Here is a 70,800-nt window from a genome sequence, read left to right on the forward strand (position 1 = left end):
CTATTTTTAATTATTTAAAAATATTTAATGTAATTAATTTAAAAACTGTTTTAAAATTATGTTTCTGGAATAAATTATAAAAAAATATTTTTAATATAATTTAAATGTTTATTAAAAGTGACGATGTAAAATAAAATATATATTTAAATTAATTTTATAAAAATCCTTATAGAAAAAATAAAAAATATTTATTAACATAATTAAAAATCAATTAAAATTAAAAAAATAAGGAAAATGTTTTTTTTTACTTTGTAAAATATTACCTAATTTTAAATATTAAATTTGATGATCTGTCAAGTATTGAGAGTGTGAAAATATTAAAAATTGTGAATAACAACTTTAATTATAAAAAATATGAAGGATTTAATTATATACTTTAAAAAATTATACATAATTTTAATGTGAAAATATTACAAATTTTACTTTAAGCATTGACATTCAATTTTGAAGGGAATATGTTATTAAGGGTTAATTATAAAATTTAATAATTATAAATAACCTAAATATGAAAAAATAAAAAATAAAAATCTCATTAGTCTACTTTCTTCGTTTGCTCTAAAAACTTACTATAATATGTATATATTAAATATTTTTATTTTTGAATTTATTCAAAATTACTTAATTAGTATATGATTTTTTTTTACTTAGTCGATACATGAACTTACATTTCGTCACACACATTATCTTAATTTGTGAACGACATTAATTTTTAAAGATTAACGTATAGTTTGACCTATGATTTATCCAAAAATCTTTAATTGGTACTTAAATTTATCCAAAAAATAACTAATTAATGCATGAATTTATTCAAAAAATTATATTTTTTAAATAAATTTATATTTTTTAAATTTATGTCCATCCTAAGATTAACCTTCCGTGTTGTTAGTGCAAAAGCCTAGATATCTATAAGCCGAATTTATAGAATATATCTCTATAAGCTCAATATGTATAAACCAAATGAGCTTTATATCTATGGATATGATAGGTCAAAGAAAAAAAAATATTATGGAAAATAATCTTAATGTAATGGTTATTTGTTATTGTCGTGAATATTATTTTTAATGTAACTAGCAGGTGTCCCGTGCTTCGCTCTCAATGAAATGATAAAATAAAATATATAATTATGAAATAATTATACCAATTGATACTCAATAATAGTTAGGGTTTGTCGATTAAGTTTTTATTCAATTAGTTCGAGTATTGTTATCAATGCAGGATAACGTAGATACAAGTGTGCTAAAGTATATTAGCTTCTTATTTATAGATTGATAAGTAACTAATGATAATTTTAAATATTGTGTCAAAAAGAGCAGATATAATAATGAGATGGTTAAAAGAAACATAATTAATAATTCTCATCATTCCAACTATTTATCGCTTTCACCACTAGGGACGAAGCCTTTTTTTTTTTGAGAGAGTTTAAATAAAAATTTTTAAGGGGTTAAAATATAATTTTATTATTTCATAATTTAAAAAAATAATTAAAATTTTATCATATTAAGGATTAAAATATAATTTTACCATTATATTACCTTACAATTTTTAGGCTACTGTACACTTGTTGTATGAAATATGCTTTGATTTTATTCTGCACAATCTCTCTATGACACTTTATTTTATTAGTTTGTAATATCTCTTCATCTAAACAAAATAATTCCCTATATTTTAGCCCAATTTGAATATCTCTTTTGTAGTTTGCATCAGCTGGTTTTTTTTTTTAGTTTAAATTTTTGTATTAAATAATATGATAGTTTTGTTTTTTTCCCTTATTATGAGCATATAGAATGAAAAAAATAGTAATAATATAATTAATTTAATATATATTCTATAGCTAAGTTTTTAATAAATAAATAAGTAAGATTCAGTTCTAGATCACTTCAAAATATACTGTGTGTGACCAATTAAAAATTTACACATAAACAGTAATTTTTATTTAAGTAAAAAATTTATAAATATTTGAAAATAAATCAACATGTAATTATAATCCTAAAACATAATTGAAAACCTAATTTAATTTATAAGCATAAGATACGGAAAAACCTATAAGCAGGGCAGAAAAATTTTTTTTTAAGAGAGGCCGAAATTAAATAGTAATTTTTACGATAGTAAATCGTAAAATTGTAATTTCACCATTTTAATAGTCAATATCTTTATAACTTTTAAATGACTAAATCAAATTTTATCATTTTTAAGGGGGCCAATGTATAATTTTATTTTTATTAATTTAAAATTTTAAAAATTTTAAATAAAAAATTTTTATTTTAAGAGATCGAACCCCTACCAACCCCTAATTAGACCCCTATCTATAAGAAATGACAGTCAAAATACATAAAAATGAAAATAAGCTATAAAAATTATTCCTAACGTAAGAATTGATATATATTATAGTGAAAATCGATTTTAAATAGTACAGTAATTATAGTAAATACCGATTTTAAAACACTATATTAGTTAAAATTAAACTCTGGGGTGTGCCTCTTATTTTCGGACAAATTAGAGAAGAAACAGAATTGATGTCATGACGAGGAGGAGCACGACGTCGCGACGAGGCGATATGTCACGTCACTACGTGGTGATGTGTATTCAACTTAAATCGGATTTATTCTCTTAGTTAAACTCTGTTATCTTTTCTCAATTAAATTCTGATTAATCTATAAATATTTTAGTCATATTAGCACTTTAATATTACTCTATTTAAAGAGTCTTTATAACATTGTTTAGAGGGCTGATAGAATATCTCTTAGGTGAGATTTGATAAAGAGTTTTAGTGTGGGTTTTTGAGATAGCTTTGTATTCGGGTTTTTAAGTTTTGCTCATTTAGGTTATTTTCTTCATATTGTGTTATTCATTTATTTTCTCATTAAGTGAAGTCTCTTTTACCTATGGTTTTTATTACCTTCAAATGAGTTTTCCACGTAAATATTTGTATATTTGATTTTCTCTATTTTACTTGTTCATTGCTTATGCGAGTCGATCCCCAACATAAACATTGTATATGTATTTGGTTGGGTTATCTGTAATTTAACCATAAATATAAATTTAATATATATAAATAAAATTTACCTCAACTGTAATTTCAATATATATATAAAATGTAATATATTTTTGGATTATCCGTAATTTTACTGGTAAAATTTAATATATATATATAAATATATGAATTTAATATAAATTCAATATATAATTTTACTATAAATAAACTTGGTACATTAAATAAGCTGTAATTTATATATTTTAAATTTATATTTATAAATAAGCTGTACATGAAATTATAAATTTTATTATCAAATTAACTATTTAATTATATTTAACACTCAAAACATTTTAAAATATTTTTAAATACAATATAAAAATTAAAATTAAAACTAAAACTAATTTGGTTAAAAAATGTTTAAAATAAAAATTTTGTATACATTTTTAAAACATTTTAAAATTTCAAAAATTATTTTAATTTTTTTAAAATTTTTTTTATATTTAACACTCAAAAATAAAAAAAATTTAAATACAATATTTATCAAAATTTTTATGCATTTAAAAGTTTCAAATTTTGAGATACTATTTGTTTTTTAATTTACGAATTTTCAAATTTCAAAATATTATTTATAATATTTTCTAATAAGAAATGTTTTAAACAACTAAATAAAAAAATGTCTTGTCAAAATTTAAATAAATTTAAAGAATTTTTATAACTGTAACTATTAATTTTTTTTAATTTTTATTTAAATAATAACAATGAATTTATACGGGAAGAAAAGGCTTTTTTACCCAAATAGGGTAGAAAAAAAATATTGAAATAGGATGTCAGAAAAAAATTTTATCAAAATAGGTTACTTTTTCATTGGAGCCTATTAGATAGGCGCCAATGAATAAAATAATAATAAAAAATTTTATTAAAATATAATTTTATATTTTTTAATATTTTTTTAAGAAAATACGGGTTAAAATACGGTCGGGTCGGGTCGGGTCGGGTCGGGTCGGGTGGCGCCTGTCAAGTAGGCGCCAATGAAGGAGCCTGATGGACAGGCGCCAATGGTGCCTCTGCCCCCCTGCATGCTGCTGCTGCTGCTGCCATTGAAATATCCCTTCACAAACCTTTTATTTTGGCTATAAGTAATAGCAAATGGAATGGTCCCAAGACGGTAGAGAAGAAAAAAAGAGAGAAAGGAGAAGAAGAGAAGGAGAAGGAGAAGAAGAAGAAGAGAAGAAGAAAAAAGAAAGAAAGAAAAAAGGTAATGTATTTTTTAATAAATAATTTTATTTATAATTTAAAAAGTTTATAGTTTGTGAATTTTTTAGGATATATTTTAGAAAATATTGTGAATTTTATGTTATTAATTATTAATTATAAATTATCTATATTTAGTGTTTATAGTTTAGATTAGAATTTTGTATGAATATTTTAAAGTTTTTGTATGAATATTATATTTTTTTATGAATATTGTAATGTTGTATGAATATTGTAATTATTTTATAATTAAATTTGTATTTATAGTTTTGGATTAGTAATTTTTTGTATGAATATTATAATTTTTTTGTATGAATACTGTAATATTATAGTTTTGTATGAATATTGCAATTCTTTTGTATGAATATTGTAATTTTGTAATTTTATATGAATATTATATTTTTTTGTATGAATATTGTAATATTATAATTTTGTATGAATATTACAATTTTTTTGTATGGATATTGTAATATTGTAATTTTGTATGAATATTGTAATGTGGGGATATATTGTAATATTGTAATTTTTTGTATGAATATTGTAATTATTTTATAATTAATTTGTTAGTAATTTGGGAAAAATGCACAATATTTTGTGTTTGTAATTATTTAAAATTTAATTTATTAGTAATTTAGGATTAAGCTATAAGTTGTTGTGTTTAGTTTAGTATTTGGTGAGTTTAACATATAAAGTTTATAAAAAAATTAAAAATCATTTCATTAAAATTTTAATTATAAAAAAATTAAAAATCATTTTATTAAAAGTTTGGGTTTTTGACACCAATAATATAGAAAAAAAAATACTGAAATAGGATGTCAGAAAAAAATTTTACCAAAAAATAACTGACTTTTTTAATCATATAGTTGTTGTTAACTCATTTAATTTTTATATGATGTAACTTTTATATAATTAAATTTTATTTGATTTTGTATTTATTTAACAGTAATTATTGATTTTTTGAAACAAATTAACTGAATTCATTTTTTTTATTGCAGATTTACAGGAAATGGGTTCTCTAATTATTAATAATAATCACATATCAAGTACTATTAATGAGATGGTAATAAAATTTATTTTTGATATTCATGTTATTTGTTGAATTAAATTATAATGTATTAACTATTTTGCTAATTTAATAATGTCAGGGTCCGTACCGCGCATTGAGGGGCCGTGTTAATAGTGTAGGGTTTCAGCCAGATGAACGCCTAATACCATACTTAGAGTTAGTCGGGTTCGGATCAACGGCATTGATTCGTACTTTTGATCTGCGATACGACTTGATTTCCGCTTTAGTCGAGCGATGGCGTCCGGAGACCCACACATTTCATTTGCCGTGCGGAGATTGTACCGTCACTCTAGAGGACGTTGCAGTACAGCTCAGGCTTCCCATAGACGGGAATGCGGTCACGGGCGTAAGTTCAATCTCTAGGCCGGCTACCATTTGCAATGAAATACTTGGACGCTCACCAAGTCAGGAGAAATTTACCAGTTTGAGATTTTCATGGCTACATGCCAATTTTGAGCATTTACCAAGTACTGCTAATGAACGGGAGGTGATGCAGGCTGTTCGAGCTTATATTATGCACCTTATAAGGGGTGTACTCATGCCGGATGCAAACGGCAGTAAGGTCCACTTGATGTACTTACCCTTATTATCCAATTTGCATAACACTCGTTCATACAGTTGGGGGTTCGCAGTTTTAGCCATGCTGTATCGCGAACTTTTTAGGACAACAAATCCTTCTGCGGTTGACATAGGCGGATGCCTCATACTGCTGCAGTCGTGGGCACTTTACCGGATGCCATTCTTGGCATCCATTAGTCATCAATCATATGTATTTCCACTCGTTAATAGGTGATGAATTTTTACTCATTATAATAATTAGTTGACTTTTTTATAATATATTATTCTAACAATTTGCTTTCGTAGGTGGAGAAGTAATCCAGGGATCGGGAGGTCACCGTCGGTTCCGATATATCGTCTAATGATTGAGAATCATGCTGGATAGGGGGTAAGTTTTTCGAATATAAACTTAATTTTATTATTTTATCTCACTCGACCCGCGTTAATATAACAACGTTATTAATTGTGCAGTTTATTTGGATGCCGTATTCTGCTCCGAAATTTATGGCAGTTATGCCATCATCGGCCCGCGTCCACTCAAACCTATGGTGCATTAGCGCACCCATTATCAATTTTAACGTAGTGGAGTGGTATCATGGCAATCGAGTATTCTGATAGTTCGGTTGCATACAGTATATCCCGACACTGCCAGTACAATTGGGGGAGATCCATGGGATGAGCAAGAAGGGGAGGTATAGAGATAATTGGGAAGAAGTGCACGAAGAATATATCACGATATGAAACAACCGGTTCGGGAGGGTACCTCAGATGGATCGTGCTCCGGATTTACAGCCCTCGTTAGAGTATATACAGTGGTATTGTGAGACAGGGAAACCATTTCTGTTTGGTGGGCGGTCGATTGCAGTCCCTCCACATATGACACGAATTACGCAACCCCTTCGAGATTTGTATCATGCACCAGAGCCAGAGCCAGAGCCAGAACTACATTCTAGGGATAGTTCTTATCATCCAGAATTAGGGGGCGATGACTATTTCGTGGCCTCGTATCCACCTCAGTACTCTGCTCATTCCGGCCAATATCCGCCGTCGTTTCGGAGAGGGCATTTACTCGATTGAGACGATTGTCCAACATGGTAGTTTCGGAGAGGGAATTTACTCCGATTATGACCAGGTAATCTGCATACGCCACACAAATTCCCGTCAAATTTCTCCCTAATGTCCATTTCATTACGGATTTTGGATGATTGCGGACGACCTTTCAGGTTTCTACACAGCCTTATGTCTGGGACTAGCTCGAAGGTCGTCAGAGGTACCTCCCAAGTAGATAGGTCAGGAAGCACGGGGAACTCGTTTTCCCATACACGCAACGTTCGTTCGATGGTGTACACTTCATTGATAAATTGTTCTACATTGAAGCCAACTTTAGCACAAACTGCCACGACGTGTGCACATGGAAAATGAAGTGTTTGAAACCTCTTGCAATCGCACCGTCTATTTCGGAGATCAACTCCGTAAGACCTAGGTGGTATACTGGGTCGACAACCGATGGTCTCTGTAACTCAAAACGTTTCATTATGTCGTGAATATACTTCTACTGTCATTGACATCGCCATTCGACGGTTTACAACCATTGCATCCCTAATGCCTTCGACAAAGACATGTCCCGCCTGCATCTGGTTCACTTGTTGCTGACCCATTCTTGGCATCAAGGTAGCCAACCTGTACAACGTTGCCGAGAAGACAGATAAAATAGGAAGATGTCGTGTTTTTAATAACACAGCGTTGATCCCCTCCACTAAGTTTGTAGTCATTTGACCATAACGAAAGCCCTCGTTAAAACTTTGAGCCCATTGCCACGGCTCCATGGTACCCAGCCATTGCCAGAAAGATGTGTTGGTTTGACCCTCCATGTCACTCTCAAGCCGAGCCATTCTTTGGCGAAAAATTTGTGGCTCTAGCTCGTACACTGCATATGTATTAAAAAAAATTTAAGTTACAGTATTGCTCTAAAACATTAAAACTTATATTTAAAAGATAAAGTAATTCTTTACCCATTCTCACAACTTGTCTCTTCCAGTCGGCATTCTTATAATCTCGCTGGAAGTTAGCCGCGATGTGCCGGATGCAGTAAACAGATCGCCATGGTATACCAGAACGCCTAATGGCTGCAATTAATCATTTCCCTCTATCGGAAATGATGCAAATATTATCATTGCTAATCACATACCTCCGCAGGTTGGTAAGAAAGAACTCCCACGATTCCATGTTCTCATTATCGACGATGGCAAATGCTATCGGGAGTACGTTCTTGTTGCCGTCTTGAGCAACCGCAATAAGTAAGATCTGTGTGTATTTTCCATATAGCCAGGTTCCATCTACTTGCACAAATGGTTTGCAGTGGGCAAATGCGCGCATACATTGATCAAAAGTCCAGAACATCCGATGGAAAATTCTTTTTCTCGATTGTAGTTGGTCATTTTGCCCTTCATAAGATCGTGTCTGCAACTCAATTACAGTCCCTGGCACGTGTTCCCTCATGGTGGCTATCCATCCCTGTAATTCATTATACGATGCATCAAAATCTCCGTACAATTACTCCATTGCCATTTGTTTAGCTATCCACGCCTTCCGATATGATACTCGATACTGGAATCGTGCTTGTATTTTAGCAATCAGTACCGAAACTTTAATGGTCGGCATGTCTTTCACCATTGGCATGATGCATGTACAGATAGTTTTGGAGTCAAGTTTTCGATGATCTTCTGTGATACGTGTTGAAATGCATGTGTGGGGCCCAACAAATTTTCGTATTTCCCACATCTGCGACTTCTGCATAAATGCAGCTCGTACCCGCCAATTGTAGCCTTCTGCCGACCTCCAACACTCACCAATATATAATGTTGGTTTAGACTCGATGACTTTGTAATCTACTGATATATTCATGCTATACTGCTTAATCGCAAACATGCATTCTTCATTACTTTCAAATCTCTGGCCCACGCGTAACTCATCTGGATCAGAATATACGCCCATTCGGTAAGCATGTGGTATTTCAGGGTACTCCAGAAACTCAGCTGCCCGTGCCGCATCGGGGTCTATCCGAGACATGTGTGCCCCAGGATTATTGTGTATCACAATACGACGAATCTGGTTTCCGACTGAAGACGCATTAACGTTTCCATCATCATTCACGCCTTCGTCGTCAATATCATCCGGGACCTCGTTTGCGTCGGGATCACTCTCACTATCCACTTCGTAATCAACAGGATCACTACTATAGTATACATCATCACCAACCACATCAGTCTCGGCTGCAGCATTAAGGTCAATATTTATCCCATGTATAGGTGATTGACTATCAACATACGATACCGGAACCACCATACACGGCGCTTCTACTCCATCTTCTTCACCTAATGGACTGGGATCTTCAGTTGCCTCCACACTGGCTAACTCAACAAATAATTGAATCGGTGCATTTTTGTTACTCAAAGTCCCACAATAAAGAGCGACCATTGTCTCCACGTCTTCATCGTCTACAAGTTCTATTTTGGTAAATTTTATTGGATCTGTTGATACTAGAAACTTGTAGAAAACTTTTGATATCCTTCTCCCACAACGTCTATAAATTTTTTCACTAATTTTTTCCTTCATATCATCAAACAAGATATTTCTATCAAATCACATTGCTACTTGTTTGCGACATTCAAATATACATCCCACAGTTGTTAAAATTTCTCCATCGAAATAAACGCATACAAAAAACTGATTCTCCATTTTCAATACTAGATCTGTAAAAAAGAATTTCAAATTTCTTAAAACAGTTTCAAAATGTAAACAAAATACATAAAAATTTTAATGCAAAATTTTTCATTCAGAAGCTAACAAAATTAATAACATGACAAAATAACTTTCAAAAACATCCAATTTGCATAACAATACTCTACATTCTATTTAAAAAGAAAAACCAAAATACCTAATTTTTTTTCTTCTTTTCCTTCCTTCTTTTCTTCTTTCTTCTGTTTCTGTAATCAAATTTATGTCTATGTTGGGGGTATTTATAGAGAAAAATCACATTGGCGCCTCCCAGATAGGCACCACCATTGGCGCCTTCCAGATAGACGCCAATACTATGTATTATACGGGTTATATACTCACCCGGAAAAGTATAAAATTATATTTTATTCAAAAAAAATATTATTTTATTCATTGGCGCCTATCTAATAGGCTCCAATGAAAAAGTAACCTATTTTGGTAAAAAAAAATTCTGACATCCTATTTCAGTATTTTTTTTCTTCTATATTATTGGTGTAAAAAACCCGGGAAGAAAACAAGAGAAAAAAAAATCAGTATAACTATAAAATAAAGTAAAAAAACGAAATAATAATAATAAAATAATTAAAATACGATACTGATATCGAATTGAAGATACCTACCAACATTTATAGGTAGTTGTTGAACCAAAGCCAGTACGTTATTATTTATTATAGGAAAATTGTCAACGTTTAAAAGGCTGATGCCCGTACATTTAGCTGGACCGATTGATTGGTACCATATGTTTCCTCTCCTACCACAATTGACAGCTTACTGATTTTTGTATTCGTGATTAAAAAGAAAATTGAATCGAGGAAATTATTTTTTATTTTATAATATTATTAAGTTAATATTATAAATTATTTATTATGGAATTTTGAATACTAGAAAAATATTTTATTTTTATGTTATAATTATAAATTTTAAATAGATAAAGTCATAGTAATTTTGAATTAGATTTGTATTCATAATAAATCATAATTATATTACAATTATATATTAATTAAATTAAGATTATTTACTAGCATTGCGTGCACATTTTCTTTCAACATATAAAGAAAATCCAATATTATTTATAATGTAGTATACGGAACTTATTAATTACTAACAAAATAAGAAAATTAAAATTAAATAGCAAAAAGTTGGCTAATATACTAAAATGCCCTTAAACTATTATACAAGATTTAAATAAGTCTTTATGCTATTTTTGTAGTTAAATAAACCCATAATCTATAATTTTTACTCATGAAAGCCCTTAATTTTAATATTAAACTAAAAATATTTTAAAATTTTAAACTAATTTATATTTTATGTTGATGTGGATTTGATGAGAATATTTTATTCAATAAAAATAAAACAGTTTTTTAAAATTTCTTAAAAGTGCTTATATGCATAACACAATAACTCTTTTCAAAATTTTGATTACTTATTTAAATTTTACGTTGATATTAAAAGTATATAAAATTTATAATGCTTCGATAAAAAATTAAGAGTTTGATGTTAACAAAATTACTTTAATATTAAAATTAAAGGTTTTTATGGGTAAAAAATATAAAATAAAGTTTATTTAACTACAAAAAATAATAAAAGGGTTTGTTTAAATAACTTGTAACAGTTTAAGAGTTTTTTAATATATTAACCAAAATATTGATCTAAAATTATTCAGTTTTTTAACCTTGTACGATTACTTTGATTATGATCAAATTATTTTATTATTAAATATTCAATATATTTTAATTTTCTTCAAATAATGATTAACTATTGAATGAAATAAAAATATAACTAGGTAAATTTACATATAACCACGTGAGTAACGATTTTATTTTTAAAAAAATTCCTAAGGAAGTAGTATTTTAAAATATGTAGTTTTTATATAAAAACATAATCATTTTACTAAATATTATATATAATATTTTTAATTCAATCATTAAATTATTAAAAGATTTTTATTTTAATAAGATAATAAATATTAATTTAAAAATATTTTTGTATCATATATGATTTCTGGTTCACCCTTGGAACTAAAGCTTTACCAAATGCGTCATAGCAAGAAAATTCGTGATTTTATGCTGAAATCGATAAGCTCTTTTTTTGATTAGCCAAGACATCGGAGTCCATCAGTCAAAGTACGGTCATTTAATAAGCCAGCTAAGCAAGTCTGCACCTACGAGCTAAAGGATGGGCTCTTTTACCCAAATAGCCTAAAAAATATTATATTTATAAAAATAACACAGGTTTAAAAACAATCATCAAAATAACCTAAAATTAACAGTACTCACTCTTTTTTTGCACCAATAATTGCCTAATCATTGTGTCAGACTTAAAAAATATATTTTTTTGGGTTTTGGCCTGTCAATGGCCAGAACCCATATATTTTTTTAAAATATTATATAATACTGATATACGAAAAAGAAAAAAAAATTTCTATTTCCTCCTATTTACTATTACAAAATTAAAATCCCCAAGTCCTATATATTTTTTGTAAATTTAGAATTTAGTTTGTATATTAAAATCCCCCAAGTCCTATAAATTTTTTTTTATTTTTATGTATTTTTATATCTAATTCTGACACGAAAAAAAAAAGGAAATTTTTTTTACTGTGTACTGGGTGCTGGCAATTGACAGGCCAGCACCCAAAAAAATTTTGTTTTTATTTTTTTCGTATTTTTATATCTGATTCTGACACGAAAAAAAGAATAATTTTTTTACTGTTCACTGGGTGCCGGCCATTGACAGGCCAGCACCCAAATTTTTTTTATTTTTTTGTATTTTTATATCTGATTCTGACACGAAAAGAAAAATTTACTGTTCACTGGGTGCCGGCCATTGACAGGCCAGCACCCAAAATTTTTTTTTAATTTTTTTTCGTATTTTTATATCTGACTCTGACACGAAAAAAAATTTTACTATTTACTTGGTGCCAGCCATTAACAGGCTAGCACCAAAATTTTTTTTTCTTTTTTTTCTTTTTTGTATATCAGTATTATACAATTTTAAAAAAAATACATTGGTTCCGACCATTGACAGACCAAAACCAAAAAAATAATTTTTTTAAGTCTGACACAATGATTAGGCAATCATTGGTGCAAAAAAGAGTAAGTACTGTTCATTTTAGGTTATTTTGATAATTATTTTTAAACCTCGGTTATTTTTATAAATATAATATTTTTTTGAACTATTTAGGTAAAAGAGCCTAAAGGATGACTTCATAAATATATTGTAAGCAAGAGATAATTGCTAAAATTTAAAATTGTAATTTATTTATTTATTTTCGTTGATACTTGTGCCATATTCTTTTTGAGATTAAATAAAAAATTAATGCTATGTTAAATTTAATAGGGTAAACTATTAAAATAGTCACTTATGTTTGAAATATTACATTTTAGTTATTTACGTTATCATTTTGTTACGAAATGGTCATTCTGCTGTTAAGATCTGTTACCTCCCAAACGGTAGTTAGACGTGGCAGTTAAAATTGATTTTAAATGCCAATGTAGATGTCCAACTAGAGGTGTGCATAGGCCGAGCTGGGCCGAGCTCAACTAAAAATTTTAGGCCCATTTGCTAGGCCTAAGCTCGGCCTGGCCCAAAAAATGGGCCTAAAATTTTACCCAAGTCCGACCAGGATAAAAATGTTAAAACCCAACCCGACCCGTCTCACCTATTTTAATTTTTATGTTATTTTATATTATTTTAAAATATATATAATACATCAAAAATACTAAAAACATCAAAATAAATATTTCCCAACAAATTGAAAATAAATTTTAAAAAATATGTATACTTAAATAACACTAAAATAGATGCAACTTAACAAACAAATGCCTCTAAAATAATAAAAAATTTTAACAAATGTCTTTAAAATAATAATAAAATTAACAATAAAATAAGTTTTATACAATATCCAAACAATAACAACAAAATAGTAGCAACATAATAGTAAAATGGAGAAAAATAGGGAGAAAACAATAAGAAAATAATATTAAAAAACAAAAAAAAGTTTTTTTGTCCTTTAGTGAATTCGGGCCGGGCCCGGGCCAAAGATGCCTTACCCGAGGCTCGGCTTGTTTTTTAAACGGACCTTATTTTTTATCTAAGCCCATTTTTCGGGCCTATATTTTTACCCGAACCCTCTCACATTTCTGCTAGGCCAGGTGGTCCAACCCATGAACAAGTTTATGTCCAGCCAAGTAAATTAATTGATTTTTAATTAAATAAATTTAATTAATTGAATTTTCTAAATTAATTAAAGGAAAATGTTAATTTAGTTTCCCAAAATAATCTAAACTAATGCATCAGATTAATCATTGAGCCGAAAAAAAGAACGATTAAGCTTTAGCCTTCTTTTTCTTTTAGTTTTTGTTTCCATTTTGACTGAAAAAACTATCTATTTTCATAATAATCTTTGTTGAATCAAAACAATAGAAATCAATTTAAGTGCTCCATCAATCGATTGAATTTTTTTATTCAAAATGGAAGATCAAAGATCAATTCAATAGAGGGTCTAGGCATAGATTACACTGAGTAAATAGTTTTTTTTTTTTGTTTTTTACCTGATTTTTAGGTTCAGATATTATGAATTTCTTTTTGCAAAAAAATGGTCCATCTTTTCATATTTTTCGTATACGTGACAGACAAAAAAGATGTTTCATATTTGTTTATTTATGTATTGTGGACAACCACAATAGCAAGCAGGTATAGAGGTTGGTGCGTCAATTTTTTTTCTTTTTTTGTTGTTATGCTCTTCTCTTATCTGATGGTAAAAAAAAAAAACTTAATTGTTGCTTCTTTTCAATTTAGAGAAAATTGAGTTTTAGGGCAATTTTTTGTATTATTTTCATGAAAAAATTAACTTTTTCATCCCAGTTGGATATCCACTTTGGCATTTAAAACCATTTTAACTCTCATGCCGGACTGCCGTTTAGGAGGTAACAAATTTTAACAGTAGAGTGATCATTTCGTAACAAAACAATAATGTAAGTGACTAAAACGTAACATTTTAAACACAAGTGACTAAAATGTAACACGAGACAAACAATAGTAACTATTTTGATAGTTTACCTATTTTGTCTATTTAATTTGTCCCATTAAATATTGTCTCTAAATTACTATTTTTACATGAATTTTCACTAAACTTCAATTTTGAATATTTTGAAACAGAGTTTAATGTTTTTCATATTCTTAATTCAATAATTGAAAATATACATTGACAACAAGATTAAAATTGATTAAAAAGATAATTTATAAATAAAGACGACAGTTTAATTTAGAATTTTCAGCATTTCAGGCTTTTCTTTCCTAAAATTTCATTTCTATATTAATTGCTCAAGTTTAAAGATTTTATGAATTAAAAATTTTAATTATTAAAAAAATAACCACTATCATAAAGGATGTAACTAGAAAGTTTTATAGTGGGATCAAAATTAAATTATAATCTTTACGATAAAAAACATACAATTCTACCATTTTAATAGACTATATCTAGAGGTATGTATGGGCTGAGCCGGGTTCAACTAAAAATTTTATGTTCATTTGCTAGGCCCGACCTGAAAAATTGGTCTAAAATATTGTCAAAGTTCGACCCGAATAAAAATGTTAAAATTTGGGTTCGACCCGGCCCTCCCATTGTAATTTTTATATTATTTTATATAATTTTAAAATATATATAATACATCAAAAATACTTAAAACATCAAAATAAATATTTCCCAACAAATTAAAAATAAATTTTAAAAAATATTTATATTTAAATAACACTAAGATAGATGCAACTTAACAAACAAATACCTCTAAAATAATAACAAAATTAACAAATGTCTTTAAAATAATAACAAAATTAACAATAAAATAAGTTTTATACAATATCTAAACAATAGCAACAAAATAGTAGTAATATAACAGTAAAATTGTAGCAAAATAGTGAGAAAACAATAAGAAATTAATATTAAAAAAATATTTTTTTTGTCATTTAGTGAATTCGAGTCAGGCCAGGTCCAAAAATGCCTTACTCGAGACTCGGTCTTATTTTTCAGGCTTATATTTTTGCCCAAATCCTCCCAAATTTCGGGTCGGGCCATATCTTTATAATTTTTAAAAGATTAAATTAAATATTTATATTTTTAAGAGGGTCAAAATATAGTTTTATTTTTATTAATTTTAAATTTTTTCATTTTAAATATCCAGACCCATGCTAACCCTTTAATTTCGCTACTTACTATCATAACATAAAAAGTTCTAAAATTGTTAATAACACTGCTAGGATAACAATGGCAAAATACAAAAAATTCTTGCATGATTAAGGGTGAGTTTGGATGGGCAGTGTGTTAACTGCGGTTAATGTAAAAATAGCGATGCCGGTGAGATTAGATACTGTAGCAATACTGTAACGTGAGACAAAAAATAAACTAAACGTACCGCACCGCACCTAATCGCCTATCCAAACCCACGCTAAATCTTTAAAATCTAGAGCTTATGTTTGAAAGGTTCGAGAACGAAGATCTCAAAATACTATTAAAAAAAAGCACAAATAAAATAAATAACAAAAAGGATATCGTAGGAGAAATAAAAAAAGAAAGTATATTCCAGTCAATTTCTCTATTTTAGATATTATCAAGTGGTAAAAGAATCTACACTTTCCTTTTTCCTTTGACATAAATCCAATTTCCATTTTTCACGTGTCTTTTATTTTTAATTTCTTAATATTTCATAAAATAAAATAAAAACAAAAACAAAGTAATATTTGAGAATGAAAAGAATGCAACGTCAATATTAACTAAATTTAACTAAAATAAAACCCGCCGCTCGTTGTCTTTGTATATTATAGTGAAGCGCCCAACCGAGCTCAGAGGCGTATCTATAAGGTCATTCCTATCTAGTTTCGTTGTGCCTTTTTTGCTTTCTTTTTTTCTTTTCGCATTGTGTATTTTTTCTCATTATTTATAACCAAATCTGAAATTACAGAATACGAATTCTCTTGCTTTTTTTTTATTGAATTTTCAATTTGGATCGAGAAAAAAAAATGGAGGCATTGGATTACCACGCCGAAGAAAGGCGAAAGGCAGAGTTCGATTTGGAAGAGATGAAGATCGTTTGGGCTGGTTCTCGTCAAAACTATGAAATCTCCGATCGAATGGCTCGTCTCGTCGCTAGCGATCCGGTGATTTATTTTTTTTACTCGCCTCTTTTTTTTTTTTTCGCTTTATATGATGAGTGCAACGTTTATGTTTTAAGAAATTTGTTTTTTTTCTATAACTTGAAACCATGTGAAATTTAAAATTTTTAGTTTCTTTATTTTAATGATTTTTTCTTCTATTTTATTGCTAAATTTTTGTTGCTTTTTTCCTCTTTTGATTCACATGTCAGTTTCCTCTGTGTTTGGTTTCGAGGATGGAACTGAAATGCTTATTAAATTTTAACGGAATTTCTAATATCAGAAACATATTATCGTTTTACTGTTTGTTAATTCGTTTCTGAGCTATTTTTCTTTCTGTTTGCTTCCCGAGAATATGTAGGAAAGCAATGGAGCTAAAGTTTGGCTTCTTGTCGTCAATTGGATTAAAAAGATACTGTTTACAATAATCTTTTATAGTTTACACTCATACGGCGCGTTTTTTAGTCTTTCTTTGAAGTAATGCGTTACTGTTTGTTTCTCACGAAGCTGTTAGAGCGAAATTCTAGATTACTAAATTTTCCCTCCTTCAGTGACCTAAACTAAAGGATTAGATTCGCTTTTCTTTTCTGGAATTTTAATGTTATTCTTTAATAATTTAAGTAATCATGTTGCTATCTTCTTAAGGTCTTTCGAAAGGATAACAGAACTATGCTAAGCAGGAAGGACTTGTTTAAAGATACTTTGAGAAAAGCTGCTCATGCATGGAAGCGGATAATTGAGCTTCGTCTCTCTGGTTTGTTTTCAGCTGGTTTTCTCTTCCTCTAAATTGATTTTCCCCTCAGTTATCTGATTTATATTAGAATCTTCTTGTAACAGAAGAAGAGGCCCATATGCTAAGGTCTTATGTGGATCAGCCTGCTTTCACAGATCTTCACTGGGTAGTTCTGTTTTTCTTTTCCTGTTTCTGTGCGTCACAGCTACTGTATATGCCATTTAAATGCTAAGCGTTTTATAAATGTTTGAAAAGCACCGAATATGTTGATTAACTTATTTAGTTTGCCGAATCTAATATAAAATTATGGTCTCTATTATGCTCATATCTGTATTTGAAACACTTAGAAAAAGGACTTGGAAGTTTTTTTTTTTTTTTTTTAAACCTGCTAATGTGTATTCCCTTTATAGGGAATGTTTATACCTGCAATTAAAGGACAAGGAACTGAGGAACAGCATGAGAAGTGGTTGCCAATGGCATATAAGATGCAAATAATTGGATGCTATGCACAAACTGAACTTGGTCATGGCTCCAATGTCCAAGGGCTTGAGACCACTGCAACATTTGATCCTCAGACTGATGAATTTGTCATTCATAGTCCAACATTGACTTCAAGCAAAGTGAGTAATATGTTTAACAACCCTTTAACCAATTCTTTCTTTCACATTGATTAGTTACATCACTCTAGCAATATATCAGGAGAGGTTCTTCAATTGTTTTCTCAATGCATTTTGGCTAAGACTCCCTTTACTCCTCTCTCTTCCTCTTCTTGTGTGCAATGCGTTGTTTTCTTATTGGAACCCTATATTATTTGTAAAAGGTTTTAATCTTATATTGATCTTCCTGTATTTTCTTGACTTAACGCTCTCTAATCAGCTTTTTGTCATTACTAGTGGTGGCCTGGTGGATTGGGTAAAGTATCCACACATGCTGTGGTCTATGCACGTCTTATAACAGGTGCTCAAGACCATGGAGTGCATGGTAAGTTCTAAACTTATTATGTTATTTAGCTGGTATTCCAGATATTAATTCAGGAATTCATGTTTTCAGGTTTTATTGTCCAGCTGCGTAGTTTGGATGATCACTCACCTCTTCCAGGCATAACAGTAGGTGATATTGGAATGAAATTTGGAAGTGGGGCATATAACAGCATGGACAATGGTCTTCTGAGATTTGATCATGTGCGCATTCCAAGGAACCAAATGCTAATGCGGTTTGTTCTCTAACCATGCCTCTATACGTCTTTGTCTCTTTTGACTTCTACTTTTTTTCTGAAGGCTAATATATCATTTGTCATTTGATGCTTCTCTGGTTGCCCATTCTCTGGAGAGAATTTGAGGAAACTTATAATTTTAGAATTGCATAGTGGGAAGCATCTTCTCAAGAAGTTTTTCTTGGATAATTCCTGCAATGAGCAGTTATCTCAGTGAAGTTAGAAAGATGCGAAATTCTCTGCTACTTCTCTTAACCCTATAGAAGTTTTAGACTGCTCAGAAAAATTCTTTCCTCAATAAAAGAAGACCACCCAAAAGAAGCCAATTATAACTGAGTTGAATTGCCACTCTTATAGCGTAATTTTCATGGACAAACAAGTTGACAGTTCTGAAGTTTGCTTTTCCTTTTCCTCTCCAAATGTCTCAGTGTTTCACAGGTTACAAGAGAAGGGAAATTTGTGCAATCTGATGTGCCTCGCCAGCTGGTTTATGGCACCATGGTCTATGTCCGACAAACAATTGTATCTGATGCTTCTTGTGCTTTAGCTAGAGCAGTTTGTATTGCAACAAGGTACAGTGCTGTTCGTAGACAATTTGGTTCCCAGAATGGCGGTCCAGAGACCCAGGTACCATGTATTGGATCTTATACACATATGCATGTTGTTTCAAGTATGGGTTGCTGTTATACACGGCTACCTTCTATGATCACTTGTAATGGCTTGTTCTTTCCCGGAGAAACTTCCAAATAAATGTGATGAAGAATCTCTGATTTGCTGCTGCTGTATTTTTAGAATTAATTTTTCATACGCTGAAACTGATGCATCTTTTTTTTTTTCATGTATTTTGTTTCAGGTGATTGACTATAAAACTCAGCAAAGCAGACTCTTTCCTTTGCTTGCTTCTGCCTATGCTTTCAGATTTGTTGGTGAGTGGCTGAAATGGCTATACACTGATGTGACACAAAGATTGCAAGCCAATGATTTCTCCACATTACCCGAGGCTCATGCATGTACTGCAGGGTTAAAATCTATGACTACTTCTGTAACTGCAGTATGTTACTTTTACCAACCTTCACCACTCTTGTAATTTATTGATTATTTTTCTGTAGCTTTAATAAATTTTATTGTTGGCTAGTTAACATTGCTTGTATCACCATTTTGATGGCATAAACAATCTGTCTATATGTTCAAAAATTTGTGCATTCATTACAGAATAACATTCAATGACTCAATTATACCTAAGGGCTCTTTTTTTTTTTTGGGGAATGCTTTTAGCTTGAACAAAATAAATATGGTTGCAGGATGCTATTGAAGAATGCCGGAAATTATGTGGTGGTCATGGTTATCTCTCTAACAGTGGGCTCCCTGAGTTATTTGCAGTTTATATACCTACCTGTACCTATGAAGGAGACAATGTTGTGCTGCTCTTACAGGTATGTGAAATGTGAAATAGAATCAATCTTTATTTTGACACCTTTCATCATCTTCATTTTTTATGGTAGGGGATGAATTCCAACATTCTAACAGAGACTTGATCTGAGTATAGAATAGTATATCTTGCAATCTGTTTTTAGAATCTCTGACTTCAGTTTCGTGTTAGCTAGTACTTCTTGTGTTTCATGGTATTTTATAAAGGTTTGGATGAATCTATAGTAAAGAACATGAAAGGGATACCACAACTGAAAATAGGGAATGAATTCTAAAATTCTTTGATTTTGTGTCGATAATGATTCTGGATGCCATTTAATGAAAATGTAACTGGAATGTTTCTGTAGGTTGCAAGATTTCTCATGAAAACCGTTTCCCAGCTGGGGTCAGGGAAGAAGCCTGTTGGAACAACAGCTTACATGGGACGAGCAGAACACCTCATGCAGTGCCACTGTGAAGTTGAAAGGGGTATCTTTTATATGTTTTTGTTCTCTTGAACTTGTCTGCAACTTATAATTTCATGTCTCAGAAGATTGAAAACATTTGTTTTTACAAACATTAATTAGGATTCGTCTTATCTCTATCAGTAAATTGGCCAGTCATTGTTGCTTTCTTAACAGTTTTGAGCCTTTTTTTTCCATTCTATTTACAAACTATTGCCAAGTACTGGGTATACATAGTGCCAGTCTTATATTAGTTTGTACTTACTGACAATTACTACCTGTTTAGGTAAATAAAAATACTTCATTCCTTGTATTGACTCACAGCTGAAGATTGGCTAAAGCCAAGTGTAATATTGGAGGCATTTGAAGCGAGGGCTTTTAGGATGTCTATTGCCTGCGCAAAAAACCTTAGCAAATTTTCAAACCCAGAAGACGGTACGTCCTTTGTTCCTTGATTAAAGAAAAAGCATTCTCTTTTATGAGTATCTTTCATTGACATGTTACTCAACCAAGTTCTCTCTTGCATGGTTCGCTATTGTATGGTTACACTTTCAATTCTTATCAGAAATTTTTGGCATACTGTGAGTCATATAATTTAAAACTTTGGATGAATTTTTCAATGAACATCATCTTGTTATGATTGTAAACAAATAGTTAAATGCTGTCAGTCTAAGGCTGTGCAGTAGCCTCTCCTTTGAAATCGTTGATGTCCATATGTTTGATGTGCTTTCACTTTTTCTTTGTTTGTCTTCAGGTTTTTCTGAACTTTCGCCTGATTTGCTTGAGGCTGCAATTGCTCATTGTCAATTAATTGTTGTTTCCAAGTAAGCCTCTCCAGTCTTTTCCTCTCTTTTTTCCCTTTCAGAATGTGGGGGGCCGAAAATTAATACTAAGGCACAATTTTAATTTTCTATGTTTTGAAAATTGAAAAACACCTTTGGTAAATAGAAATAAAAATTTGTACCAGAGCCAAATCATCTAAAATTTAAAACCCTTGTTTTCATTATTTTCACTTTTATAAAGCATCATTTTTAAAGATTTCAACCAAACATGTTTTCTTCGATGTTTTTCATTTTCTAAGAAAAGGAAAACAAAAATGGCCTTTGTTTCTTGAAATCAAAGGGAGCCTAAATTTCTCACTGTTGTTTGGTTTTTTGGATGGAAGGAGCTGAAATATACGCGCTCGTCAAATATTAAATTTCATGGCATCTTTAAAGGAATTACTGACCAAAGTTGAAGGAGATCCCACTTATTGTTGGCTGCTACTTTTTGTTTTCTGAAAATGTTCTCTAAGATAGTTCCTTGTGTTTTTTCAGGTACATTGAGAAACTGCAACAAGACATACCAGGGAAAGGAGTGAAAAGACAGTTGGAGATTCTGTGTAATGTATACGCTTTGCATCTTTTACACAAGCATCTCGGTGATTTCGTCACAACCAGCTGCATTACCCCGAAGCAAGGTGCACTAGCAAATGAACAGCTGAGATTGTTGTACTCCCAGGTTTGTTTCAATAATGCAATTTAGTTAATAGGGTGCTCAGCATGAAAAGCTTGCTGCAAATCCGCCAGTTCTCATCTCATTTTTTTCTCAGGTCCGTCCAAATGCCATTACCCTTGTAGATGCATTCAATTACACCGACCACTACCTTGGCTCGGTCCTCGGTTGCTATAATGGAAACGTCTATCAAAGGCTCTATGAGGAAGCATGGAAGGATCCTTTGAACGATACAGTCGTGCCAGATGGTTACGTCGAATATGTTTGGCCAATATTGAAGCAACATATTCGCACTGCAAGACTCTAACAAATAACCAAAGCACCGTGCCATTTTGAACCATATATTAAGGTCATTAACGAATAAAGTGATGAGATATTTACCACCTCAAAGGTCAGGTATCGCAGCTTTAGACTTCTAGTATCTCCAATCTCTTGGATTATGGCAGTAGTTATTTACTTAAAAATTGTGGTGTGATAAATTTAAGGATATACTTTTAGTAAACTCATTTATTTATTTTGTGTTCTTGGGATTTAAAAGCAAACTTCATTTTAATTTATAAACATTTTTTTTGAAGTGCGATCATCTAGCTATAATATATAATTCAAGAAACCTGTAAGACTTTTCAAAGTACTCCTATTAATATCGTATCATGTGGTATATAATACGTATATACACAAAAGTTATATCCATTTATACTTTTATGCTAATATAAAATTTGAATATCATATCAAATGTATAAATTGAAGTATAAATTAAAGGATATCAATAGGGTTGAATTTTGGTAATTGGGTGCCAAACAAAGTGTTCAACCACTATTTTCTCATGTTGTTGCCAAACTTTAAGTGTTGCAAGTTACTTTTCGATTGCCCAATATATCATTTATAGATAAATATTATGAAAACAATTTGATTAAAGGAAAAATAAACAAAAAAAGTTGAAAGAGTGAAAAGAAACTGCCAACCGGAAGATAGGTTGGTACTCAAATAAGTGAAACTATTTAGATAACTGATACAGAGGAAGAAAAAGCTAGATAGATAAATAGAAAACTAGAGTTAGGGTCATGGTTAATTCTGGCCAGAAACTTTGATGTTTCCCTTTTCGTCCGCTTTTCATTCTAAAAGTAATGACGTCAAATACATTTAATCTCTCAGTGCAATTGAGTTTGCTTCCCTCAAGAATCCTTCCGATGAATTTATCTTTGGACTGAAAGATGAAATACGAGACTTTTAGTTCCAATAAATTTGTGAGGACGAAGCAGAGGTTCCTAGTGATACCATTATTCCGGTGAAAACCTCATCTATGCATACACATTAGTGTGGTTAATATGAGTCTCAACACTCAATTTCAGGTTCATAGATGTGATGAGCGTGTACTACCTCAAGGCCCGACAATAAGATTAAAACTCAAGCAAATCAAACCAAGATTCGATTAAAATCAGTATGCGAGGATGAATTTTTTTGAGGAAACGAGGAATGATACATGCATGGAATAGATGAAATGTATTAAAGTCAATTCAACCATTCAACCAAGCTGTCAAATTTCAAGCTGAAAAGATTAGTCGACTTGCAACAAATTTTTGGATGAAATCTGACATTTTTGGATTAAGATGTCTTTGTAGTATTCGAAGATCCATCTCTTAGTTTCGAAATACACTTCAAATCACTCGATTTTGAGTTCGGCAACTTAAGTTATAACCGTTTTAGTGAAGATTGCGCAAGCGGAATTTCTGGATGAGATTATTACGGAAATTACAAGTTTCGAGCTTTTAACTCGAGTTTAAATCATATTGGTTTTGAGTTTTAGGCTTAATTTTTATTATATATGAACTCAATATTGTATTTATCGGCTTTTATTATTTCAAAATTTTGATAATTATTAAGTATTCAAGAATTTTTTTTTAAGTTTGTGGGATATTTTTAAACTTTTTATTACAAAGTTTTCTTTATTGGAGAGGAAATTAGAGCCGTTTGAAGGGTTTGTGGATTTTCTTGTTTTTAAGGCTTTTATACGCCACAATCTTTTCCATTTATTTTCTTATTTATTGTTCTAAATTTTAATTTATTGTTCTATTTTATTTATCTTAGTTATTTGTTTTAATTGTTTTAATTGACTTGGATTTGATAGTGTTTCGAGTTCTGTTAAAATCTAAATTTCTTTTCAAATATTTAGAGTCCTAAATTAAATCTGCGAGTTAGACAAACTTTATGATCCTATTCTACATTCATTTGTATTAATTGAATGTTTGATTCTTAGTTGAGATAGTTTGTTTAGAAAGTGCACAACTTCCATGATTACAATCAAACACATTCGTGAAATGACAAATTGATACTGTGGTTAATACCTTCATGTTATGGCTTGATTCTTTGGTTGGTAATGGTGTTATTGATTAACTTCAATCATCGCTATAATAATTAGATTCGAAATTCAAATTTTTTTTAGAGAATTTTGAAGTGAGCTAAAAATATAATTGCAACATTATATTAATGTCAAATTTTATATTTTTTAAGGGAATAAACTTTTTTTTTTGGTTTTTGGAGAGGGTATAATTTAATTTTAAATTTTGAGATAGATTGGAATACAATTTTACCACTAAATTAACTTAAAACTTTGCAATACTTATAGAATTAAAAGACAAATTTTTATTTTTTTCGGAAGTAAGACCCTTACATACCCCATCTAATTTCGCCCCTAATCATAAATTTAAAATAGATATTAAGGATCATCCTGCAGGTGGGAGATGATTTCATATTCTTATTTAATAAGTATAACAACAAAATTTAAATTATTCTTAGAATAATACCATTTCAGTAAAAGAATTCATTCGATAATTGAAGAGTTATAAGAAAGAAACAACATAAATTTCAAACTGAGGTATCAGTCAGCTTTAACTTTATTAGAGCTAAGAAATCTTACCAACATTTATTTCTTTCTTTGATTGGCAGAGATTTTAAAAAAAGAAAGAAAAACCCAACAAATAGCTCTACGGTACCACCGAAGAAAGTTATGCCGAAATTCGGCCTTATCCATCATTCTCCATCAAAAATCCTCTCCCCCTTAAAAACGCGCCACATTTGCTTCTCCTTTTTATTTAAATTAGAAAAGTTAAAAACATCCCTCTATCTCTCTCATAAAGCTTAAGGCCAAAACCCTTCCTCTCTCTTTTTCTTTCCCCCTGCGTCTCTCTTTTCCGAGCAAAGCAAAAACCCTAATCTCTTTTTCTTTTTTAATTTTGCCGTAAAATTTAATAATGCTCCCTCACTCGTACGCCGTCGATTCCCTTTCACGATCCCAAGACCTGGCCTCTGCAATCCTCGCCTCCACCACTCCCTCCCAAATCTCCGCCACCTGCGCCTCCATCGATTTCTTCCTACAATCGCATTCACCTGACCAATCCCGCCATTTCTTCTCCATCACCTTCCCTATCCTAATCTGCAAACTCTTCGGCTTCGATGACGCCTCGTCACTGCCTCCTCCGCCACCGTCTCAGAAACCCCCGTCCAATGGATGGGTCGAACTTGCCTCTCAATCTAGCCTCCCAGATTTATCCTCCAAAATCTTCTCTCTCCTTTCCCCAAACGGAACCTTGATGAACTCAATTTCAGCTGTTGATCGACGTTCCCTTGTCAAATACGTTTTCCCTGTTGAACGCCTCCCCGAGTGGGTCCGCTTCATGTTGTCTAACGAAAAATATTTCCGGGTTATATCCGATTTGTGCCCTTTCTTTAAAGGTAAAGTCAAGGAAGATGCTGTTCAGGGCTCTTTGTGTCAAATTCAATTGAATGTTTTCGAATACTACCTGTTTTGGTTCGCTTATTACCCCGTTTGTAAAGGGAACAGCGAAAACTTGGACTCGAATTCTGTAAAACGAAGCAGGAAGTTTAGGTTAGAGAATTGGACACGCTCAATTCGGGGGTTTTCAGGGTCAAGTAAGCGTGAAATGGAGCAAAAATTTGAGGGTAATCTTTATATACAGCTTTTATATGGTTATCTTCGTGCATTTGTGCCTATATTTGATTTGGATGCTCACCAACCCTATCGTAGTTCAATTTTGAATTACTCTTTGAAGTGTGATGGTTCTGTTATAGTTCGTGCTGAGTTTTTGGTAAACGTTTTTGTGCATTATTGGTTGGTTGATAATGATTTTTCGCCACTACCTGTTAATGTATGCAAATCCTTTGGTGTGTCATTTCCGTTTAGGTCAATGTTGGGGGAGATCCCACCAACAAGCGGGCTGGGTGAGGTGGTGAAGTTGTTTGTGAAGTACTTGAATTTAAGCTCAGTGATGAGTACAGATGGGTTTGACAATATTGAGTGTAATGAAAGTCCAAGGTGGAGAGTTTCTGGTGGTTTTGACAGTGGGGGGTCAAGGGACTTGGTTTCCTTGTCGCCTAGTGTGTGTTCGGTTGGTTCTTGGAACTCTTGGATACAAAGGCCATTGTATAGGTTTATACTGAGAACATTCCTGTTTTCTCCTGTGGGAACTTCAATGAAGAATACATCTCAGGTTTTCTCTGTATGGGTTAGTTATATGGAGCCTTGGACAATCAGCTTGGATGATTTTGCAGAGCTTGATGTGGTTATCAGTGGATCAAGTAAAGATGTGAGGAATCAAGAAACAGAGTCTCAAAATTCTGGATATTCGCCTGTATGGCAAGCCTTTGTGCTGTCTAATTTTCTATACTACAGTTCACTGGTTATGCATTTTATTGGGTTTGCACACAGGTTCCTTCATACAGATCCAGAAGGAATTGCCCAGATGGTATTGAAGGTTTGCTTCTTAACTGTAGCTATTCTGGAATTTGTTTAAGTAAATGTTGTGTATATTACTTCTGATTTAAATATGATGGTCTAGCCATATATATAAGGTTGGTTGAAGCCAAAAATTCTGGTTGCAGTCGGATAATCCTAACTGGTCTGCCCTATAGTTATGAGGTTATTTAAAGGTCTGAGTTTCTGAAAGGACATTTTTTTTCCTTCCTTCACATTGTGAAATGCTGGTGTATGGAGCTCTCTAGTAGGCAACTCAATTTGGGTTGCTGTGGTGGGGTGCTTCGGTTGTTCTGACCTAGGAGATTAAGCCTAGATTTTGAATTGTTCTATAAGCTAAGCCCCAAAATTGTATGTGTTTTAGAAGAGTTATGGCAAGTGACTTCTAGAGGAAGATATTTCTTTTGATGACCTTACAATAAAAGTTTGTCTAGGCTTGCTAGAAGCCTGTTCATGGTTTTAGGGTACAGATTCCCTCTCATTTTCAATCGTGGTTGAGTATCATCTTATAGGCTCCCAACACTGTGTTCTTAAGGTGTAGTAACAAGAGAAGTATTAAGCTGAATGCTGAAATAAGGCAGATAACAGTGTGCACTTGGTAGTGGTAATTGGTATATGTACCTAGGCTTTCTTATGATTTAAGGTAGAATACCCTCTTCTATTTTTCTTCTAAGAATTTTCTCATTCTTTATCTTATTTTACAGGTTATAAGTTTGTTGACATCCTCTAAAGAGCTGGTTGATCTTATAAAGAACGTAGATGTGGTTTTTCATTCTAAACAAGCTGTATCAAGAAAATCAGCACTCAATAGCTTGTATAGAATTGTTCCTTCAATTCGTGAACAATTGAAGGTAGATTATGAACTGAATCTCTATACTCTTTCCTTTCGCTCATCTGTTTAAGCAAATAAGGCTCCAAATCTAGAGGTTTCATTTTTTTAAAATTCATCTATCAGTTTGTAATATTTTCTAAGGTGGGTTCATTGGGCACTCCCATATTTGTTAAGACTGAGCATGTATGCGCAATTGTCTGTCTCAGCATCACATTTTATTTCACCATTTCTTTTATTGGTGACATCAGGATTGGGAGGATGGATTATGTGAAAGTGATGCTGATGGATCTTTCTTGCATGAAAACTGGAACAAAGATCTAAAACTCTTTAGTGATGGGGAAGATGGAGGACAACGACTACTTCAGGTTTTTATAACTTTTAACATTTGTTAATCTATAGCAATACGTGTTGTCATCTGTTGACAATGATTTTGTTGGTGTAGTTGTTTATATTGCGTGCAGAAGCTGAGTTGCAAGGTGGTGATATTGCACACGCGCACAGCCTGCAGATCATAGATTCATTAAAAGAAAAAGTGAGCTACTTGTTTGGTGGCTCTACGGTGAAGCCAATTCCAATTTCACCTGAACTGAGACAGCCTCAACACACCCGTGATGAGCTCTTCAAGCCCAGAAGAGTTGGCGACCAAACATCATCTAATGTCACATACAAGGGTGACTGGATGAAACGCCCCATCTCCGATGATGAGGTTGCATGGCTTGCAAAGTTGCTTATTTGGTTATCCAGTTGGTTGAATGAAAGCCTTGGCCTAAACCGCCCAGAAGATAATGATGTGGGTTCTAAGTGGTTCTATGTGAACATCCCAGGTGATGCAGTAAACCTGAACGGATCAGGTGAGATCGTGAAAACTCTGGTTTGCTTAATTGGTTCTTGGCTTTTAATGATGGGAACAACAACAACGAGATTAATGAGAAAACACGGTTTAAGGATAAATCTTAGGGTGTTGGCTTCCAAGAAGGTGGTGATGGTGTTGCTCATATTTGTTGTATTTAGTGTATTGAAGAAAGCTTGTGGATTGTTCCATTGATAGTGTAAATAAATCAAACATACGAATAGGGAGGAAATGGTTCTCAGTTTTTTTGGATTTGATCTCCTAAAGCAACAGCAACGTGTGAAGCAAAGAAAGAAATTTTGCAAACCCCTTCTTTTTTCTCTTTCCTTTTGAACTCCATACAGATCTCTTCCATTACTTTTTTTTTTTTGTCTATTATTTCCTATTTCGTTGGCTTATTATTATATACTTCTTTTTGGTCCAAAGTTACATATTGGGGGAGTTGCTATTTATATTTTATAAACTTAAGAAAACATTAAGTACAAGCAGGACTGGTTTTTAATTTCGCATCGAGATATTAAACAGAATTCCCTTGTTTATTAAAAACGCGCGATACTTTTTCGCCTAGTTATACATAATGTTGTTTTCAACTATATGGGGGATAAACCCATCTTCCTTTCCAATTATTACTCTATCATTCATCTCCAACAATAAGAAAACAAGCCATTAATATGCAACACAAAAAAGCTTCATATGACAGCTAGCTAACCAAGTGGTTGACACAGTATTGGTTTAGGATTTGAAGCGTCAAAATCAATTTTCCTTTTTCTTTCTACGGATGATCTTGATGAATGTGTTTTCGAAAAACAATGATATTAATGGATGAGATTGCAACAAAAATCAATGAAATAAAGGAAGAAAAAATAACTTAGAATTTCCTTGATCAAAACTTTAAAGAACGAAAAAGCTTGGATCTATTAAGAAAAACAGTATCGTCAGATTTGTTTGAAACTTTTTCCAACTAGCTTGTGAAGAATTCATTGAATTATGAGTCTCACTATTTTCAGCTACAGACCCTGAATTTTTCTCCAATCTGGGAGAAATAGATTCAATTTTAGTTAGTTGATATATTTCACTCTTAATTGTAGATATACGAAACTACTCCTAATAGGACAAAATACAAGGAGATGGTGCTATCAAATATAAGTTTAGTGCTTTTCTTCCTTTTCCTTTTTACAGGCAAAACACATGTCAATAAAAAGAATCCCATGGAAGGCATATGCCTATCTGGAAAATAATTGATGATCCTGTATAGAAGCATTTCATATATTTTCAAAAAAGAATAAATTTTATCACATCCCATAAATCCGTTCCAAGCCCCTAAAAATAATGCTTTCCCTAAACTGAATTGAAACTTATATAAAAAAGGGTGCAATAAAGACCAAACGTGAACAAAATAGTGTTGCCTTTTATCCCTAAAAAAAGAAAAGAAAAAAACGACAGGTATCAATTGAGATTAAGTGGGGATTCATTTTAACTATTGGTGTAGATGGCATTCCGGGAAACCATGTCTATAATAGTTATTTGAATTTAATCCAGTTGAATTTGTAAATTTATTTTAGAATTTGAATTTTTTTACTATTTATATTAAATTTAAGTAATTTTATTTGAATCTAATTAATTAAATTATCGGTGGAATATTTGAATGTGTTAAATATTCCAACTTAATAATTTCAAATAATATTTTAAGTGAAAATTTATAATGCGAATTATGAATTTGAAAATCCAAATCTATTATATGCAAAAATAAAATAAATTTGTATGAAAAATTTTGAATTCATAAAAATAAATTTATTAGAGGATTACTATTTATAGATACTACAAACAGTAATTAAAATATTGTTAAAATCTAATAAAAAAATTGAAGATTCATGAATACTCTAATCCGACAAATAAGCGTTGGATGTAATGGTAAAATATATTGTATTTTTAATGAGGAGACATAGGTCCAAACCTTAGACACAACATTATTGAGAGAGATAATCACAAACTTCGAACATAAACTGTAAATTAAGAGGGACATCTCAAACTCGTAGCTATGGCCTATGAGAAGCTTCTCTTGCTGCACTTTTCCCATCTTTCTTTTTTATCTTTTTTGAAGATTTTTCTCCTCTATCTTAAAATGTCTTTGTATTATTATTTTTAACTAATCATTTATTATTTTCAATTTATTTTTTCAAATATGTATTTTCAACCCCAAAGCTAATTTTTGTTAATTTTTTTCTAAATGTTTAATGTAAAAAGATGTAATAATGTTATATATATTGATACTCCTTACATAATTGGATAGTTTTTTTTTTCTTCATACTTTAAAAATAAAAGAAGAAGAAGAAAGTGTAATATTTGTCAACTACAAAAACATATTTTACATCATTAGATATTTCAAAAAATCACATTAAAATACTTATAGAATTAACGAAAAAGAATCAATAAAATACATAATTCGAAAAGTAAAAAAAACTAAGATTTAATTATAACAGAAGAATGAAATTAGTCAAAAATGTATAGTACAGGTATCTACATTATAAGTTTACCAAATAAATACATAAAATTGACTTTAACAATTCCGGAACACGTCGAGATTTGAAACATTGCCAACAACATGACGCCATGTCATCAAAAGATGCAATAATGACCGGATTAAAATCTAAATGACTAAAAAGCCACTAAGCAACATTCTCTATCCGCCGAGTTCATCCGGCAACAACTGAAATCATCGAGGCTAATTTCGTAACTTAAATTTCCACGTATTTCATCTCAGATCGCCTGCTTCGATAAAGAACAAACGCATAGAAAACATTCTTCTATTTTTTTTTTTAAATTTACTTTCCCCTCATGTGTGATTAAAGTGTAGAGAATTCGGATTAAATCTCGAAATCGAAGAATTTAATTTCAAGTTCGAGATCTCGTCCATGGCTGCCCCTTTTTTTTCCACTCCTTTTCAACCCTACGTGTATCAGGTAACGTTCTTAAGCAATGTTTCTTTTTGCTCTCAGCCTTTTACTGATTTTTTGCTTGTTTCATGAGAAAACTAAGGTAAAAAGATTCACAAGCTGGCGTGAAATTTTAATGGAATTTAGGCTTTACTTTTGCAGTTTATCTGTTAGGATTTACTCGCATTGTTGAAGCTTTGTAAATTTTGGGGTTTCTTTAATTAGAGCTTACTTTAATTCAATTTCTCTTGAAATTGATCCGTTTATAACCAAGTTATATACAAATTTGTATAGACTGCAGTAACCAAAGTGTTAGCTAGATTGTTTGCCGAATTGGGGAAACAGTTTCCGAATGAAACTAGAATGTTAATGTTGTGTAGTTTGGATGTCTGAGCATGTATATTTATATCCGCAATAATCTCTTGTTGATACAAAATCATGTAGAGTCCGCAAGATGCTGTGACCCCATTTCAAATATTGGGGGGTGAAGCTCAAATAGTTCAGGTACTTTCAAGGTTTTATCAAGAAATTTTCTTTTGATTTTAGCCTATGATCTCGTACCTACATTGTAAAACTCTTTTTTTTTTTTTTAATCTTGGTAATGGTTCTTTCATTTACCAGATAATGTTGAAGCCACAAGAAAAGGTTATTGCAAAACCCGGTATGTTATTTTTCTTTTGTTGTATCCCTTGGTTGGGTTAATGCTACTATAGTCTTGTGTTTTAATATAGGTATGTGGTCTTCATGCTTTCATGATGCTGGCCGTCGTCATAGTTTAATTATTTTGGTGATTATACACTAATGTCTCATGGTAAATTCATGAATGATGAGGCTTTCTAGATATTGTGTTAAGTAAATTCCTGGTTGCTAGGCTAGGAGTTTAGCTCTATATTCTACAATTTGAAATGCTACAGTTTCTATTGCCAAGATCATATTGTAGTACAAGTAGTGGCTAGAAGTGTCAAAGTTGAATATAATGGAGAAGTTACTTTACTATCAATTGAACTATCTAGTTGTATCCTATTGGTTTTGCCTATAATTACGATCACATTAGATCCTCTGCTGAAGATCAGTAAGGAGTACTGCTTGATCAATAAGATGATTGGCTTGCTGCATTTGTTAGTTATTGTTTGTTATCATGTAAACTTCAATTCATGCAAAGTTGATGTGGACTATAACAAAATGCAGGTTCCATGTGCTTCATGTCTGGGTCCATTGAGATGGAAAATACTTATGTCCCTGAAAATGAGGTAGGCATGTGGCAGTGGCTCTTTGGCAAGAGCATAACTAGTATTGCTCTTCGCAATAATGGTCCAAATGATGGATTTGTTGGCATTGCTGCACCTTCTCTTGCAAGGGTTCTCCCGGTTTGTATTTCAAACTCAATAATTATTTACTTATTTATAGTGCATGTCATGTCTGAGTACTTCATGATCCCGAAATGGTTGTTTGTTAATGCTAACTGTGAGCTACATGTTAATACTGGTTCATGTTTATTTTGACAGATTGATTTAGCAATGTTTGGTGGGGTGCTTTTATGTCAGGTAGCTGACTTGTTCAAGGGAATTCATTTTTGTTGCAAAATTAGCTTGTTTTTTATTGCACTAGTTGGTGTCTTAATGCCATATTGTAAATTTGTTTTGTAGCCAGATGCATTTCTTTGCTCTATTAATGATGTGAAGGTCAATAATACAGTTGATCAGCGGCCACGGAATGTTGTAACTGGTGTAGAGGTGACATAACGATAAATTAATTTTCTTCTCATTTTTCCTTCATCTCTTGGATGCTTATGCAAGCTGTACTTGAAGATCGAGTTACTATCCTGTCCACCACCAGTGGAATAAAAAAATTCCAGAAGCAGAGTTCGGACATTGACATGTGTCCTTTATATTATTTTTAAAAACTTTTAAATTTATTTTAGGGGCAAATGCTAATGTCCTGAATCTGCTTATGGAATATTTGTATTCCACTGGCAGTGGACAGAATAATTACCCCTCAAAGATCTTTTTCAGATATATTTCAGATTTGGTTCCTTTGGTTTAGCTCACAGTTTTTTTAAGCTGTTTTTATCCATGTATTTGATGGATGTGCTATTGGCATAACAGGGATTTCTGAGACAGAAGTTAACTGGCCAGGGGCTTGCATTTATCCTTGCTGGTGGATCTGGTATGTAGCTTTTCTTTCGTACGTCCTTTAGTCGTCTTTTGAGTTTCTTGAGTTCAAAAGATAGCACATTAGAGGTCATGAAAGAGCATGTTCTATTTTTCTTATGATCTTTTTGTTTTCGCCTTCCTTTCCTGGAAAGTTAAAAGAAAAAGAAAAGGACAAAGAAGTCTTTTCCTATTGTTTAGCCAATCATTGATAACATATTCCTTTTACTAGTTACAGCAAAATTTTGACTTTATAGATTTATACACCTAGGTAAGCTGACCATTGGGATTCTGTGGGCTTCTTTCTTTTGCTAGTTGTGCAGAAAAATCTTGAGGTGGGGGAGGTATTGGCAGTTGATATCTCCTGCATTGCAGCCCTTACTTCTTCCATCGATGTTCAAATCAAATACAATGGTCCGATAAGAAGAGCAGTCTTTGGGGTAAGATGCTTTCAGTTAGTTCTTTTCTCTGATACGGAAGTAGTTGAGTGGGGGTACTGGTGCATGTATGTTGTTCTTTTTACAATTGTGTGCCTGTATAAGCATTTTTTATTTTATTTCAGCCAACAATTTTGTTATTGTTAACGGTATTCCTTAGGGTAGCTTTTGGAAACTAAGATTTTAGAATTTGGATTTGAATTTCAAAAATAGTGTAAATTAAGTAGTAAACTATTTAGAAATGTCGCACTCATGATAATTTCTCAAATCCATGGATTTGGTAGATGCCTATTTAGTAATGAATTTGAAATTCTTAAAATTATTTTGGATTTGACAAATCCATGTTTTTATACTTTTCTAATATACATTATATTGAATCTTAACTAATTTATCCTTAACATATGCATTTCATTCTTACAATTTACATGATAAATGAAATTCAAATTCTCAAATCCATGTTCCCGAACAGAGCATAGAAAAATTAGCGATTACATATTGTTAATCTTTGACAAATTATGACGTGAAATTATAAGATTGTCATCTGGTAGTTGCCACTGTTGTCAATAAAAGTCAGATCTTCTGATTCTCTATTATGAGCACACTGAATGGCACTTGGTTGATTACACTACTTCTTCTTAGGACTTTGTTCAATGCCTGTGACTGGGATGTTCGCATATGGCCTTGTAACTTTTTTTTGTTCTTTCTGCAGGGTGACAATTTGGTTACAGCCGTTCTAACAGGACCAGGAATTGTTTTCATCCAGAGTTTGCCATTTCATCGTTTTTCACAGCGAATTGCAAGGTAAAATCTGGTTGCACCATCCACAAAAGCCACCTGCTGTATCATAATTTCACTTTCCTTATCTTTTTGTACTCCATTTTGACCATCCACAAGGTTTTAACAGGATGAATAAATTGTGGTTTTGGTTTTGCAGGGCGGTTACATCTCCGAACATGAGAGAAAATCCCAAGTTTTTCGTTCAGATAGCCATTTTCTTTTTTCTAGCTTATGTGGTGATTGTATCTTCTTTGATATTGACCGATGTGTGAAAATGTCTTCTTTAATTTTTATTGACCAACTTATCACCCCCCCCACCCTTTTTGTTCTTTATTAAACTTAGATTACGTAGATCACAGTGTTTGCTTGTTGGAAAGAAATGTAAACTCTTTTGTTCGTGAGTGAAAATGCTAATTTTATCTCTCTTTTTTATATTAATAATGTATACGGACTAAAGTTAAATTGAACTGTATTATGAGTTAATTTTGGACTTTCTCCTTGTATTCTAATTTTAGTGAAATTTTTACATAAACCATGGGTGGATGACATTTCAAAACTAGAAGGATTCACCTTCGGCCATCACTGGCATAACTCTACAAAGAGATTATCAGATGGGCCTCTATATTGGCAAATGTTCGTTTTAGTTTTATTTTTCAGCGGTTTCTTTTGTTCCTTCCAAATCTCTATTGCTATTGGACGTTGGAACTGTATCAAGATGGTCAATTCCACTTCGATACTGTATGTATAAGCTGGAATGCTTCATTCTAGTAGTAAACCAGACAAGTTTTGAATTTTGTTTCGATCAACTACTAGCAAATAATAATTAAATAGATTTAGATTTTAATTATGTTTTTAAATTTATTGAATTTTATATTATGTATTTTAGGTGTTGAATGATGAATTATTATATACATAATATTGACTTTAATATTAACTACATTTAGCATAATAATTAAAATTTTATTTTGATTTGTTGTGGAATGTTTCATACACTTTTTAATCCAATTAACCCTATTGTAGGCTTCACAAATGAGTATTATTAAATATTTCGTTAAAATATGTCATAAGTTTATGTATTTTTCGTAATTTTAAAATTTAGTCTTTGTATTATTTTTTTTAGGATTTAGTTCATCTACTTTTTAAATTTCAAAATTTAAGTCCAATTATTAACGCTATTAAAATTATTTTGTTAAATACAAATTCACTACAACGTCGTTATTTTAGTTACATGATTATTAAATGAGTATTTTTTATATTTTAAAATGTCACACCAATAAATTTAATAAAAAATTAGCAGTGTTAAGAATTAGACTTAAATTTTTGAAATTTAAAAAGCAGAGGGATTAAATCCCTTAAAATAAAAGTATATGAATTAAATTCCAAAACTATGAAAAGTGCATAAAACATATTTTAACCTAAATATTTTTATGATTTGCAAATAAAGTTTCATCATCTTAAGCATGTAGGCAGTTAGGTTTGAGATTTTAAATGCTCATGTTCCGTAACATGAAAATTATATAAGGCGAGACTCGAACTTAAAATCTCAAAATTTCTAGAATTTTAATCTTACTATTAAATCAAGGCATTTCATTTTTAATGATTGGACAAATTACTTCATCATGAAATCTTTATCAATATTAGTATTTCTGTAAATTTTTACGAGTGTACGATATGTTGATATAAATTTTTATTGTAATCAATTTGTTGAAACTTAGGAGGTTAATAAATTTCTAGTACATGACTTTTGCGTGCTTCTATACATACATTATTTGTTTGATCTTTCATGACTTTCTTGATAAACTCCTTGAGTTGATTTAAAGAAACATTTTAAAGTTGGTCAACAACTTTGGTTTGACCATTTCTTTGAATTTTGTTGGTAGGGGTTTGGTTGCACCAACTTATATATTTAATTGAATCTCATGAAAACGTTTTGATCACCTATTCAATTGAGTTTTGTTGCAACAAGAAGAGTCATTTGTCTCTCTAGAAGAGTAGTCATATATTTATATTATTGTCGAGACTCTTCGCAAGTGACATCACAAATTTGGTGAATTTGATGTCTGCAGAAAAGAAATGAATTGCAAAGATTATTTCACTATGCATGCTAAAAATTTGCAAATAAATTTTGAATTAAATATTTGACTTCAAAATTTTGAAGACAAGCATTAGATTATTTGAAGACAAATTTTGTTTACTAAAATTTTAAAGAAATTATGATCTCTAGATATTTATTAAAAACAAAAAGAATTATTTGATTCGTTTCTTTAGTGGAATCCGAAGATTGTTTAATCTTAATATTAGGTGGATGTGGTTTGTTCTAAATGTCGTGATGATTTGTTCTTATGGGATTTGGAGAGATGCTTGCTTGAGAACTTAATTCAAATTGAATTCAAGATTCTTCAAGACTTTATTTTGAAAATGATTTTAGAAAGAGTTTAGATTTAAGACTTGATCTTGGATGGTTAAGTTTACTTCAAAAGTTGTCAAGACTTAACTTTAAGAGCAAGTTTTATCTCTTTTGTGTTGATGCAATTGAATTGTGGGTCAGCAAAAAATTATTTGCGTAATTTTTTTGAGATCTTTTAAAGAGCTCTTAGTATTTAATACATTATCTTCAAGGCTCAGTTTTTAAAAATTCGAACTTAGTTTTGAAGTTGTGAATAAATAAGATGATTTAGAATAAACTCTTTTATAGTGGCAACTATTTAGATAAAAAAATTTATTATCAAATATAAACTAATCATTTGAGTGTTTTATAAAGATTAAACTCTTTTATTTATTATTTATTTATGTCAATTTAAATTAAATAGAGATAAAATAATAATTTATTACAATTACACAAATAGTTTGGGTGTAATGACAATTTTAACTATTAATATTTACTCTTCTTTATCACTTTCATCATAATTTTTTTTAAAAGCATTTTTTTAAATTTAGTGAAATTATTAATATTAATTGAAAGAAAAAGTGAAGATCCTTAAAATTTTAATGCCACTAATTTAAATGCATTAGTGGCAATCCATGTATATTAGCAGAGCATATACAGCTTATTAAAAAATTCGAAAAAGTTGATAAATATTAAAAAAAATTTGCCTACTTAATATTTTAACACTTTATCAAATTTTTTATTGAAAAAGATTAATTTAATTAATTTTTGAAAGTTGATGATGAAAGTGAAAAATAGTGAAAATGACATTAAGAACATTGTAACATTAATTTATTTTAATTTAATTAGTGATAATATAAAATTTTATTATTCATTCATTAATTAGTTAAGTTAATGTAATAATAATACAATATGCAATATCATTATTTCAACACACGATAATTTTAACTAATTTCGTGGAAAATTGTTTTTGATCAGCACGGCGGCACTTGCACCGCACGTGTAGGCCATATGGCGGTCCTATTTCCCCTTTTCTGAAACCCTTTACCCAATCTCATAGCCCTAGAGATTCACGATTATCGCTAATCCTTTAAACCTCTCCAATCTCTAATCGGGTTTCTACAAGCTTCTAATTTTCTTTTTCTTCACTATTTCGGCGCATCAGAATCTCAAGCTTCGAAGTTCCGGAGTTTATGTTTGAAGATCCATCCATCATTGGATTATTTCCTGAAGATTTATTTTTGGTCGCGTTTTTTCAAGATCTGAATCGGGCGGATTGATTGATTCAGAGCGATTCTTTAGTACAATAATCGGTGATCGAAGAGTTCGTGTGAATTTGATGATCTAAGAGCAAAGGGGCTTTTTCATTATTCCCTACGATTTGCCCTAAACTTCTGGTTTTGCTGAAAGATTCGATTTATTGGAACACTTCGTGGAGTTACCGTCAGAGTTGATATCTTGAAGACAAAGCGCGGGATTTTGCATCTAAGAAGGAGCGAGGAGTTTGGTTCGGTTTCTCTTAGAATAAGGAAAAAAAAAGCTTTGTACTGTTTATATTTGTTCTTTTTTCAAGTGAATATCAGGCCTAATATTGTTTTGAAGGCCAATAAATAAGTTCATATTTCCTTTTCTGTGTTTTTTAATCATTACTACAATTTTTTAAAGAGGAAAGAAACGTAAAAAATGGCTGTTTATTACAAATTTAAAAGTGCAAGAGATTTTGATTCAATTTCCATGGATGGTCCGTTTATAAGTGTTGGTACTTTGAAAGAAAAAATATTTGAATCAAAGCACTTGGGCAGGGGTACGGACTTCGACCTCGTTGTCACTAATGCACAAACTAATGAAGGTTGGTCTTTGTCAATGCTTTGGATTTCTTGTTTTTCATTAAATCTAGCATAAAAATATCAGTTAGGAGTATGGCCAAATCTTCCATTCTATTGGAATTCTCCTCGGGGTCTATCTTGGCTCACTCTTTGTTTCTTGACTGGATATTAAGATTGTACTTTAGTAATTGTATTCGTTCATGAAATAGTTTGTTTGTAGTATTTTATAGACTCGTTTTCTCTTTTCAATTTCAGAATATCTTGATGAAGCAATGTTAATCCCAAAAAACACTTCTGTATTAATTCGCCGGGTTCCTGGAAGGCCTCGCATGCCCATTGTTGCTGCTCAAGAGTACTATCTCAATCCTTTAGATGCATAACCACTCAAATATTTTAATTTTAGTGACCTTGTTAAGAAAGCAAGTATGAAAGGTTCAGTTACCTGCATGAAGTTGATGCTTTGTGTGTTCAGATTAGTTCCGACTTTTAGTGGCTACTATTGTGAGAGAACACCTGATTCTAGGTTTGCGCTTTTTTATTCTTCACAGGCCTAAGGTGGGAAATCAGATTGAGAATGCTCAACTAGAAAAGAGTAACTTACTGGATGCTGATTCATCTGTACCCAAATATGTAAGCTTCACTTTGACATATTTTCCTTGATGAAAATTGGCTTGTCTTTGTGCTAACGTTTTTTTGCCTGTGACAAATGTTGAGTTTATCAGAAAAGAGAAAAATATAGAACCCTAATGAGAGGCTTGTATTTTTATTTGTAGCCTGAAGACTCTGAATGGGATGAATTTGGGAACGATTTGTATTCAATCCCTGAAACGCTGCCGGTGCAGTCAAGTAATCCACTTCTTGATGCTCCCCCTACCAATAAAGCTGAAGAGGACAGCAAGATTAAGGCTCTAATAGATACACCTGCCTTGGATTGGCAGCGGTGAGATGAGTGCAGTTTTCTTTCTTTCATTCTTTTTATTTTATTTTATTTCTTGTATTGGTGCAATTTTCAATCTTAATTATCTCGATTTGCAGCCAAGGTGCAGATGGCTTTGGACCTGGTAGAGGCTTTGGTAGGGGTATGGGTGGAAGGATGGGCGGGCGTGGTTTTGGTGATTCTCTTATGCCCTTTTTAGCTTCATTGCATTCTTTATCATGGTGGTGGTGGTGGGGGGGGGTGTCTTGGTGGGTAGGGTCATGAGTTCCTGTATAGGATGTTCATTTAATGTTAAATGTGTTGGTTATTTAAGCTTAATCTTTTTCTGCTGCTTATTATTGTGGTATAAATGTGCCTTGTGCCTTTGCTTGTTAGTGATCTATGTAGGTTAACTGAAGTTGGAACTTCCACTTTTTTGGTGCAATAACATGTAACAATTTTTTGTATAAACTTGTTTCTGCTTGGAAGAGAGCCGTTCATTCTCATTTAGATCAGTAGTTTTTGAAATTTTGTGGGACATTTTATTGCTGTAACCATTCTTCTGAATAGTGTTCTGAGCTGAGATTTATTTGTTTCTCATTGAGGTCGATTAGGATTGGAGCGCAAAACACCTCCTCAGGGCTATGTTTGTCACCGTTGCAAGGTGCCTGGTATGTTGAATTTACTTTCTTTTTTTCTTTTTTTATTTATTTGCTTTTTGATCACTTTTTAGTGAACCTGTGGCTACTATGGAATTTGTGATGCAGGGCATTTTATTCAGCATTGCCCTACAAATGGTGATCCAAACTATGATATTAAAAGGGTGAAACCTCCAACTGGCATTCCGAAGTCAATGCTAATGGCAACACCAGATGGCTCATACGCATTGCCAAGTGGAGCAGTTGCAGTTTTGAAGCCCAACGAGTAACTGTTTTGTCTTCTGCTTGTAGGCAATTTTTTTTGTCATGCTTGAAAACTAATTTTTGATTTCCAACAGGGCTGCTTTTGAGAAAGAAATTGAGGGCTTACCTTCCACTCGTTCTGTTGGTGACCTTCCACCTGAACTCCATTGCCCATTGTGCAAAGAAGTAATGAAAGATGCTGTTCTAACTAGCAAATGTTGTTTTAAGAGTTTTTGTGATAAATGTGAGTTTTGTTGCTTCATTTTCCATGCATCTTTGGTTCTTTTCCCTGTCAAATGGTTTTGTATAGGCGTGTTGAAGCTCACTTTAACAAAATGTAACTCAGGTATAAGGGACCATATTATCTCAAAGTCAATGTGCGTATGTGGGGCGACCAACATACTCGCTGATGATCTTCTGCCAAATAAGACCTTAAGAGATACAATCAATTGTATACTGGAGTCTGGTAACAGCAGTGCTGACAATGCTGGAAGCACTTTTCAAGTTCAAGGTTCATCATTTTGATCTACTCAAATGAATTCACTTTAAAATGACTCTATGGCGTATGTTCTTTTTAATGATTTGTCCTGTCTCTCAAATTTAGATATGGAATCTGCGCGTTGTCCACAACCAAAAATTCCATCTCCTACTACATCTGCTGCATCTAAGGAAGAGCAGAAGCCAGTATCTGTAAAGGAAGAAAGTTCTGATCTGAAGGAGATTAAAGTAGCTATTCCCCCACAGCAGGTCTTGGAGAAAGTAAAGACTGCTAAACTAGCTGATGCATCCGAGGCCGCATTGGAGTCAATGAGTGTGAAGGAGCCTGCATCACATGGGAGTGCCCCACTTGTGGAGGAAGAAGTGCAACAGAAGTTGGCTTCTGGAGAGGCAGGTAATTATGATTTGTTTCGTAATTTATTTGTTATGTTGGTTTGGCCAAGTTAAAAGACAACACTTAATAACATTGGTACTGATCTCCTCCTGGAAGTGGTGAGATTTGGGGTCAAACCTGGGTGGAAATGCTTGGTGTGGGTTATCTCATTCCATTTTGGCCTCAGTACCATTCCTTTTCTTCAAAGCTTGTGGCTGGGATATATTTCTTGTGTCATTTTCTAAAGAAGTTTCCAAATGCATCTATTAAGAACATAGATTCTTAAAAGGCACTAAATTTTTGTCATCTTTCCTGTTTCATCTAGCACTCTTGAGTTGATTTTATGTTATTTGTGTGTATTATGGAGAGAGTAAATGTATTATTTTTTAGTGGAAATGAGGAAAATAAATGGATTGGTGGTTTAATTTTGATCCTTTGCTTCTCCAGGAAAGAAAAAGAAAAAGAAGGTTCGTTTGCCAGGAAATGGTAGGTCTGCTGCCTTTATTTTGTATTTCGTGATGGTCCAAACTACATGTTAGTTTCCTAAAATCATTAGGATTATTTCTAACCTGAATGTTATTCGTTTTCATTACAGATTTGCAATGGAAAGCCCCTCAGGATCTTGCAGCTGAGAACTATATGATGTCTATGGGTCCCTCTGCCTATAACCCTTACTGGACTGGTATGCAGCCTGGGATGGATGGATTTATGGGTCCCTATGGTGGAGCAATGCCCTATATGGGGGGCTATGGACTAAGTCCATTTGATATGCCATTTGGAGGTGTTATGCCTCCAGATGCTTTTGGTGCTCAAAATTGTATGTTTCCTCCTGTCCCACCTCTGAGGTATGTGTGATATTTGTTAAATAGCCTATGCCATTTTATAGCAGTTGTGTTTGGTGTTGCTTGAGTTTGAACATGGCCTTTTTTTCAGTTCTGAAAGAGCTATTTCCTCGTATATCTTATGATTTTTTATGCAACTTGATGCCATCTAGACATCGATGATTGAATTATTGAATTTAATGGTTTGTAGGGATCTTGCGGAGTTCGGAATGGGTATGAATGTTGCCCCACCTATCATGAGCAGAGAGGAATTTGAGGCTCGGCAAGCTGCTTTGAGGAGGAAGCGTGAAAATGAGAGACGAAGTGAAAGGTACTGAACATACTTTTCTCATTCTGAACTTTCTAGGTGCACTAATTGTTCTTCAATTGGACTTCTTTCCATTGTCCTTGGAATAACTCCTAGTCATTCATGTGAGTCCTGATATCCCCTGAAAAGGGCTTCCTATAGGTGTTAAATAATATCTTTCTGTTCACAGAGATGGATTTCACATGATGAAATGGTTTACTTACTATTTCCAAAATAATTGCAGGGAGTTCTCTACTAGAGACCGGGAATTTGTTAGGGAAGTAGGCAACAGTGCTGATGTTTCGTCATTGAAGTCAAAATCTGTATGTGTTCTTTATTTTCCTAGCTTTGTTTTATTCTTGTTGTTTGTGATGCCAGGAGTTATGCTACATGATTTTTAGCAACCGATTGGCTAGGGTGCGCCTAGTTGTAGATACCAATTTTGTTTGTCATTAAGTAAATGTGATTCAATGGTTGTTTCAATTGGCCCTTCTAATTTTTACGCTTTTAATTTTGGCTATGAACACATGGTTCCACTTAATTGATATTGAGAGGAAGAATATAAAACTTGGATCTTTCTGGCAGGCTGTTTTAACTCGGACCTACACTGCAAAGTTTTCAAATTTCTACATTTCTCGTTTTCTGAATTTTTATTCAAATAATTTCATGGCTGTTTACTCTTTACATTGGAAAATGATGAGCACATGGAGTTGGTCAGAGTCAGAGTTTAAGTGCTGTATTTCTGCCAAGTGACATCAGAAGAATAAGATGGTCTGCTGATGGTGACCATTTCTATTACGTTTGTTTGTTGCAGAAGCCTATTCCACAAATGTCAGGTGGTGACTGTCGCAGCAAACATCTACGGCATCGATCAGAGAGGACCTCCCCAGAACGTTCCTTACAGGACCATGAAGCACCTCCCCACCCTGCAAAGAGGAAAGCTGACCAGCATCATGACCTTGAACGTGATTATGACTATGATGATCGTGACCATGGTCGTGATCGTGAACGTGATCGCCATCATCATCATCATGATCGCTCTGAGTCTTCCAAGCATGCCCTTGAACCTGCTACTAAAGCCACTTCCTCGACTGCTACTGCAGGAACTGATAAGAAGCCAAAGGCAAGTGTGTTTTCTCGCATTAGCTTTCCTGAAGAAGAAATTAGCAAGAAGAAAAGGAAGATATCTTCTGATGCACCTGCATCTTCTGGCCATCACAAGCCATCCTCCAATGGATATGATTACAAGACATCTTCCTCTGCCAAGCCAGTTTCTGCTACAAGTAGTGGTGGCGGGAGAAAGAGCAGCAGTAGCAATGCTGTAGACTATGAGTCGAGTGATGATGATAGACATTTCAAAAGGAAACCATCGAGGTACGAGTCATCACCGCCGCCATCGGCCGAGTGGGAAGAAGAACGGAGGCACTCAAGAGGATCAAGGGAACGGGAGCGTAGCAGCTATAGTAAACATAGATAGTATGCACTACCTTTGCACCGTTATGATACTCTTTTTAAGTCCTAATGGAGGGATTTGTGGGGAAAATGATACATTTTTTTTGGCTTTGTACTTTGCTAGTGTCTTTAATAATGAAAAAAAATTTCCAATTTAGAATTATACTTTTTTTTCCTTATCGAATGCTTTATTATTATTATATATACATGTATTTGTAAATGGAAATTCTCAACCTGGACACTTTTGTTTATGAAAGGTATAAATATAAATTAATTCGTAGTACTTTGGTTCAAGCAATTTATATATATGTAGTTTTAAGTTTAGTGTAATCATATATATATAATTTTAATTTTAATTCATTTCTATATAAAAGTGTAATGTAAAATTGTACTATTTGTGAAAGTTGAATTAAATTAAAATATCCTTTATTTTTTTAATAGTTAAATAAAAAAATAGCATGTACCCGTCTAACCCTAAAATGATTGAATTAATCAATATTTCATCTCTATAAAGTTTTTTTTTCATGTTTTTAATTATTTAAAATTATTTATAGAAGAAACTAATTGAAGAAAACTCTTCTATTAAGTAAAAACATTAATTTAAATTAATTGACATTATTATTGTTACAATAACTGAAAAAATAGGGACGAAATATGCTTAACTATGTAATAATTAATACTGTGTATTTTAAAAATTTGGAGGGCGTAGTTTTTATAGAGATTGTAAAAAAAGAAGAAGAAAAAACACTCACCAAAATAAAGAACACAAGCAATTGATTGGGGCCAAATTGGCTGTTCTGAAGTAGTCCATAATTTATTTGGAAGGCTCCCATGTTTATCTTTCAGGCTTGAATCATAATAACTAAAATGAACGGCCCAGTTGAAGGTGTCCAATCAGGCTCGTTCTTTGTAATAGGTTATTTATTTGACTCTTTGCCCTAGCCTCCTTCAGCTCTGTTTCTGTAAAAGCGAAACCCTAGCCACTCTCTGCTCAACTCGCCAATGGGTACTCCTTCAAACTCAAATTCCATCTTTCTCTACTGATTTTAGCCACAGATCTTTCAATATTTTTCTCATGGGTTTCATTCTAAGTCCTTTCACATTTCTATTAAGCGATTGATTCTATTATCTTCTTTTCTTGTGGTTTTGAAATAAGTTGAATCTTTTCAATTTGTATTGGTTTTTATGGTTTTATGCTGGTATCTGATGTCGCACTGTTATGCTATGGAACAAAGTGTTCATGTTTATAGAAATTGCGAAGCAATTTATTTAATTATATATTTTTTAAAAGTCTGTCTCGCGTAACTGTTTCTGTGAATTATTGAAGGATCCTTATTTATGGGAATGGTTAAATGTAGGGGCTTATAAGTACGTGTCGGAGCTATGGAGGAAGAAGCAGTCGGATGTGATGAGGTTTTTACAGAGGGTGAGGTGCTGGGAATACCGCCAGCATCCGTCAATTGTTAGGGTCAACCATCCTACTCGCCCTGACAAGGCACGCCGCTTGGGTTATAAGGCCAAACAAGTAATGTCCATTTCAACATTTTGTGAATTCTTGTTTTAGTTAAGGTGTTAGCCTTTTTTTTTTAATTCTAAAGAACATAGTAAGAATGCTAGCTTTAACACTTGATTTTTGCTGAGGTCAAACTAAGTGTCTAGTGTCCACTGCTTTATCAAGGGATGCTTCTTTTTCAGATCACTTAGATTAAATTAAACAATTAATCGTTTGTAAATGTCATTTGATGTTCCTAGGTGTTTTTGTTCTTTGAAATGATATATAATGTGAATTTTTGGTACATAATAGTAGCTATATCTATCCATGATTTTTTCTTTTTTTTTTTCAAATTAAATCTATGTGATTGTATGCATGTAGCTACCTTTTTTCCCCAATTGATTGCATCTGACAAATTTGTGTACTCCTATCCAGGGTTATGTGGTTTACCGTGTCCGTGTTAGGAGGGGTGGTCGCAAGAGGCCTGTTCCTAAGGGTATCGTGTATGGTAAGCCCACAAACCAGGGTGTCACCCAATTGAAGTTCCAGCGCAGCAAGCGGTCTGTTGCTGAGGAGCGTGCTGGCCGAAAGTTGGGAGGTCTCAGAGTTGTTAACTCGTACTGGATCAATGAGGTACGTTGTAGGGCTTACTAAAAGTTTCAGTTTGCCACCTGAATTTGAAATGGCTTGGCTCTCATTTCTGCCTTATTTTATTGATTAGGACTCTACTTACAAGTACTTTGAGGTTATCCTGGTGGATGTTGCACACAATGCTATCCGCAATGACCCAAGAATTAACTGGATCTGCAATCCGGTTCACAAGCACAGGGAACTTCGAGGACTTACATCTGCTGGTAAGAAAAACAGGGGTCTCCATGGAAAGGGTCATTTGCACCACAAGAACCGTCCTTCTCGCAGGGCAACCTGGAAGAGAAACAACACTCTCTCCCTTCGCCGCTACCGCTGAGTTACTGTGTTCCTTAGACTTTTTATCCTAGTTGATTTTAGAAGTCATTGTTTTGAGTTTGAAATTTTTGGAAGTTTTAAAAAACTGACTCTTTGAATTTACATGCAATTTATTTTTGTTTTGGATGCTATGAATTTCTGAAGTTATTGCTACTTGCTTTTCAGAATAACTACTTGCACATCATTTGCCTATCTTGGGCTCTTATTTTCTGTTTAATGCCTTCTGATTTTATATTGAGTAGAATTTGTCATCGGCTGCTTTACATCTGAATTCATCGGTAACATTATATTTGGGTTCTGAGCTAATATCTCGGATTACCATTTTATTCCCTTTACTGTTTAGACTAAGAGGTCAGCTTTAGAGTTTAACATCAATATAGTTCTCCTTGAGAAGGTGCAAGGCCTGCCGGATAGCTTCTTCCTTTTGATTTGAATACTTTAAGCATATTAGTCGTTGAGCAGCACGGTAGGCCATCATTATTTGATTATGATTCAGGCAGTTCACTTCCATCTCGTTTACTTCCTGGACATTAGACATTATTAGAATGTTGAATTAGCATTGTCTGCTATAGAGATCAACAAAAGAAGAAAACATAAGCATCAAGGGATCAGGTACATAAGATATTACTAGGACGAAGTGGCATTGCCTGCCGTAGTATGAACTGTTAGTAGGCAATCGTAGGTGATAAAGTGGTTAACTTTGCCCTCAAAGCGTTGCTCAAAATAAATAAGATTTTCAGATCACCTTTGTTTCTAGTTGATGGAAATTACCTTCTCCGTAATCCTTGATGTTATGCTTCGAGCTGTTTCAATCACTGAACTTGGTAACCCTGCAACTTCTGCTAGTAGAAGACCATAGTGTGCTACGTGCTTAGGGCCATCATTGAGTCGGAACTGGGTAAAATCGGTGTTTCCAATCAGCAAAAGTTGCAAAACTCTTTGTTAGGGCAAAAAAGAAGATGGAAATCTCACCTTAAAGTCTAGGCGGCTGTTTCTAATGTCAACGTAGAAGTAAAGAATTTTCACATTTGGATATATGGTAGCTAGTTTCGACAAATTCTCCATATGAGTAGCAAATATGGTATACCTAAAGATAACAAAAAATGTACAAAAAAAGGTTTCGATTTGTGCAAGTTTGATCATTGCTACACAAAAACTAAGGAAATGGATTAAGAAAAAAAAAAAAAACGGATTAAGAAATACGGTATGCTAGAAGAAATGACAGTAGCCCCATGCCACCATCAGAAGAAGTAGCCTCCAAGTTCATCCATAACAATCAAGCTTCTGTATCACGTGAGCCAATGTAATCTTTGTTACATTTCATATACCAATTTGTTAACGACCTCAAAAGATTATTACCTTTGGGAGACATTCTGCATGATGAATGCAGTCTCTTTCATCTCTGTCATAAACTGTAACAACCAAACAACGAATGAGATGGTACTTTTTATCCTTGTGGTTCATTTCTAGAAGAATCTAAATTAGACTATCCGATACACCGTTCTATAGCATCTCGAGGAAGATGCCTAGACTTAATGCATTTTAAAACGATTTTATTTTGCCTCCACTCCTAACCAGTTGTTTTCGGCATTTGCATTGAAACACTAGTTTTCAAGCCTGGATGATAGTTTGAAAACCTAAAGACAATTCATCAAAATATAATTAGGATTTAGGAGATACGAGCATATTATATTTCAACCTAACAATTAATGTATTCTTATCAAGTAAATGTATTTTCTCTATATTTATAAAATTTTTGAGCCATTAATATTGTTTATGTTTTATAAATTCCGTGACACATTTATATATTCATATTGTGTTTATGTTAAATTTTTACATCGTTCTTTAATAAAATTTCCCATATAATGTCCAATTTTTTAAAAATCCCATTTGTCCAAATGTTAAACTTAAAAACTTTAATCCTGAAAGTAAATTATATGCCAGAAAATGCAAAGAATCGTATGGCGATCACATTTATAATTTTTTTTACTTACTATAAGGAGCTACGCCCTTGTACAGACAAAAAAAGAAGAAGATGAACACAAGTTTCGGCCTGTTTACATATGACATAGTAAGGACTAAAAATGAAATGAACCTAATAACCGTTGGTCTTCAAGTTAAGTGAGTTTTCAAGTTAAACTGAATACACGGTGCAGCTTCCATTAAACACTTATTATGAACATTATCTTTGCTTTTCATCAGGAATAAAAGCAAGATGGCACGAAAATATTGCTTAAATATTTGAGATAGCGAAGTTCAGATACTGTACCGTACTAGAGTTTGATTCAAGGTTATCCATTGTGCCCATCCTTGTAAATATACGATCAACTACTCTAATTGTTGCGAAGTGGGCTGGAACATAGCAGCCAATCTGAGCTAGAATAATTATGAGACACACTTGTTGAAGATAAGTGCTCTTCCCGCTCCTGGTTGAAGAAAATAGATAGTTTAAAACTTTGAACTAATGCAAAGAATTATCTATTTTACTATATTATGGTAGCATAACAATCAGAAGTTCAAAAACTTATTGATCATGTTTAGGTAAAGTAATGACATAATGTGCAAAGACCTGAGGCGGCCACCTAAGGCTAAAGCGAACTGCAATCAGAATCATGAGAGTCGGTCCAAACTCGACGATAAGAAAACAATTATAAGGCAAAAAATTCTGCAGTCCCAGTCATCAGTTGAAGTTAAAAAGCAAGTAAATGTTTTTTCTTTTATGTACATAATATCTATGTAGATAGAAAGGGCTACAATGAAAACAAAAAAGGGTAGCCACAATGACTTAAAACTCTTAACAAGGCAGTTTCCATGAAAGAGCTCCTTACATGTTTGGTCCCATTACAATCACCATATTTGATGCTTCAGAAATAAAGATGCTGTTGGGCTGCAACCAAAAACATTAAAAATCTTAATGGTACCAAAGAACTTTAAGAAGAATCCACGACATACCACGAAATCGCTGTGTATGCTTTCTAGGATGGGGTGTCTTCCAGCGTCAATTGCTAGAGGGCCATTATCTGCTAGCAACTAATCACAATTAAATTTACCCTAATCAAACCTGGAACATGAAAAGAATACATGTTACAAATTGGAAAATAAAAGTACCAGTAAATCCTGGCCGAGTATATCGGTCAACAGGCTTGGTTGATATTGTATGAGCAAACGAATTCACAATCATATCTAAGAGGCACAGGACTTCAGCAAGAAGTGTGAACATCGGGATGTCCTCCCTTATGGCATCAACTAGGGCTACAAATCGCATAAAGTTAACATAAGAATGAACGAAACAATTAAAACGTTTAAATAACATAGAGAAAGGCTCCATTTGTGAATCAAAATTTGAAAATATAGTATTCATCTTTAAATATTTTGATTACTCATCATCCAGTACTTTCAGAAGCTATATCGCTAAGTTAAATGAAATCTATATAATCAATGCAATTAATTGCAATGGCACTTACTTCTGACAAGATTTCTAGTGCCAAATGCATCAATTGGCAAAATGTTAAGAACGAATTCCAGAAAAGTAGAAGAACAGAGGAATTTGGTAGACGAGAGAGAAAAGAGAAGAAGAAAGAAAATGTTTCATTCAATGACAGATTCGATGGCCCTTCCATCCCCTCTCCTCTGCTGTTAAACACGAGGAAGAGAGGTCTGGCTGGGTTTGAATTTCGGTTAAAAACGTTTATGGCCAGCTGTAGTATGAAACACTCCGTTTTATTAAACGATGATATAGGAACTAAGCAGTCAGCACAAACCTTCCAAGCAAACTTCGGTTCTAACATAGCACTCTCCAGCTGCAGATTTATTTCTGACATTCAACTGCAATTACACAATTTAGATTGATTGATCAAAGCATTTATTAAGACCTAGAGAAGTTGATAAAAGTAGAACTGTTAAAAATATAGTAGCATGCCGATATTGACAAACAAAATTTGGCTACATAGAATACAAAATCAATTGTTATTCTGATAATATACTAATCAATCAACCCAAGAAATGTTTCCAATGAATATATGCAAACTAACACCACAATCTTTGGTTTTTTTCTGGATAAGTGAGCAGATTCTATATCATACCACGAACCAAGGTCAAACCACAACAATGGCATCCTTAAACAATACTTACAGATGCAAGTTCCAAAGTCGAGCAATGTACATTATTCCCTTGTTTCACAACCTGATTTTTCAATCACAAGCATACCAAAGTCTGAGATGATCCAAGGAAATCATCATTTACATCATAGATGAAGTAACAAAGAGAACTGCTAATTTCAACCTGAATGAACTTGCTAGGAAGCTTTCCTTGAATATCTTTACGGGGAATGCTAAAGTAAAAACCTCGTCTATTGTTAAACGGAAGTTTCAGATTTGGCAGCTTGTATTCTTCCCGATACTTGTTTGCTAGGTTATGTATAGCTGTCAATTCAAAATGAAATAGTAAAAATAGCCAATTTAAGAATGATGGAAATAAAGGACAGAAAGTTAGATATGGAGAAGAAGAGGGCAGAACCTTCACTAGTATCACAAAAAGATCTCCGAGCAATATCTAATAGTCCATCAATTCCAGCCTTGACAGCAAAACACTGCTGTGTGCGAGCAATAAAAGGAACACGTGCGTGAAGCACATCTTCATCAATCACCTCTCCAATTCTAACAGAAGAAAGTTTCTTCCGGAAATTAGTTGTTCTGTTTTATGCTTATATAGTTCTTTTTAACTCTTGAATATAAGATTTACCAGATATCAATGAGAAAAATGCACAGCAAAATATTAATCAACAAACTGAAGGGAAAATCTGTAATTTATGAATAGAATGTCAATAAATCATTAAAATTCCAATGTTAAGTTCTTAAGTTTTTGGAGGAATCCACAATCAACGTGTTTGCCACTTGCCACTAGTCCTGAGTTTCCTTTTCAATAACTTGAAATATTCTTTCCATTCTTCTTTTGGCTAATTAGAATCTTGTTAGCATCTTGGGCACAAATTGAAAAGCAGATGAATGAGCAATACTCTCAGGGAGAGCGTAGTAAAGGAAAAAAAATATTTCCAAGTTGTCAGTTTAGGACAATGTACCACATACCTCTTTCTAATGTCAGCATATTTCTCATTTTCACATACAGACTTGTAAACGTTTGCAAGAATAAAACATTGTGCATCCTTAAGCACCTAAAATTTTTAACATTGCCACCAGTATATCAAAATAAGTTCCAGAAGTTCAATAGGAGCCCACTGGTGAAAGGGAGAAAAGAAACTTTACCTTGGACAATAATGGCAAGGCATCTAATGCAGTTTTGAGAAGGATAATACTTGATATCAACATTTGGCTCTTCTTAGCATCGTCCACACCTAAGACTTCATTTGTTATTTTCTTTGGCTTGAAGCAGAAATGACAAAGTACCCTATCTGAAAGATGAGAATGAACAGGTCAGTTTGCAGTCATAAATCTACAAATTTCTAATAGACTGGTTAATCTATATTCTTGAATTTTTTTTTTCTTTTTAGGGCTATGCCTTCTCCTAAAGCTTCCACTTACCAGTCTCCTTTGGGAACTTACGCAAGACCTGAGAGAGTCCAAAAAATAGCTGTTCATTGCTCATTAACTCATCCTGGAAATTCAAGAGCAAAAGAGATTATCTTTTGTATTGTTCCAAAACAGATACCTGTAGGTTGTTGCAGTGTGCCTTAATGAACTTAGACTTTGGAGTCAGACTAAAGCTCATAAGGTGACTAAGAAGGAGTCTCTTATCCTACAAATTGAAATGAATATCCTAATTTCAAATATTTCAAAAGATCCTAACCAGAAAAGTATCTATGATTGGAAATTAACTCAATCAACCGAGGGAGGAAATCAACCTGTCAGACAAGGCCCTAAGAAAGTAAGCATTACAATGTCTTTGAGTTTGGAGCATCATAATGTCACTCTAAAACAATATGGATAGCAAGTAAAAATGAACAAGAACATACAGCTCTTTGTTTAAGCTCACTTCACACTAATCCCTAAAACATAATGGAACCATCACCAAGCAGATCTGAATGGTTAAAAAAGGATTTGTTCACCACAACCAAGTGGTTGAGGTGTAAGGTTCTGGTGACTTAACTTGAAAACATATAGCTAATATATACTTTTATACCATTAATTGCATTCACATCTTCAAGTGTGCAGAAAAATGAAATAATGTAACCAAACAATGGAATTATTTTTGGCATCACCTGATAAGTGCTACTACTTTAAAATGATTTCAGTTGAAAACATAATGCTGCAAAAAGAATTGCTAGTCTATATGGGATGCTCGTTTTAAAATCCACAAGATCTCCAGGAGAAGTTAGAGAAGTCTATGAAGTTAGCAGAGTCTCATTTAGTAGGTCAAAAGTCAAAATAGCTCCACAGCAGAAATCTGATGGAAAGTAAAAGCAAGACTAACCAAACAATCCAAACGAGTATTGATAGTTTCAATATCTTTTAGAGGCTGCAAAAGATTGGCGCGAAGAAGTCTAGTCCTGGAGAAGAAGTTTCACATTTGCATACAAAAATAAAAACATTAGGTGCTATCCAAAATGGTTTTCCGTGATCAATTAAAAATTTTAAATACTCCTCAAGGGAACCTTTTAAGCGGTGAAACAAGGTAGCTTAAAAGTAAATGGAAGAACTAAAACTAATGGGTGATGGGTTGAGAGAAAAGTTAAGAAGCAGTTCACGCGATGACATGTCATCATATCTGATTCTCAACATACCCTCCAATAGTTTTTGTTGTCTTGAGCATGTGGAACAAACTTCTTTTCTTGTTGCTTGTACCCCAAAGTGCAGAATGAAGTGGTTCAACAATTTCCAAGTTATGGACACTGCCATCCACAGTCAAACATAAACCTTTTAGAGGCAAAATATTGTTACCAGATCCAACTGATAGGTGCAAGAGAAGCAGAAAGTAGCAATACCTCGTAGTATCAATGTTCATGTGGTCAAATGATCCATTAAATGTGACCTGGGGCAGAGAATATTCAAGAGAAAAAGGGTAAAGGTTGTAACTCTTCACAAAGCAAAAGGATGATGAACTAATTATAACAACTCTTACTTTGCCTCAAGGTGTCACACATATATTTAAGAGATAGATTAACTTTAGTGATGGAACAATCACTCAGTTTTTACCCAACCATTGCACTGGTATGTTATGAAGCACATACCACTAATGAATGGCTTGTGATAATGACACCTTTCTCTGCTTCAATCCTGAGTAATGGCACAAGATTGAATTTATGTTTCAGTTATATAAAGTTGGTAAAAAAAGGTAAATAAAAATTTTATGAGAAGCACCATGAAATCAGAAACTTGAAGAAAGGAAGACTCCAAATGATCAAATTGAAAGGAGAGCCCAAAGATGAAAGCAAAGCATATAGCTCAATGATGAATGGGACACCTAAGGTAGTTTACAGGAACTAGCAGATGAAGAATGGATCATATTTGGTTTTTAGCTTTCAATCAAAGTTTTAAGTGCAGGAAAGTTTTCCCTTTAACTTAGTTTTCTTTAGTCCTTGATGATAAAGAATAATACCATTTTCAAGAAAATCTAAAAGCTTTGCCAGATTTGAATTTTTCCTGATGAAGAGCTTCCTTAAACAATATCAAGAGATCGAGAGCTGGATAGGCAATGACATACAAAAATAACCAATTTGTTCTGGCCCCAACAAGTTCTTGAAACTATTCATAGCAAGATGCCCATCTCATTCAGTTTCAACACAAGACCTTAATAGACTTGCGAATCCATGTATGTGTATCATATCTCATGTTTATTCCCACATTAGTAATGTAAATATAAACACATCACAAATTATAAAATGTATCAAAATTCTAAATGCAAATATGATATGTATTAAATACGTTGTGTTAATCACATTTAAACATGTCATGTCGCATTTATAGAACATGTGTTTTTGTTTTCATCATGTTTGAAATTGCTAGATCTAGACCTTAAATACCATAGGGTATAGTCTAATTAATGCTAGCCCTTCTTAAATTGTTAGGAAAAAGATAGAGAGGTTGCAGCTATTATGACTATGCCAGTGTTTCTTTAAGCTTGAAAAGTTACCAGTCTTGAATCTCAAGCTTTTTCCCCTCAGACTACTTATAATACTGACATAGACATCACCCATGAACAATAAATGACACCTAAAACATTCTACCATACCAACCTGAGTACGACTAAAGTTTCAAACAAGTAGTTTAAGCTCTGAAAGTACCACTTGATTGCAGCAGAAGCAGAAGCCAAGCAAAGATAATATTGTTTGTAGTATGTATCCAGACCAAGGGCTGAAGGCTCTCTGGCTGCTAGATTCTTAATCAGCATTGCACCCTGAATATTTAATCACAGTGAAATTCCCACAAAAGACATACAACTGTCAGCCCTGTAATATAAAATGTTACTGAAGAGTGAGATGTATGACCTTGGTGTCATCAAAGCAACCACGAGCCATTACAAACTGCAAAAACCATACATGGTTTTTAACTAAGTCATCAAATTAACAGATAAATTTCATACATAAATAAATTTGCTCACAACAACATCAGGACTTTCTAACTGTCAAGTTATGTCACCTTCTTGACTGAAGCATAAAACCGATCCACCAGTTCTGATACTCCCACCATACCTTCAGGAGCTAGTTTGTTAGGAGGAACAATGATCACCATGGGATCATAGAAATGCAGCAATGTTTTTGTATTTTGATATGAGATACTGGTTTCAATGTATTGAGAAAGATGCAGTGAAGCTGATCTTAAGTCGAAGGCAGCCATTCCAACCTGTACAAAGATTGCAGACAGTCAAGCAGTATAACTGCACTGCTAGATAATCATATAATCTTGCAGAGTATTATTTTATTAATCAGGCTATTCTTGAATTGGACTCAGTGCCGATTTCTGCTTGTGGAATTTCATTTGATTCTGCTTATTATAATGTTACGTTTCCATTCATTAAGACATTTAAAAACTAATTAATCTCTAATTAAGTAGTACTATGTCATAATAATTTTATAAAGCCCAGCCGTCATTGTGATATGAAACTTTTAGTTAGGCATGTATATTTGAAATAACAAAGGGAAAAAGGTAAATGGAACGCAGTTTGTATCATATTTCAAGCGAAGAAAATGCAGTTTGAGCGTTGACTTGCAGGTATTCATTGCCTAGAAACTGAAGGGAAACGGAAATAAAGAGAAGATTTAAGTTTATTTTATTTTAAAATTTTGAAATTCGAAGTGGAAACTACATTACACCATGCGAGTAAAATCAGGTGACTTCAATGAAAAAAATTTAAAAGCTGCCGGAGCGAGTATTCAAACAAAAAATAAAAGGAAAATTACTGCTAGTAGAATCTCAAATATTTTTTTTCAGTTTATCATGCATTTCTGAAGAACCAAACGGAGTTACCTCTTTAGCTCTGTTTTCAATGAGACCGATCACGAAGCTCGACCTCTCTCCTCCATCGTCTTCCATATCGATTAAGCACCAAAGTGTTAACGCCAAATTTTAAAATAGGCGTTAAAGCCCGCAAATATTTATACTGCATCACGGCCCTTACTTAATTGAACGTGGTGCGTAAAGCTTGTTATCATGCGCACCCCCAAGGCTAAAGGTAGCAAATAATAAATTAAAAAAAAAAAAAAGAAAAGAACAATACACTCTTTTTCTCCAGAAAAAGAAAAAAGGAAATTAAAAATTATTTAATTTTACAAATTTATGATTTATACATGCACAGTGTCATTTGGATTGTTTCATCATTATAGCATGTCATTTTGTTTGTAAATAAGATACAAAAAAGGAGAAAGTAAATAACAATAATTATGGTGAATTTGGCTTTTCTGATCATGGTGACAATGAAAGCTTAACAATTATGTTCATCCAAGACTTCTTCAATGTTAACAAACCGGCCCTTCTCGATGGAAAGTTGTGCCGCAACTCCCATGGCAACTGAGATCAACCCATCATTTAAATCAGCAGCCGGAGTCTTTGCACCTTTTACTCTAATTGCAGACAAGAAGTTAAGGTGCTCCAAATAGCTAGAACCGTGATGCAATCCTTCATACCTGGAAAAATAAGGCAGTTTTGGATCAAATCGAAAGGCTGACCATAAACAAGATGTTGGTGCTGGAACTGAGAAAAAGAGAGAGTGACCAACTTTATTAGTCGATTCTCAGTTTTTAGAGTCTGGACCCCGTCTCTACCCTCCATCCTAGAGCCGAAACGCACAATGCTTTCAGGAACAAAGGCTTCGCCCTATTGCAGTATCATAGTTTGAATCAGAGGAATAATTATGATAATGCATCTCTGGCGATCATTATGATAATGCATTTAGAAGCTACTAACGAAGTCAATAACTATTAGGAACAATGACAAACACCACAAGTTGAAGCATAAGAGGAAGAGAAAAGACCTTGCCAGTGTGACCGACAACAGAAATTTCTTGCTCATTTTTACTCCCTTCCGCAAACATGCAGAGGTCAAGCATCCCTCGAGCACCATTGTCAAATTCGACAATAACATATGCATTGTCAATAATGTCCGGTACCTGGACATAAATAAAAGAAAAAATTGACATTCAGGAAACGTGAGCACGATACTCAAATCTATATCAAGCAAAAGAATTTAGTCATACTATGACCTTTCCGTCATATATTTCATCTTTGTGATTAACATCCATGGCACCAGAAGCCATCATACAAACAGGGTTTGCACCTGCAAACAGCCTCATCAAATCAAAGAAGTGGCAGCACTTCTCTACCAGGGTCCCTCCCGTGTTAGAATTGAACCGGTTCCAGTTGTTAACCTATTGCAAGCTCAAAGTCAATGAACTATATGGCGAAAATGATTGCAAAAGTTGAGTAGCTAACTTTACCTTAACCAGGAAAGGGAACCGATGTTCCCGAATTGCCACCATCTTGATCTGTCCAAGAGTTCCACCCTTCACTATCTCTATCAATTTCGCGACTGGTGGCATGTATCTATATTCTAATCCAACTTGTACCAGCATATCAGGCCTCTTTCTAGCAGCATTTACAACCTAATTTAATGATAAACTATATTTACCACATCAGTTAACCGAGGAAGAACATTTCATGAGAAAATCAAAATGCATCGAAACCGCTACAAACAATCAAATTCAGAAGAAATATATCAAAGCAAATTGAAGCATACTTCTTCCGCTACTGGTTGCTATAGAAACAACCCCAACATCAATTTGGAAAACCTTAATACGCTACGAACAGATAGAAGCTGTACATGAAACTTAAAGCTCAATAGAAGCTGTAAGTGAGTAACCTTTCTGCAGTCGGCGACCGTAGTACACAATGGTTTCTCAACTAGCACATGATGAGGTTTAGGATGGTTCAAAATATCCATCAGAATCTGATAATGAGTCATATTAGGGCTTGACACAACAACTACATCACATAAGCCACTGTCCAGTAGTTCCTGGTGCCCCGAGAAGACCTTCATGTATAAAAACAACTCAAAGTCACAACAATCTTTTATATCAAAGCCAGCAGAAAGGAAATTTAGAAATGATTAGCAGTTCAACAGAAACTCATATACCTTAAGTGGCCAATCAAAGGATTTAGCCAGTTCCAAGGCAAGTTGCTGAGAGGGGACGTGAGGATCAGCTATGCAAACAACCACCACTCCTTGGGTTCTAAGATGGTGAAGATTAATAAGATGTTCTCTTCCCATCATCCCTACCCCTATGATTCCATACTTCACAGTTTCATTGACTGCCATGCTTGGACGACCTGACCTCAAGTTTGGACTCTTCTTCGCTGGTGGAGTGGCAAAGGCTTGAATTCAAGTCTTATATCAGTTCTGTCCGATTCTATCCCTGGGACCATCCCCTACTCATTATAAAAAGAATTCCTTATATATTTTTGCTTCCTTTGATTTCCATATCCATATCCTTTATTTCTAATCCTCCCCCTCAAAATTAACATTTAATTATACCCTCAAAATTAATTATTTTCGAAGCCTCTAACCTCCGTTGAATGATAACGTTCCAGATTATCAGCAAAAATATTAATGTGACAATTTAAAGTCGAAAATTGCTGATGGTTGACGGGATCACTCAATGAGAAATTCACAAGGTTTTAAGAACTAGACGATGCTTTATTTTTGGCATAATGTAAAATTTACCTTTTTAACATTTAGTTTTTTTTTTTAAATTTATACTTATTATCTTTAAGTTAAATTTATTTTTAAAATTTTTAAAAATAGTCAAATTTAACCACTTTTTAAAAAGAGTAGAATTATTATTTTAAAAAAAAATACTAATTTTTTAAAATTTCATGAACTTTTTATTTTTTAATTTAATTTTATTTTTTTAATATTTTTATATTTTTAAATTATTTTAATCTATTATATAAAAAAATAATGTCATGTCAATATATGTAATATGAATTATACATAAATTATTATACGAGTTACTACGTCAATATTATTGAAAAACAACCTATTTTTGACAAGAATTTATATGGGAGGTTATTGTGTTAATGAATGGTTGAGCTTTTAATATCTAGAGGGAAAAAATCTTTTTGGGGACAATGGTTTTAGTGTTAATGTTTCAGCTTTGTTTGATGGTACATTTGGAAGTTCAGCATTAGACGTAAATTTGAAGGCCTAACGTCACCGACACTATTATTGGCCATGGTCTGATATGGAGCATAGAGAGAGGGTTTCCTGTACGCGCAACTGAAAGTACAATGCAGCAACAGCCAACACAGGAGAGCATACAGCAGGTCATAATCGTGATTGTCAAAGATTGCGGTTGATGGGGCTCATGCTTCAGCGTACTGTTGTAAAAGTACAATGCATGGTGTTTTAGCAAAGACTCAAACTAGCTTAGTGTAAGGGTTATAGGAATGTGATCGTAAATTCGGCCTCGTTGGCTATCAATAAGATTATCCTTCCTTCCTCTAAGGTGATTATGGAGTGCAAACTGTTTGTTACTTAGGCCTAATTTAGTAATGCTTCTCAAAAGTATTTTTGAAAACACAAAAAACTTTTGAAGAGAAGCTAAAATTTTCAGCTTCTAAAAAACATACTTTATGACCAATTTTTTACTTGAAAAAAGTGTTTAGAAATGCTTTCGTCCCAAAAATGTTTTTCGTCTCAAAAATACTTCTTAGAAACAAATACTACTTCTTAGAAACAAATACAAAACTGGCCTTAAGAAATGGAATTATCAGAATACTCAGAGCGCATAGAGAGGCAAATAGGTGTGTGATTTACTTGCTTCTTTAACTAAGTTAGCTTAAGCCTCTTGTTTTAGACCATCCTCCTCACCGGGTGATGCAGGGCATGCTTGAAGATTACTTCAATGCCATCTTAAATGCTTATTTAAGCAATGTGGTGCAACCATGGCATGCAGCTCTAATTTCAATGCTATAATCCTATCATTCCATTTTTCAGACCCGTAAATCTACAAGATAAGGGTCAAATGAACCACAGCAAAGGCTATCATGTCCTACCAATTGTCCAATACATAAGCTAGTGGATTGCTTTTGCTACAATTGCTATAATCTATCGTTCCATTGTTCAGATATGTAAATCTACAACACTCATTTATATGCACCACCACAACAGTGCAACCATGTTCTACCGATAGTGAATTAAGGGAACATGTTCTTTTGCTACTATTTCAAGAATCTATTGTCCCATTGTTTTGGAACTATAAATCAACAAAATTCAGTTCAAATGAACCACGGCAAAGGTGCTAGCATGTCCTACTGATAGACAAGCATAAACTAGTGGAGTAAAGTATCATTTTCTTTACCACTATTATCTACATGAAATGTATCCTCCCAAATCATGGTCAATTTAATCATTCAAACAATCTCGTACGATAGCATCTTATCAGAAACAAGTTTTAACATCAAGAAAATGAATTGGAACAAACAATCTTTTAGATAGCTTAAACACCAGGTCTTAGCTAATGGGTGGTGCCAAAGAACATTATTGTTTGGTTAACTAATCCAACCGGCAAACCATGCTAATGGTGGTATATGAAACCTAAGCATATCCACACACCACTACAATCAAAGCACAAATATGTTGCAAGCCATTTTCCAGTCCATGAAACACACAACAGAAACTATCAAAATGCCATTTCCATCACACACCACATGGAAGGAAGAAACTATAGACGTCCAGATAGGAAAGGCTGCTACATGATAGGTGTTAGAATCAAAGGTATATTTATGGAAGAGAAAGAAAATAAACCCAGATTAGTAGTAAAACAACCAATATCATAGAATTGATATATTATGGTGCTAAATAGTTAAACTAATCAAAGCCCATAAATTGAACAAACCAACAGATTTCATCTTTTATAAAATTCAATTAATACCCACACAACTATCACAAAATAGAACCGAGGGTTTTATAATTCATTTACATTTTTTGTATCTGCAGGCCATTCAAGGCCTTCTTTCAATGCTTCCCTCATCTTTCTTCAAATTTAAATCACCAATTTCGCGGAAAGACAAGTCTCTCTTCCACCAAAATCTCTATATTAAAACTTTGTTCCTGAAATGCCAACATCAAACATAAATACTAGTTTGTCATGTAAAAATAATTCTTCGATCCAAACGAAGTCGATTTTTTGTACAAATTCAGTTGATTAAATTTGTTAAATCTCCAAATTAACATTGAGATTAAGAAATAAATCTCAACTAACTCTAGATCTAATATAACAAAACGTGATTCAAAATAAGAAGGGAAAAAGATTATATTCTCTCTTTAAAGGAAATGGATATTGAGCACTTAAGTAAAGGCACACCTACGTCTGTTTGGAATAAGAAGAAGAGGAAGGGACGCGTTTGTTACGGAACATCATGTATCCGACGGGCAATACAACTCCGATCATCATGACCGCTGCTCCGATGATATATCTTAACGGACTCGGTGGTTCAACCTCTATCATTGTTTTGAACTGCACGGCACACAATCATAAACCAACGTTAACAATCAATTTGATAGTTGCAATTAAAAAAGAAAATTCTTCATAATTGCGAAGTTCGAGATCTGGATCAAACCGTATAAGGAGACTTACTGGCATTGTTTCGGGGGCTTGGCTTGTCCTTTGAGTATAACTCTGATTCGAAACGCAGAGGATTTGGGCCACCGGCCGAAGAAAGGAACTAGCTAACAGAGACGGGTGGATTTAGGGTTAATCTGGGAAATCTGGATCTGTTGGGTTCGCAATTCTCAGCTGTGGGATTTGGGGTTATTGGCAAGTTTCTTTTGCTTAAGGTCAAAAGATCCCAAACTGGCATAATCTGTTACAATTTTTTATATCCGCTTAAATGTTGTTGTTTGTTATTTTCAAATATTCATTTAATTTTCACAACACCTCCAAATAATTATGTAACACAAGCTAAAGTTAAAAATAAACGAGATTTTAATTAAAACTGTAAAATTAAGATATAAGTTAGCTCTCCCTATAAACAGTCACCCTTAAACAACATCAATTTTAATATTCTAAGTTTCTTTTAAAAAATAATTTTTTATGTTTTATTTTAATTTTTTATTATAAATTTTCACTTATAATAACAACATCCATTATTATGAAGTACGATTTTCATTAAATTAATTCTTTATAACAGCATAGTCTAAATTTTTAAGTAAAATTATAGTTATTTCATATAGGCAAGCTTATTAATTATCATTTATTAAATGAAAATGATCTTAATTAAAATATTATTTTAATAAAATGATTAAACTTTACCTGGATAAATATATTAATAATATTTTATTAACAGAAAATAATCTTCAATAAGTGGAATTAAATATATCAATTTAAGAAACTATTAAGTTCCTTAATTAAATTTTCTTCTATGAACTTGGAATATAAACTTATAAATTTATTACTGGAATTTAGTAATTCATTGTAATTTAATTATTTTAATTTGATAACTCATATTGATTAACTGAACTTGTTATATTTATGAATTTTCTAATTAATCATGTGAAAAAATATAAAATAAAATATGCATAAAAGCAATAATACATGCATCTATTATACTCTTTTTTTTAATTTTGTTGATTTGATTTCTACTTTCTTTCTTTTTTTGAACATAATTCTTACTTTATTTATTTGATAGAAATTCACGATATGAATTATATAGTAAGTTTACAATGATTATCCTCTATAAGAGCATGCTATTATGGGGCTGTTAGAAAAAGGGTTGACTGTATTAAAATTTTTCTGTTTTTGATTGTAATTCTACCAAGTGTACTTTTCTAAAGTTTACATAATTTTAAGAGGATAAATATCTAGTTTATATGTGAACTTTGGTCTAATGTGCAATTTGATACATGAACTTTGATTTCGTGCAATTATACACATGAAATTTGAATTGTGGTTCATATGTGTACATGAAACTTTGATTTTAATTCAATTGTACACATTTAAATAAATGAATACATACATTTATTTTCATATTGGATCAATATAATTGTTTGTGTATATAATTTATTAAACATAAAATGATGCTAATTCAATAATGTTGTTAGTGATTTGTGAAAATTGAATCTAATCAAAATTTCATGTATAAAATCACAAAAAAAATCAAAGTTCATGTATGGCATTGCACATTGAATCAAAGTTCATGTATAGTTTTGATATTTATCCCAAAAGGCAAGATATCCTAAATTTTATACTGATGAAAACAAGCCTCCATTTCATATATTAGGCTTCCGTGCTTAAATTTGAAACAAAGGGAGATCCCAGCTCGTTATCATGACCCTCTCAACTGAATGGCACTTTTAGCCATCAAGAAAAAAAAAATCATGATGCAATGAATCTATATACAATTCATGTAACTGTTCGTTTTTTAGTGGCGTCGAAAATAGTGGTTTTAGGGCCATCAAATTCAACGAGTAAGTTTGTAAATATTATTATTTAATATTTATGAGTCAAATATGATTTTAAAAAAAGGTTTTTGATTTGATAATTTATGTTATATAGGTGATTTATTAAGTTCAAGTGGTTTAAGAAAATGAGGTATCGGGGCATTGTTTTTATAAACCAAGCCGTAAATATTTACGGAATGTCATTAAGATGGTATTAAAGTTTCGTTAAAAAATTTTAACGTTTCAATAGTTAATTAATTAAGAGGACCAAATTTTAAAAAATGCATTCCCGGGACTCCGTTCCCGTAAACCAGACTTTAATATTTACGAAGCTAGTTGTGTAGTTAATTAGATTTTGATTAAGTGAATTTGCACGAATTAAAATTAATTAGGTATAAGGATTAAATTGCATATGGGTAAAAGTTCAATTATAAATTAAAGAAAAATTAAAGGGACTAAAAGAGCAATTATGCCATTGTTCTTAAATGAGGCGAGTATAGATATTTATAAAACTTAAAGTTAAAACATATATATTATAATATTATTTAAGTATATTTATTATATTATATATTATAATAAGTAAATATAATAAATAAAAGAAACAAAAAAGAAATAGAAAGAAACAGAATAGAAACGAACCAAGAAGAAAAAAAAAGAAAAGAAAAAGGGAAAGAAAGAAAGGAGAAATTAGGGTTTTAAAGTTCAAAGCTCAATTGCTAACGTTGTGCCGGAAACCTCGACTAAGAAGGGAAAAGATAAAGTTGACGAGGAATAGCTTGAAAGTTCTGGTTTTGTATTTCTATAATCTGAATTTAATTATTAATTGTTGTATTTTGATTAAATGTTTATGGTAAGTGATTGAGGTGAGTATTTTGCATTTTGATATTTAATTGAAATTATATGAATATGTGAATAATGTGAAATTTGAATATGGGATATTATTGCATTTGAATTGTGAATTGAAACCCTGTTAACTGTATTAGACTGAGTCGAATATAGATGGCATGTCATAGGATTGGAAGAATTTAGGGATTTCTTCGACTTCGAGTCGATGAGACACTGAGTGTCAATTTACTACTTCGGATTAATTCGATGAGGCACTGGGTGCCAATTTACTTCGGTTTAGCCGATGAGACACTGAGTGTCAAATTATTACTTCGAATTATCCGATGAGGCACTGGGTGCCAAACTGGTGTGTTTTGGTTGGATCTATGTATCCGTCCGAGTGGTGTTAATAGGGGTAAATAAATAATAAAGTTTTATAATTGATATTGAAATGGTATGGTATGACAAATGGAAGTCAAATAGTGAATTGAAAATAGAATGTGAAATATGTTGCAAATATATGGAATATATGAGTTATATACTCATGAAATGACTATGGAATTGATATTGCAATTGTATAATGAAATGTAAAATAAAATTGTGAAAAGCTATTTATATAGCAAGTATGAGAATTGAGATATTTGTGAAACAAATGAAATATGAAATGGTTGTTGTAATAATTAAATATTAATGTGTGTTTATATTTCAATTGTATATTTGTAATTTCTTATATTTAAATATCCGGATTATAGAAATACCACTGAGTTTATACTCCGCATACGGTTTTGTTTTCCGTACACAGGTTAGGTACTTAACTTTTGATCGTCGATTCAACATCCAACAACAATCCTTAACTCAAATGTGGTGATGTTTATCCTTTGTGTCGGCATGTACCTAGGGTGTCTAAATAATAGTTATTTTGTGGTTTGATTGTAAATGAGGTTATAAGTTTCATTTTGGTTAGTTTTATACATATAAATATGTGTTTATTTTTGAAGCCATATTATGGCATGGTAAATTGAACTAAATATAGATAGGTGCATGTGAATTTAATTCTATGTTTAAGTGCTCATGAACTAGGCAAAATTGATTTGGATTTGATATGTTTATAATTTGGATTAAAATGATGATTTGATGACTTGTTTTGATGATATGAAATGATTCAAACTTCTGTTTGTTTGATTTGTAAACTCCAGAAATGCTCCGTAATCCGGTTTCGGCGAGGGATACGGGTTGGGGGTGTTACAATTCTTTTCTCCCGTGGCAGTTGAAACATCTCTAATTTGAAACAACAGATGCAATGAAACTCCAGAAAAAATTGAGATCCCTTGAAAACTAGATAGACCATAAGTCACTAAAGACTTAGAGAAAATGAGTCACCATTGGACACGAGCATCACAACAATCACTACATGACACTAAATCATGACTCAAACCTTGGGCTAACAAAAAATTATTATTCTAACAACTTATCCTCTTCCTACCAAAAAATTGGTTAAAGTCCGACATTGATACAAAACCAAGGGCAGTATGGGGATAATGGTCAGTTGTTCTACAACCATAGAGTCAGCCACCACGAAAATAATAGAAAACTTTAGACTAAAAACCTGAATACAACCGCTTAGGATCCTCGATTGGTGATTCAAACGATCAGGCACCTCAGACTAAGCAAGATCAATGGTTGAAAGTTGGTATGCTGATGATGAGAGGGAGGCTATATTGGAGTATGCCAAAAGATTAATCATATGATAATTGTAATAACATACTTTTACCTAGTTTATTGATAAATACATTGCCATTATTATTTTCAGTCTTTATTTATGTGTTAAATAAATTGTATAATGATAAAATCCTAAGAATGATATGATCATTCTTGAATGTCTAGTCAAGTATTATTGTAGGTTTGGACAACAATAATGCATTGAGACTAACACGTGCTTATTTGCTCGCAAGTGTTCTTATAAATATGTGATATCAAGTCAACACGTAAATATATGTTAGAGAACGATATACTGGACTGGTCCACCATGAGAATGCTTCTTAGATTATTATGTAATAGTCATGATATTTCTCATAGTGATAAATATATGTATAATCTTTAGACTTGAGATCACCATTATTCCAACATCGTAAGTCATATGCTTTGACACAATCAAATGTCTTTCATAAATGGATGTACTATAAAGACTTATATTGGATATGTCACAATCTATGTAGGTGGAATGTGAGTGGTCAAGATAAATTTTGTCTCTCCTACATCATGGGAGTAATATCTTAGGCCTTTTAATTAGACCTGTCCATGGGCTAGGCCACCTGACCTGCCCGAAAAATGAGAGGGTTTGGGTAAAAATATAGGCCCGAAAAATGGACTTGGGCAAAAAATAATGTCGATTTAAAAAACGGGCCGGACCTCGGGTAAGCCTTTTTTTGCTCAAGCCCAGTCCAAATATACAAAAAGAAAATACTACTATTTTTTACTATTTTATTATTTTGTTACTATTTTCTTGTTGTTTTTCATTATTTTGCTACCATTTCACAATTATGTTGCTACTATTTTGTTGTTATTATTTAGATATTGTATAACTATTATTTTATTGTTAATTTTGTTATTATTTTAGAGGCATTTGCTTGTTAAGTTGCACCTATCTTAGTGTTATTTAAGTATACATATTTTAAAAAAATATATTTTCAATTTGTAAAGAAACATTTATTTTAATGTTTTTAGTATTCTTAATGTATTATATATATTTTTAAAAATCATATAAAAATTTAATACGGACAGGCCAGACCCGACTTTTAGTATTTTTATCCAGACCGGGCTTGGACAAAATTTTAGGTCTATTTTTCGGGTCGGGCCAAGCCTGAGCTTAGCAAATGGACACCTATACTTTTAATAGAGTTAGACCGAAAATGCATGATCATACTCAAATGAGTTGATATGATATATCACATTTATTTGTTTATCTTAATCTACTCAAGGTATCAAGAAAAAAGAGATTAAACTATACAAGTGCGACTGTTTCATATTTGTATCCAATCCAGATACCAAGGACAAAGGGATAGATTATATGATAACATTATCATGAAAATTTTATGTCGAATCATGACTTATTGTAACTTGGGTAGCAATGATACATTTCTAGATGTCACTCATTGTTTGTAACATTAAAAATGTTCTAATATTACTGTCAATATTGCAAGAGCCTACAAAGTTACATCCTGTAGTTGAAGCGATCAAAATCCAAAAATTTTGATATTATATTTAATTGTCACATGGATTAAATTAATTATAGAAATATTCTTATGATTAATTTGATTTGACAAAGTTTATGTGTACATACTTGATGTACACACATAGAGAGAATACAGTTAAAATAATATATGAATTAAATTTTAAATAGGAATACTTTTAACGAAATTATTAAATAAAATGATTTAATATTTTTCAATCAAAGATACATTTTACTATTCTAATAAAATAATATATGAATTGGATTAATGCTTTATGGTGGTTTCCTTAAATTCCTCTATGGAAATATTTTATTCAATATAGGATTTTGATTCAAAGGAAGCTTGAATCTGAATTTTAGGTTATCCAAAATACTATCTTTGATTAGCAACAAAAGAGTTTCATTTTTTTTATCTAAAATTTTTGAAGACTGTTCTAAACGTCTTTCATCCAGGTGGATCACGTAAAAGGTAGGACATTTTGTTGCGGTTAAAGCTTTGTATCTCGATAGCAGTTTCACATCTGTATCGGTGTTGCTCTCTTCCATATCATTTTAAGTTACATTTTTAACCTTTCTCAACCTAAGTTCATTTTTTATACATAGATTCATGGGTTGTGATCGTTTAAGTCATTTTTTCGCTATGCCATGGGGGTAAGGACATTCCAATGGGCTCCTCCAAACCTTTGGATGCATATTTGGCTAGCAACGGTAAAGGTGGGAGAGGTTAGTCAAATTTGGGTTAGTTTGGTAGGTTTTGGAAATGGAACCTTCAACGACTACCCCAACTCTAGTGACCAACCCAAGCTAGATGAATTCCAGTAAAATGTGCATTAATGAATGTAAAAACTTTAGTTGATGAATGTTATAAAATGTGCATAATAAAAATCGAAATGTATAAATGTATTAAAATAAAGTTTTAGTTGAGTGATAAATTAAAAGTTTTGTTAATACAATTAGTTCGAATTCAAATATTACCATATGAATTTTTATTGATTTTAAAAAAAAAACTAAATTACCCTCAAATAATATAATTTATTTTAATTATGGAAAAATATTTTCGTAATTTTTCTAACTAAGTTAGTGACACGATTGAAGAAGACACCAACTCAATAAAACATTTAATAAATAGTATAAAACATTTTTCAATCAAAGATACATTTTACTATTCTAATAAAATAATATATGAATTGGATTAATGCTTTATGGTGGTTTCCTTAAATTCCTCTATGGAAATATTTTATTCAATATAGGATTTTGATTCAAAGGAAGCTTGAATCTGAATTTTAGGTTATCCAAAATACTATCTTTGACTAGCAACAAAAGAGTTTCATTTTTTTTATCTAAAATTTTTGAAGACTGTTCTAAACGTCTTTCATCCAGGTGGATCACGTAAAAGGTAGGACATTTTGTTGCGGTTAAAGCTTTGTATCTCGATAGCAGTTTCACATCTGTATCGGTGTTGCTCTCTTCCATATCATTTTAAGTTACATTTTTAACCTTTCTCAACCTAAGTTCATTTTTATACATAGATTCATGGGTTGTGATCGTTTAAGTCATTTTTTCGCTATGCCATGGGGGTAAGGACATTCCAATGGGCTCCTCCAAACCTTTGGATGCATATTTGGCTAGCAACGGTAAAGGTGGGAGAGGTTAGTCAAATTTGGGTTAGTTTGGTAGGTTTTGGAAATGGAACCTTCAACGACTACCCCAACTCTAGTGACCAACCCAAGCTAGATGAATTCCAGTAAAATGTGCATTAATGAATGTAAAAACTTTAGTTGATGAATGTTATAAAATGTGCATAATAAAAATCGAAATGTATAAATGTATTAAAATAAAGTTTTAGTTGAGTGATAAATTAAAAGTTTTGTTAATACAATTAGTTCGAATTCAAATATTACCATATGAATTTTTTATTGATTTTAAAAAAAAAACTAAATTACCCTCAAATAATATAATTTATTTTAATTATGGAAAAATATTTTCGTAATTTTTCTAACTAAGTTAGTGACACGATTGAAGAAGACACCAACTCAATAAAACATTTAATAAATAGTATAAATATTTAAAAATTTACTTTAATTCAAAAATACTAATGTGATTTTATACTCTTATAGTTTTTTGTAAACCAAACAATATAATATTTTTGTTTATCATTCCTATTCCATTCAACTAATCAAACAACTTAATATTTGTTGCACTTCGTTCCTATTTTATTAAATAAACCAAGAAAAAAAATCAAATGAGACAAAACCGATCACCAAATCCACCCTCATCCTTGTCGCTATAAATTAAATCCTAGCCACATAACTAGGCAAAAACCAAGCATTCCGTTGGGACCAAATCTTTATTGCATTTAGTCTTTGACTACGGGGAATATGGCATCTCATTCCCTAAAATATAACTCTGGTGGTTTTTTTTTTCGGGTTAGATTCAAATTTTATATTATTAGTTAAAATTTTTATATTAATATTTATATAAATTTATAATTACATTAAAATAAAAATAATGTGTTATCAAGCATAATTTCGATTGACTTGATAAATGTGGCCCCAGTTTAAACATGTGTCTATAGTGTGAAGGGTTGAATTACTGGTCATCTTTTGTATTATCACTTTAAATTTTAGGGTTGAATTGAAATCTAGAGATTTTTACCCAAATTCCAAAAAGGAAAGATGTGACTTTCCAACTACATATTTATGCTTTAATTCGATTTCATCATACACTACAAATCAGGTACATCCACGTGTAGTATGAATAGGCAATTTGCACAATGAATTGACTTCAAATGATGTGTATCAGAAATAAGATTTGCATATTTCCATATATCCACTGCATATTCAATTTTTAACTAAGGCATTTTCTTCGATTTCTAAAGTATCACATTCGATCCGATGACAATCAAATTTAATTTTTATATAATTTTAAATTTTCATATTTAATTTTTTCATTTAAATGTTGTTACATATATCTTATTAAAGAGATCCATATCGGAGATGCTTGTAATACTTAATTTTGTTATCCACGTCAAAGATACTAACATTTTCCATTAGGAGAATTATTCCACCTCATTTTTAGGAGTATACAAGTT

The 70,800-nt window shown here is 32.4% G+C and overlaps 8 protein-coding genes across 10 annotated transcripts; 5 read left to right on the top strand and 3 right to left on the bottom strand.

Annotated features, from left to right (window-relative positions):
• Positions 1–16,550: 16,550 nt before the first annotated feature.
• Positions 16,551–22,557, top strand: LOC107886061 (peroxisomal acyl-coenzyme A oxidase 1; the record flags this gene model as incomplete). The annotated part of the gene is given in 14 exon segments (NM_001326723.2): positions 16,551–16,778; positions 17,418–17,526; positions 17,610–17,671; positions 17,916–18,125; positions 18,399–18,486; positions 18,556–18,718; positions 19,147–19,345; positions 19,572–19,769; positions 20,020–20,151; positions 20,494–20,614; positions 20,914–21,024; positions 21,344–21,413; positions 21,906–22,089; positions 22,181–22,557. Coding segments are annotated over 14 exon segments (1,995 nt in total). The 3' UTR covers positions 22,391–22,557.
• Positions 22,558–24,952: 2,395 nt separating this feature from the next.
• On the top strand, positions 24,953–28,839 carry LOC107886062 (uncharacterized). Its single transcript, XM_016809868.2, has 4 exons — positions 24,953–26,852; positions 27,556–27,702; positions 27,932–28,048; positions 28,126–28,839. Exons 1-4 carry the CDS (start codon positions 25,332–25,334, stop codon positions 28,726–28,728), a joined length of 2,388 nt encoding a protein of 795 aa, XP_016665357.2. The 5' UTR covers positions 24,953–25,331; the 3' UTR covers positions 28,729–28,839.
• A 2,381-nt stretch (positions 28,840–31,220) lies between these two features.
• Positions 31,221–35,262, top strand: LOC121224312 (uncharacterized). The gene is made up of 10 exons (XM_041107363.1): positions 31,221–31,493; positions 31,911–31,970; positions 32,088–32,127; positions 32,655–32,833; positions 32,972–33,010; positions 33,113–33,199; positions 33,572–33,632; positions 33,932–34,056; positions 34,763–34,854; positions 34,988–35,262. The coding sequence occupies exons 1-10, from the start codon at positions 31,446–31,448 to the stop codon at positions 35,100–35,102; spliced, it is 846 nt and encodes a 281-aa protein (XP_040963297.1). The 5' UTR covers positions 31,221–31,445; the 3' UTR covers positions 35,103–35,262.
• Positions 35,263–38,146: 2,884 nt separating this feature from the next.
• LOC107886064 (E3 ubiquitin ligase PQT3-like) lies at positions 38,147–44,474 on the top strand. 2 transcript variants are annotated; one of them, XM_016809871.2, is made up of 15 exons: positions 38,147–39,065; positions 39,298–39,394; positions 39,591–39,672; positions 39,816–39,982; positions 40,078–40,154; positions 40,564–40,629; positions 40,726–40,882; positions 40,956–41,104; positions 41,207–41,371; positions 41,465–41,752; positions 42,179–42,217; positions 42,327–42,576; positions 42,764–42,883; positions 43,104–43,182; positions 43,674–44,474. In XM_016809871.2, the coding sequence occupies exons 1-15, from the start codon at positions 38,900–38,902 to the stop codon at positions 44,334–44,336; spliced, it is 2,565 nt and encodes an 854-aa protein (XP_016665360.2). In that variant the 5' UTR covers positions 38,147–38,899; the 3' UTR covers positions 44,337–44,474. The 2 variants fall into 2 exon arrangements, with proteins under 2 accessions (XP_016665360.2, XP_016665361.2); XM_016809872.2 differs by having other exon boundaries at positions 40,573–40,629.
• A 535-nt stretch (positions 44,475–45,009) lies between these two features.
• LOC107944390 (60S ribosomal protein L15-1) lies at positions 45,010–46,961 on the top strand. Its single transcript, XM_016878223.2, has 4 exons — positions 45,010–45,317; positions 45,670–45,836; positions 46,239–46,436; positions 46,525–46,961. The coding sequence occupies exons 1-4, from the start codon at positions 45,314–45,316 to the stop codon at positions 46,768–46,770; spliced, it is 615 nt and encodes a 204-aa protein (XP_016733712.1). The 5' UTR covers positions 45,010–45,313; the 3' UTR covers positions 46,771–46,961.
• A 10-nt stretch (positions 46,962–46,971) lies between these two features.
• On the bottom strand, positions 46,972–56,410 carry LOC107944387 (DNA mismatch repair protein MSH4). Its single transcript, XM_041107364.1, is given in 25 exon segments — positions 46,972–47,292; positions 47,541–47,663; positions 47,742–47,886; positions 47,990–48,025; positions 48,027–48,053; positions 48,129–48,181; positions 49,039–49,195; positions 49,598–49,656; positions 49,722–49,789; positions 49,878–50,021; positions 50,531–50,594; positions 50,901–50,951; positions 51,051–51,190; positions 51,285–51,424; positions 51,854–51,939; positions 52,031–52,176; positions 52,307–52,379; positions 53,196–53,271; positions 53,506–53,613; positions 53,707–53,753; positions 53,953–53,998; positions 55,006–55,118; positions 55,210–55,245; positions 55,361–55,564; positions 56,189–56,410. Coding segments are annotated over 25 exon segments (2,373 nt in total). The 5' UTR covers positions 56,255–56,410; the 3' UTR covers positions 46,972–47,127.
• A 60-nt stretch (positions 56,411–56,470) lies between these two features.
• On the bottom strand, positions 56,471–58,934 carry LOC107944388 (inositol 2-dehydrogenase). The gene is made up of 7 exons (XM_016878222.2): positions 58,349–58,934; positions 58,076–58,246; positions 57,654–57,818; positions 57,420–57,584; positions 57,192–57,326; positions 56,937–57,034; positions 56,471–56,844 (listed from the first exon to the last, which is right to left on the bottom strand). Exons 1-7 carry the CDS (start codon positions 58,529–58,531, stop codon positions 56,643–56,645), a joined length of 1,119 nt encoding a protein of 372 aa, XP_016733711.1. The 5' UTR covers positions 58,532–58,934; the 3' UTR covers positions 56,471–56,642.
• A 2,168-nt stretch (positions 58,935–61,102) lies between these two features.
• Positions 61,103–62,130, bottom strand: LOC107886068 (uncharacterized). 2 transcript variants are annotated; one of them, XM_016809877.2, is made up of 3 exons: positions 61,854–62,130; positions 61,585–61,733; positions 61,103–61,327 (listed from the first exon to the last, which is right to left on the bottom strand). In XM_016809877.2, exons 1-3 carry the CDS (start codon positions 61,857–61,859, stop codon positions 61,309–61,311), a joined length of 174 nt encoding a protein of 57 aa, XP_016665366.1. In that variant the 5' UTR covers positions 61,860–62,130; the 3' UTR covers positions 61,103–61,308. The 2 variants fall into 2 exon arrangements, with proteins under 2 accessions (XP_016665366.1, XP_016665367.1); XM_016809878.2 differs by having other exon boundaries at positions 61,165–61,327; positions 61,581–61,733; positions 61,854–62,126.
• Positions 62,131–70,800: the final 8,670 nt, after the last annotated feature.

This window comes from Gossypium hirsutum, chromosome D12 (genome assembly GCF_007990345.1).
Source record: "Gossypium hirsutum isolate 1008001.06 chromosome D12, Gossypium_hirsutum_v2.1, whole genome shotgun sequence".
NCBI classification, from domain to species: Eukaryota; Viridiplantae; Streptophyta; class Magnoliopsida; order Malvales; family Malvaceae; genus Gossypium; species Gossypium hirsutum.

Bases quoted from the DNA above. Each gene is read 5' to 3' on its own strand.
- LOC107886062 (XM_016809868.2), top strand. From the start codon at position 25,332: ATGCTCCCTCACTCGTACGCCGTCGATTCCCTTTCACGATCCCAAGAC. The intron at 27,703-27,931 runs GTAGATTATGAA...TGGTGACATCAG, and splicing joins CAATTCGTGAACAATTGAAG to GATTGGGAGGATGGATTATG. The intron at 28,049-28,125 runs GTTTTTATAACT...TTGTTGGTGTAG, and splicing joins GAGGACAACGACTACTTCAG to TTGTTTATATTGCGTGCAGA.
- LOC121224312 (XM_041107363.1), top strand. From the start codon at position 31,446: ATGGCTGCCCCTTTTTTTTCCACTCCTTTTCAACCCTACGTGTATCAG. The intron at 31,494-31,910 runs GTAACGTTCTTA...AAAATCATGTAG, and splicing joins TTCAACCCTACGTGTATCAG to AGTCCGCAAGATGCTGTGAC. The intron at 33,633-33,931 runs GTATGTAGCTTT...TTCTTTTGCTAG, and splicing joins TATCCTTGCTGGTGGATCTG to TTGTGCAGAAAAATCTTGAG.
- LOC107886064 (XM_016809871.2), top strand. From the start codon at position 38,900: ATGGCTGTTTATTACAAATTTAAAAGTGCAAGAGATTTTGATTCAATT. The intron at 42,218-42,326 runs GTAGGTCTGCTG...TTTTCATTACAG, and splicing joins GGTTCGTTTGCCAGGAAATG to ATTTGCAATGGAAAGCCCCT. The intron at 42,577-42,763 runs GTATGTGTGATA...AATGGTTTGTAG, and splicing joins CCTCCTGTCCCACCTCTGAG to GGATCTTGCGGAGTTCGGAA.
- LOC107944390 (XM_016878223.2), top strand. The intron at 45,837-46,238 runs GTAATGTCCATT...ACTCCTATCCAG, and splicing joins TGGGTTATAAGGCCAAACAA to GGTTATGTGGTTTACCGTGT. The intron at 46,437-46,524 runs GTACGTTGTAGG...TTTATTGATTAG, and splicing joins ACTCGTACTGGATCAATGAG to GACTCTACTTACAAGTACTT.
- LOC107944388 (XM_016878222.2), bottom strand. From the start codon at position 58,531: ATGGCAGTCAATGAAACTGTGAAGTATGGAATCATAGGGGTAGGGATG. The intron at 57,035-57,191 runs GTCTTTTCTCTT...ATACTGCAATAG, and splicing joins TTGTCGGTCACACTGGCAAG to GGCGAAGCCTTTGTTCCTGA. The intron at 56,845-56,936 runs GTTGGTCACTCT...TTATTTTTCCAG, and splicing joins ACTGAGAATCGACTAATAAA to GTATGAAGGATTGCATCACG.